Source organism: Symsagittifera roscoffensis, chromosome 4, assembly GCF_963678635.1.
Source record: "Symsagittifera roscoffensis chromosome 4, txSymRosc1.1, whole genome shotgun sequence".
Taxonomy (NCBI): domain Eukaryota; kingdom Metazoa; phylum Xenacoelomorpha; order Acoela; family Convolutidae; genus Symsagittifera; species Symsagittifera roscoffensis.
Window position 1 is genome coordinate 18,803,327 of NC_087065.1, and position 71,656 is coordinate 18,874,982.

Consider the following 71,656-nt stretch of genomic DNA (forward strand, 5'->3'; position numbering starts at 1 on the left):
CATAAGGTAAAGCCTGATACACTTAATATTCTGTAACCTGAAAATATTTTCGATTGAACTATCATAGATACTCTGTGTCTTAGTATTCAAGGCCGGTTAGTTAAGATAAGATTAAGTAAGATACCATGTCTTTGTAATCCTCAAAATGGGGAAATTTCAAGGGGGTTGAATCCCTTGAGAACAATAAAGGTGCTGAATCCCTTGAGAAAAATAATCCGAGATTTTAACTCTACTTGAAGAGACGCAAAACCAATTCATGAGTTTTGAAAACACACACAACCTGATTTTTACACAGGAAACTTTGAATATGGTTGCTTCCAATTGTAATTTTAAGTATGAAATTTGGAAAAGTATCATGAAGGGTAAATTTGTCGAACTTTTCATAAAAAAGACGACTTTTCTTATCAGAATTTTCAATCACATACTGAACGTAGATCTCTCTGTTAGTTTTCTATAATACATTTAAATTTATTAGTCGTCACAAATCAACATTATAGATGAAGTTGGCTTAGTCTTCAAGAGAACCTATGACCACATCGAGTTTTAAAATTGGGAATGGTTCCTTGTATACTTTCTCTTTGATGTGGGGCCATCTACCAAAAGATGAAAAAAAAGGATTTGGTTTTCATTCGCTTCTTTTTCTGTTCTCTTTTTGGTGTAGTAAGTAGACCTTTGGTCTATAATAGGCTTTGAAAGCGAAAGAGTTAACTAATCAAAGATTACGAACTTGAAAAAGATAGACGGTAACGGTGAGATGAAGAGAGCAATTAGAGGTTTTTTGGCGAATTAGCCTGAAAAACGAAAATATTCTTACCGAAAGTAAGCACAGCAAAGCGAAGCGGAGCTAGCAGTCACCACTTGCCGATGACACGATTTAAGCTAAATTGCAATCATTGTGAGTTGTCGCTTTGCTTACATTGTGCTAGTTGTTTTTACTGCGACTTGTTTTTAGTATTTGGGTACCACTCTTCGTGAGGTTTCTATATTAAACAAGAACCTAAGTTCGAAGTCGCTTAGCTTAGAACTGAAAATTTTTTTGTCAGTTTTAATGAAAGTTAAATAAAAAATATTGGAATCTAGTTCAATGGCATTGTAATTTAGCGTACTAATAAAAAACAGGGAATCAGAGCCACATATCGCTTCCTGGGTGGTAAAAATAGCCTTCAATTGTGGAAACCGTAAAAATCTGCCGCTGATACTAGCCTGTAAATTACTCTGGCTGTTCTTTGATTGGAGATACTTGTGACTGAGAAAAACAAAATCAATCGAGGGGGAAAATAACGAAAAGACCAAAGGGTAAAACCACTTGGCCAAATTTCTTCAAATAATCTTCAGTTTGAAGCCTAAGGGGTCACTTAGTTCACGCCCGATTGAATTACCAGCCAGCAGAAAACTTGATTTAACTAAAGTGTTTTAAGTTACGGTTGCTGGAATTCGAAAAGAACCATTCGGACGTGAAATCATTACGAGCGCCGGAAATAAAAAAATTATTCGAATGTTCAATAAACAGCTCACTAGATTTGACTGCCTTTGTTTCCAGGGCACATCTACAATTTGTCTCAGGCAGGCAAACTTTTATTTACCCTAAAGGTCCATTTCCGAATTTCCGAAAGCAATAAATAGACGATACAAATTGGAAAGAAAATCATGAAATGAATGCATAAAGTTCTCAGATTTATATGAATCAGAAAGTTTTGACCTTTCCAGCAAATTTTCAAAAAGTACTTAAGTTTGATAAGATAAATATTCTCTAAATCACAAATAGAGTAATTGCTAACAAAAGAACCAGTTAACCAACTTGGTTCATAGGCTATACTGTTTCAATTCTTAAATCGGCAGTCAATAGAAACTAATCTAATCACACTTGACCAAATGTAAACAGCTGAAAAGTTGCCATATTACGTTTTTAACTTCGCGCTTTAATCAAAAACCTTTGCAAAGCCTCATTTTGCAAGACTTGAAAAGTTAAGAAACTTGGGTACGACATCTTTCAAAACTATTATTAATAAAAGTTTTAAAAGAAGGAAAGAGTAACCACTAAAAAACTACATCCCCGTCTTCCATATATTGAACGCTTGAAACGTAAAAAATATTTTGCTTTGATTATTAGTTTGCATAATTCTTTTTGGAGCGAAAAGATTGGAAAATTTCATAAGACAGTCAAAAAACTAATAGACTCTTTTTTACAAACCCAAATATGAGACCAAAGCACAAGAGACTTTCAATTATAGTTTACTTGGGTCATCACTAATTGTATCACAAGTTCTAACTTTCTCCAAACTGTCGTGTACAGTTTTTTATTAAGCAGTACAAATGAAAAAAAAACTCTTGGTTCTTTATATCTTGCAGGCATTTTTTAGGTCTTGCAATGAGCAACAATTGAAGTTAACGGGAAAAATAAACAACTGGAAATAAAAAATGAGTTACTCCGAATCTTAAGCCAGAGACAAAACCCCGTTTTACCACAAAAATCTGGGGAAAAAGCAAAATCACAGCAAGGTTAGCCTAGCCGGCTGCTTAGCAAGTAGCACTGAAAGATCTGACCACAATCATAAGAAAAATAATTTAAAAATTTCTTTTTGAGCTGTTAGGTTTGTGTTCGTGGTGTTTTGTGCTTAATGGAGTAAAATTACATTTTCATGGCTAAACTAAAAGCTTATGGCCCTTTTTAAAGTCTGCTTGATTGCTTAATTCGATCGAATCAACATTTAAAAATAAATTTTTCAAACAGACTTTTCTCGACGGTGAGAAAACATTGTGAAATTTTACAAGTTCAATCGACTAACTAAAAAGTTTTAATGGAATATATCACCTAAACCACTCCGATGAGAATTTAGGGTACCTTAATTCGCGTGAAAAAGAACTTGGAAAAAAAACACCCAAGGACTAAGTTACTCCCCATTTTGAATGTTTGGATCAAAATAGATGCGCCAGATAGTCTGCCAGTAGCTCAGACTAATTCAAATTTGAGTTAATGTCGTCGAAATTGATGATAAAAACATTGGGTTTTTTGCAAAAAAAAAACGACACAACCCCATCAAGAAGTTGTATAAAATAGAATAGCCGAATGACTAGACGTTTCAAATTGAAATATTTTTTCATCGTCGGAAAGAAGAGCTCAAATGCTATCCCTCTTGAATCAGTTGCGTTTGAGCAGCACTCATTTTGGGCCTTTTTTCTTGATTTTATGATTTTGGTGATTCGGGTTTACGATTTGAAAAATAAGTTACAAAAAAAAACACTGTTGGTTGGTTTTAAAATTGTTAACCAGTTCTAACCCCTGTGATAATGCTCATGATGCAATAGGCGCAGAGACAATTCAGCCACAGACAATTCAGCCGATTTAAAGTACAGGCAATTCAGCCAAAAAAATTCAGACAATTCAGCCAAAGACGATTCGGCCTATTTAGATTAAAGGGACTAGATAAAAGGAAAGTTTAAAACTTTTCTAATTTGATTAGAGTCCGAAGGCTTTCAACGCTTTAACAAAGAAATGTGAAACATCAAATAACTAATTTCAAGGATCAAAACAAACTTGCTATGCATAAAGTCTTAAGATATATTTACATTGAAGGTACAAAGTTTTAAATACTTCTGTATATGGTCTTGATTGTAGTTTTTTGCGTTTTGAACGAGTTTCTCTTTGGCGAGTGTATATTTGGGCCTCGGTTTTCTAATCACATCACCGGACATCAGTCTCTCTACATTTATTTCGGCATTTTTTGCTCATCTTTGAAACGTGTGATCAGCTTGGGGAGGGCGGGGTGCTTTGTCGACACGAATTTATTGAAGCTGCCATTCCATGCCTCCAATGCATTGTTCGTACAAGGTTCACCGCTAAGCACCCGATTTAAAACGTTCCAATCGGCAATGTCAAATTTTGGTTTGACGTGTCTATTCCCTCGACAGTCTTCAAAATAGTTCGATAGACTCTGAAATTCCTCTGAGGGATCCTCTTTTCGGAGAGCCTCAAAAGCGAAAATAACGTCGTCAACGGGAACGAATGCCAAGCAAATCATTTTTTTGACATTCAGCCGAAACTCATCATCGTCCATATACTTGCGCGTAAAACCAAGTTTTTGTACATTGCGCCATACTGCCTGGCCTAGATGGAAGAAACAGAATTTAATTTCTGTATCAGGCTGCATTTTCCTTATGGCGTTGCGAACAACGGCTTCAAAATCAATGACAATTTTTTTTTCCAAATTGCTCTAAGCAGCTTAAAAGTTTTTCATATGTGTCTTTGGTCTTGTTGGGCAGCAGAGCATACACCAAGCGTATAACTGCATTTTCTATTACACCATGAATAGTATAAACTTGGTAAAAGACATCTGGGGCCACTGAAAACGTTCCATCGCAATGACAGATTTCCGACTGAGAAAGCAAATCAAGCGCTGGTAATGTTGCAAAAACTAAAAAACTCGACTCTCCGACTTACCAGAATCGAAATACAGGAACGTATCGCCGCTGTGTGTGAGTTTGAGAGGTTCAGGAATTTCGTCGACGCTCTCAAGGTTTTTTGGTTTTGGCATTGTTTCTAAGGCTTGCTGCCTGATTCGGTTTATACTTCAAAGAGATGTTGAGTAATTCGGTATTGTAGGCGCTGCATAAAGAAGCAGGTCAATTTGGTCGTTGAAGACAATCTGTCGTGGAGCGTTACCAGTTTTTGCGGTTTTATCTCGAACTTCGTTAGCAAACTTTTTAGCTTGAGTTTTTGAGGCGCTCGTTAAATGGGAACGCTCGGTTTATAATGTGAATTCTTGCTGTTCTTCCAAATAACCCACTGCTCTGCAATTTTCAAATGCACATTGCCATTTAATGAGACCGTTTTTAAGTTGGTTTTTTCACGGTATCTATAACCATCAAGACAAAGATGCTTTTTTCCGCGTTCAGATGTTACGAATTGCATTTTACGACAACTTTTGCTAAAAGTGAAAGATTTAGAATGACTCAGATACTAATCAGTCAGTTGTTCAAGCTATTTACTAATGAAGATTAATCAATGTTAATTGTGTAAATGGACAATCTAACTGCAAAAAGTAGGCGTTAAACGCGGTACTGGTTTCTGATTTGACAATATTTTAATTGCAATTAGTTTATCTTTTAAAGAAGTTTAGGTTTATAATTAGTTTCTACCAACTACCCAAAATACCTAATAGGCGGTTGCACCCTCCCCCGCCTAAGGCATGATAATAATATCAGCGTAACTTTGTGGCCAGAACGTGGTAGGGGTGGTCAACTCTTTAACTGATATCCTTTTTTGACCGACTGTAAAACTCCCAATCTCGGTTCCACTTTCGCGTGAATTGGTTAACTTTTAAGTATTGTGCAGTTTTTTGTTGAGTTTGATTTTTGCTTAGGTACTATTCTAAAATTGGAAACAATGAAATGCATAAAATTTTATTATGTTTAGGTACTTTTGTTTCTGTTAATTATATTTGTTTTATGTGCACTTGGTTATATTTATTTTATGTGCATTTGGTTATTTTTTGTTTTATGTTATATTTGTTTTATGTGCAAGGAATTGATTATAAGTCGTCTTATGAAAGCTTTGATGTTTTGCCACATGTGAAAAATTTTTGCGCGCACATTTTAAAACTTTAAAACTGTCTGAATTGTCTTTGGCCGAATTGTCTGTGACCCAATTGTCTGAACACCGATGCAATAGCTGTTGTAGCTTGATCAACAGCAGCCTGAAAAAGAATCGAGTATGAGGTCTGAAAAAAAATCAACTGAATATCTGAAAAGATGCTGAAAATTCAATCTCAAAACTCAAGATGAATGTTTTGTTAAGATAAAACTAAGCTACACTTGTGTCATTATTCAATCATCAAAAATTAAATCGTTTGAACTTATCAAAAATATAAGTTTTCCGTTCAAAACAATCACGTTTGCATTTTTTTCGAAAACACGGTTATGGACGCAAGATAAACACGAATTTCACAAAAACTCACAAATTTTGCTCATGAACCATCTCAAATAATAAAACGTTAACAATTCTGTTAAAAAACGATCACAGATCGAGCTTTTTTCAATCTCTTTTACAGATCTTTTCAAGAGATTATTTAAAACCACGGCCAAAAATGACTAGTTAAACAGTTAAGTTTTGCCTCGCTCGAAAGTTTCCAAAAATTTCTATCACTTTTACACACTTTGAAACAAAAAAAAGAATTTCCTGGCTTTCTAAATTTTCAGTGACACTTTCACAAATGGTGACAACTCTTTGTAGCTAAAATCTTTATTAGCATTACTTTTGATTTTATTATTGAGATTATATTGTCATTTTTAACAATTCATTTTAGCTCCGTTAATTAAATTAACAAGGCTGCTCGAAAAAACGCGAAACCCTGAATGTTCCGATTATGTTTCAATTTCTATGGAGTAAGTTAAAATAAAATAATTGATGAAATTTTTGAAAAAATATTTCAAAAAAAAACTTTTTTGATGTTTTTTTTTTAAAGTTGTCGTAGATTAATTGTCGCAAAATGACCCAACTGGCAATCTTCCAACCCCCATAAATCTACTTACGTAAATTGATCACGGGTAAAACAACTTTGCAAGTTTGATCTCAGAACAACAACACCTTCTGAATGATATGAAAAGTTTTCGTCAAAAGCTGCTAGTTAGAAAATCAAAATTGGTCTGCCAAAAAAACCATCACGAGCACAAATATTCCGTCAGTTTCTTCAAAAGTTCGAGCAATAATTTCACCGTGTTCAACTTGTTAGTAATTAGACATACTTTTTGGAGTAATTTTTGATCTCAAAACTTTCTGACACTTCATTTTTTGCTATACTTCTGGACATTTGAAAGTTTTCTTATACTATAAACAGATTCTGTACAGATTATACTTAGATTTCGTCCAGATTTTTTTAAGAGTAAAATACGCAATTGTTAGACATGATAATCTGTGTTTTACACAACCTGATTAAATTTTCTGAGCTTTATAAAAAGTCTTTTTTATCAATTTAATCTTTATATTATCAACTTATGATATATTCAGTTACTTTTTTATTGAAGACAATCTGCCTAATCCTATTTTAATTTTTTGCAATCTTTGTTTTGTCAATGCATGATGCAGGGGCAGATCTAGGATTTTCTCGAGGGGGGGGGGCGGATTTTCGAAAAAATTTCCAAAATTTTGACGACCTTTTTTTTTTTTTAGGTCGACCAAATAGATTTTTCGAGCTCTCCCAAAGCACTGTTTTGCGCCTATTTGTTTTGCGCCGCAGGCAAATTTTTAAAAAAACAGTCAAAAAAGCCGTTTTTGGGCACTTTTTGAAAAATTTTGACAAAAAAAAATGCGTTTTTTTTGGCGCGCGCTCCCCCTCAAAGTTAGTATATATTGGCGCCGAAGGCGCCTTTAGAAAAATTTTAGGGTCGGTCCGCCAAAAATGGATTTCTGAAAAAGTATCAAAGGGGGGACCCTTTGGGTCGGCAGGGGGTCGAATCCCTGAGGGGGGGGCGTCCGCCCCCCCCCCCCCGCCCCCCCCCTAAATCCGCCCCTGGCATGATGGTTTCACAAAGGTGTACAAAAAGAGATAGTTAACTGCATAGAAGAAATGCGATTCTTGCAACTTAGCAAAACAGAAGTCCTAACAAAAACGAGGTTGTTTGTTGTTCGGGTTTTTTCGAAAAATTAAATTGGTTTCTTTTAAATTTAGGCCAATTTGTTAAAATTTGCCTTGGCTGGAAAAACATTTCAGCAAAATTTGAGATTTTGAGAGAGTTGATTTCATCTCTTACAAGCATTGTATTATATTAATAACCGGTAAACATCTAGAGTTGATCGGAAACTGATATTGCATATCATCCAGTGTACTAGAAGGCAGGGGTGGATCTAGTATTTTTTTTCTCGAAATTTCTGGCAACTTTTTGTTCAAAGATTGATTTTTGCAAGTAATCCCAGAATACTTTTGACAGTACTCCTGCTCCGCATTTTGGCTACTTGGACAGTTTTGACCACCCCTTCCCCCTGAGGGATTCAATCCCCTGCCGACCCAAAGAGTTCCCCTTTGGTACTATCTTATGACATCCAGTTTTGGCTGATTATCTTAAAAATGATTTAAGGATGCTTTGGGTGCCAATTTTTGGGAAGGGGGACGCGAAGGCAAACAAAACGTCGTTTTGGGTCTGTTTTTTTTTTCAAAATTTGACTGATTTTTGTCATCGAACTGTAAAAAAGTCGACCAAAGTTTTGTTGAAAATCCGAAGCTTTGTTGAATGAACTTTTGTTGAAAATCTGCCCTGCCCGCGTCAAAAATCTTAGATCCGCCCCTGATTAAAACTATGGAAAAATGAAGCTGTTCATAGTAACCTTGTTAACCATTTTCAAATTTAAATTTCTAATCAAGTCCTGAATTTGCAATTCTTGTGATGAAGTGATTCAATTTTAACTATCTGTTTTAACAATCAGGTTTCTTTGGATCAAAGTACATGTTAGCAAGTCAATTTATTTCGGCGAGGTTTCTTTGCTCGATTTTCTCTCTGCGGCAGCTGCCATTTGGTCTCGTTTTTTCAGCATGATCATAAGCGAATAGTATCTCTTTACAGTTCCTGTCACACAATCTCTAGCAGCTACAATTTGGTTATAAATCCCCATTACAGTCGCGTGAATGACATAAATGGTCATCAGCGTCATCAGAGACACAATGGCCGTCGATATCACGAAACAGGCGAACATGAACATGAACACTGCAATGAGTGCACCTTCAGTGCACGTTAGAAAAAGCACGGCCATTAGTGCACAGCACACAGTTCCAGCAAGCATTGCGAGGAACGGAGATGCCGAAAGCATGAGGAGCATACCACTCGCGGCCGAGAGATGAGGCTTGTCGCAGGCGAACCCGATGACGTCATCGAGGATACTCGAGATCCAAACAGCGAATATAGTCGTGTACGAGGGCCGAACAGTGAACTCGTCATCCTGCGAACTGTCTCGTCGGATTTGAGTGTTGGACCGAGAGAAACTCATGTGACGGGGTTGCATCGCCGAGTTTGGCTGGCTGTCGGGAAAGGGAAAACTCGTCATTCTGTTGGGACTGGTTTGTTGCTCTTCGTACCGCCAGTCGTTCAAGTCGGCTTCCGCAACACTTTGTCGGCTTCCAAAATTGGCGTTCCAAAGTTTGTAGTTGTCGGAGTAGTTACTCATTGAACTGAGTTTTGGTCTTTTGGCGTCGTTTGATTTTCGAATCGAAATCCAAATTTGCTCGTTGCTTTGTTTCTTGAGCTAATTGTTTCGATTTCACTCAAATTGAACTTTTGATGTTTGTTGTCTGTTTCAGTTACTTGCATGATTATTTACAATAACAAAATATCTTTGACTGAGATGGAAAGTTTTGATCAAATGTCAATTTTCGTCATGAGATTTCTTTTGCTTGTCTATCTAAATTTAAATGTTGAAGGCTATGTATTCAAGTGTCAATTTTTAAATGTTTCAAGGATGGTAACGCCCACTGAACACGAGGTTAACTTCAAACCAAAAGAGTTCACTTTAGAAAAACCTGTTGCGAATAGCCCTAAAAGGTATCAGTTGCCTTACTTCAAGTTCCTGGACAATAGATAGCCTAGCCTATGCTTTTTAAGGCTTATTAATCTTTTGCGGTATGGTCTAGTGTTTTAAGCAGCGCATTAAGGGTGGGCTGTCCGCCTCTCGGGCGAAAAGCCGAATGCCGGTGGTTCGCGGCCCATCATGATCACTCGCTTCTTTACCCGGCCGAAAAAAATTGCTCGTAGCTTTTTTATCAGAAGCTTAACAGTGGTTCTACGTGAAGAACTGGACAGCAGGTATGTTGTTCATTGTTTATTTCCCCTCGTGAATGAATGGTTTTAGTAAAAACTTTACCGTAATTATTCTGTAATGTTTGCGCACAAATTATTTTTGTTGAACTTAATGTTGGGTACAAAGTCTTTTTGTTCACGCATTTTGAGACTATTTTCCTTGATGGTGTTTTGCTACTCGAGGCACCAACAAAATCAACTTTATTCAAAGAAAATTTGAATCTAACTACAGAGAAACAGCAGTTAATAAAATATCACACTAAACTAAACAAATCTCAAGGCAAGAAACATTTTATAAAATAATCATGGGGTCAAACAGTGAAGTTAGTTTGTTTTTTCTTTCAGATCATTGATCAAAGTTCCGCACTGGAATACAGGCTCTCGTAAATTTCTAGTTACTGTGAATTTAAAATTCTCTCACGAGTAAGATTCCAATCTCCGAGGCTGAAACGGTGTCAATTTGATAAAACTTGAAAAAAAATTGTAAAAAATGGTTCAAAAAGAATTGAAATTTTACTAACCGTTCTGACAAATGTCTGCATTCCTTGTCTCGTTAAGTACACTTCATCGTAACTGCTACTATAATCACTCTTCAGGGGGGACATTGTGATCTCCGAGGACATTGCGGACTCGTTGAACCTCTCGGCCGAGTTGATAACTGGCTGAACTGGAGGGGGAGTTTCCGGAATGAACGAACGCGAATAGGTGACAGAATAAGTCTGGGTCAATTCCGAGGGCGGAATTGGCATCTTCTGGTTACAGGCAGTCGGAATATTCTGATCATATACTGTCGGAGCATTTTTGCTGTAAGTTGTCGGAACATTCTTGCTATAAGTTGTCGGAACATTCTTGCTATGGCTTGGAGTGTGGTTTTGGTCGAAGAATCGGCTGTTTATGTAGACTGGGTTTGCGACTGCTCGGGTGGATTCGCGGTAGGATTCGAGTCGGCTCACTACTTGTAGGAAGTTGGGTCGGTGGGCGGGGTTAGTACGCCAGCAGCTGGCCATTATTTCAAACCTAACAAACAAGTCTTTTCGAAATTATATAGAAAAAAGACGAACTAAGTTTTTGTATTGATTCAAAATGCAGAACCTGACAGAAAATACAAACAAATTGCAAGGTTTTCTACAACTGCAATGATTACATAAAATCAGAGAAGGAATTTGATAATCCTTACTCATTAGATCACTTAAAATAAAAAATTTTGACAATTAAAAAAACTAGAAGGAAACGTAAGGTAATATTTTTTTTGATTATTTTAGAAGATAAGTTTTCAGATCTTCCTGTTAGTACAATACACTTTGCCTGTTAAGCAGGTGACTGTGACTTACAATTGGGTGGGGCAGTTATCTGGCTGTTTGAGTCTCATCCCCAGCTGCAGGTGATCGTACACTTCGTGGTTGGGGATGCCAGGGTATGGCGCCTGACTCCGGCTGAAGATCTCCCACATCGTTACTCCGAAGCTCCACTGTCACAAAAAAAGAAGATTTTTAGGTTCCATGACAATCTACCCGGTGCTAATTTACCCTATGCTATTCTACCCTATGTTCTATAAATAGTTCAATAGCTTCCTATCTCGGTTTAAGGACTGCGTAGGGTAGAATGACAAGGTAAAATGGAATAGGGTAAGTTGTCCAGCTACCGAATTTTAACAGTTACACTTTTTAAACGATTACTGAAAGGTTTTCAAGTCGACGTTTGGGTCACTCGAAACATTTTAGGATGTAGGCCAAACAGTTTGAAACAGTGAGCACATAGGTGGAGACGAGCTTTGAATCATTAGCAAAAGACAACAACAATAACTAATCCGGAACTCAAAAACTGACAGTGATTCGAGGAAACACAATGGTTTTTTTTAAAATCGTTTTCAGAAACTCGAAAACACAAAACTACTTGCCTGTTCAGAGGCGGATTTAGGATTTTCTTGAGGGCAAGGGCGGATTTTCGAGAAGAAAAAAAAATCAAAAATATGTCGACCTTTTTTTTAGGTTGACAAAATTGATTAGCTGAGCTCTCCGAAATCACAATAAAGACCCCAATTCGGCAGAATTTTTTGCGCCGCAGGCAAATTTTAGAAAAAAAAACAGGCCAAAAAAGCGTTATTAGGGACTTTTTAGAAAACTTTGACCAAAAATCGCGTTTTTTCGGCGCGCGCTCTCGCCTCAAAATTAGTATATTTTGGCGCCAAAGGCGCCTTTAGAGGAATTTTATTTTAGGTTCTTCAGCCAAAAATGGATATCTCAAAATAGAAACATTTGAAACTCCAGAAACATTTGAACAAACAAATATGTTCACAAGGCAGCCATTTATTCAGCGCTCTGACATGATACAATACCTAGCTTGCATGGTGCTCGAGCACCATGCAAGCTAGGTATTGTAGCAAGTCATAGCGCTGAAAAAAATGGCTGCCTTGTGACAGGCATTTTTTTGTATGGATGGCAACCCCGGTTGTTCTGTTCTTCTAAAAAAGTTCTAAGATCAGTTGATGATCAACCCAGGAGTTTCTTGATTCAAAACTTTTTTTCGAACATATCTTGAATTGGTTTAAAACTCAAACAATACAAGTTGGTGGCAGTTTTGGTCACATGAGAGCAACTTTGGCATAGAAAATGAATAAAAAAATGATTATCTTTCAACCTCATAAAAGAAATTTGTATGAAAAGCATTTTTCCAGAAAAAAATTACAAATGTGAGGTAACTTTTTTTCGTTTGATTACAATTTTACTTTTGAGCTCGAATATGCTTTTCACGAAAAAAAAACTTAGTGCAAAATTTGATATTTTGGGTCTATAACGTAGCCCAGGTTGAGTTTTTTGCACAAAAAAAAAAACAAAAATCAAAAAATAAATTCAAATGCATTTATGAACACAATTATTTTTTGGTCTCATGGGCTAAGGTACACCAAAATTTGAAAAAAAAACATTCTTTTTTCCTCAACCACCGAAATTTTTACCGTATAAGTTTTACAGCCATATACAAAAAAACGTAAAATTTTAAACTATTACTATTAATTTACATCACTAATATCACTAAATGCAGTTTATCTGCGTGGTAATTGCCAGTTACCCTCTGGGTTTTTCCAATGATAGAAACTTTGTGGTTAATTTCTTCTTAGATGACAGACAAATTTTCAAAGGAAATTTTCTTTGTATTTTTATTTATGAAAGACTGCTAATCATACAATTTCATAAAATGAAAATTTGATTTTGGTATTTGCATACAGCTTTTGTGATGAAAAGTATGGCAAAAAATTTGTTAAATAATTCCATAGTGGGACAAAAAAATTTGTTCTGAAGTTTTATTTTACTCTTTAAAAAAACATTTCAAGTCCGTGAAATAATGTAAAACTGTGAAATTATGTGAAACTCACGTTATGAAAATAAATGATACGCCTGCGAACAAAATTCCTACCGGCGACCATATTACAAGCTTATGCTCTAAGAGTGTTACAATTTAGAGGTTTTCTTTTACCAAAAAACTATATGATAACCACCCTTTCTTTAAGTTTTTTGAACTTTTTTCATTACAAATACTTTTCATGAAAATTCCCGGTTGTCGCAGATTACTATAACGGAAATTCACAAGTAAAAGTTGACAATTTACCAGAAGAGTTAACCGATCTAAGCACTAACTCTTTACAGTTACTTTTATGCCTACTTCTGAAGTTTTTGGCAATATTCATCTAAACCAACATACAACACGTCCGAAGTTATATGACATGATTCGTCAAACTTGATTTTTTTATTGTCTTCAAAAAATTCTGAAAAGCTAGATACGTATAACTAAGAGATTTCTTGAAATCCAAATTCTATTGATTGAAATCAAAATTTTCCATTATCATTTTTTATTGGTAATTATGGCGTAGAAATCTATTCAAAATGTTTTGAGAAATTTTTTGAATTTTTAAAAGTGTGTTGTTTTTAGGTCAACTTTTTTAGGTCAACCCAATTGATTTTGCGAGCTTTCCCAAAGCACTACAAAGACTCTGTTTTGGCCAAAATTTCTGCGCCGCAACCAAAATTTTGAAAAAAACAGGCCAAAAAAAGCGTTTGTATGCACTTTTTGGAAAAATTTGACCAAAAAATTGCATTTCTTCGGCGTGCTCCCCCCCCCCCTTAAACTTTCAGAGTCCGTCAACAAAAATGGATATCTCAAAATAGTACAAAGGGGGCGTCCGCCAAAATACGGGCTTTAAACTTAGACAAAGCTGTTATAAAAAATGTACCTGATTAAGAGACACCTGCTATCGCAAGTATAAAAGCTCATTTTAATGGGTACTTTTCAGACCAACAAAACATGGTTATAACTTACGACGTCGCTTTGTGAAGTGTAAATTCTGTCGCCCAGACACTCGGGGGCCATCCACTTGACAGGCAGTTTGGCCCCTCCCCCTTGTCTATAGTAGCACTGGCTGAAGATCCTCCGCGACAGTCCAAAATCAGCCACCTTCACGCGGTAGTGCTCATCCAGCCTTAAAAAACACATAAATTTAGAACTTAAATGGTTCCAACAGACCAAATAGTACAAAAATCTTTTCAATTCAGTGCCTTTAGTGGCTCATAGGTGAAACTTTAATCACAGTTATGATTAACATGTACAAGTTGGTATTACTTACATGCAATTGCGTGCAGCTAAATCTCGATGAATGAAGTTTTTGGAGGAGAGGTATCGCATGCCCTCCGCAATCTGGATGCAGAAGTCCAGCAGACAGGATTCACGAATGTTCTAGAACATAAAATGCGTCAGAATCTTATTCGAAAACTTTTTTGTGTTGGTTTCGTATTATGTTTCAGAGCAGCAACAAATGTTTAGAACCCTATTGTTTCGAGATGGTTGAGAAATATTAACCTACCATGGTATCTTTACCAGTCCTCGACTCAAGAAGGAAAGTATGCAGATCTCCGTGCTTCATGAAGGGAAGAACGACATAAGGCTTCACTTGAGATCCTTGTTGCTCCTCAAGACAAACTCCTGCAAAAGTTTTGCTTAATATTCTTGTAAGACTTTTTTATGGACACAAGAAGGATTGAAATGAACATACCGACTAGACTCAACACGTTCGGGTGTTTGAATTCTTTCATCACAATTCCTTCTCCGATGAACTGTCGCAACTCATCTCGAGACATGATTTCTGAAATGGGCTCTTGAGTGAAAATCATCTGAGTTATAAAGATACTAACCCCATCAGATTAGTAATAAGACACTGACCTTTGATAGTTTTCACTGCCACCTCTTTCACCTTCCCACATTTTTCCATTAAGTTTCCTTTGATCACGCATCCAAACTCGCCTATAAAAAGAAACAAAACTATAGAAGCAGGTTTCTTACAAAAACAAGTCTTTCTTCTGATCTAACTGACACTAAAAACCAAACTTCTATCATCGAAGAACTCAGTTGTGTTTTTGCTAGAACTCTGGCGTGAATAAAAACAGAGTCAATTTTTCAATCAAGGTGTATCTTTTGACAAATAAAGACCCGTCATACGAGCTGTTTCTACTATTTTGCTACTTGGGAAATTATAACTTCAAGTTTAAAAGCTTCTTTAGTGAAGATGACTCACCTTCTCCTAGCACTTCTCCCAGTTTGAGTCTTGAGATGTCGATGAGGACAGTTGACAGACCCTGTTTGATCTCCCGACTTAGATCCATCGCCTGCAGCACTAAAAACAAATAAAGCAATAAGCTCAAATTATGAATCTCTTAACTATTTCTCCCATTTTGCGCTAAAGGGGGAGTCCTTACTATGTAAGCTCACAAATGCTTAACTGTTGAATTAGTTCTTTATACAGGTGTCATTTCGTTTTTATAGGTATCAAAAGGGGGGGGGTGGGGATAGTTTAAGAGATTTTAAACTCTTATTGCACTGTCTTTCGCCAGCATATTAGGCAACCAGGATTGATCTTGGAGAGAAAATCAGTACTGTTGCCGTACTGTTACAGTAGAAAAACTGTTTTCTAAAATCTTTATTATTTTCTTATTTGTTTCATTCGTTTAAAAACCATTCAATACACTAGAACCAAAGCTGTATCATTTGGATTTGGTTTAGGTAATAAATAATTGAGATCAGTCTTCTAAAGGCCGGGGAAGTAAGCTATTGGCACACAACACAAAGGGTGAAAGAAGTTCAGTGTTTGATATTTAGTACCTTTTGTACCAAAATATACGCACATTTTTCAGGATGCCATGTATGCTTAACGGCATCTTCGGGAGCCGAACAAGCGACATATTGCGATGAATGTCCAACTGAGTTCTTAGCGGCGGGTGAGGATGTCAGTTTCGATTTAGGGGAGTAAGAGATAGATTTCACAGTTCGCGCCGAACTGGATGGTGACGAGTTACGGTGGGGTGGGTTAAGGGAGGAAGGTTGGTTTTCAACATCAAGGAACCGATCTGATTTGCCACTTTTACCCAAACACCTCTTTATCAGGGCTGAAACAACCGTCACCAAATCTACAAACTGATCTACTAGCACAAGAATACTAATCTACAAGACAATTTAATCAGCAAGCTAATCATGCAGAAATTACGCAGTCCAAATCAAGATCAAGTTTCTGTGGTTTATATCATCATCTCAAAATATTTGCAAATTGGGGCTAATTTTCCATCGCAATTAGTTCCCGTTCATCAGAAAAAAGGAACCAACAGGATCAGAAGAACTACTGGAAAAACATGAATCAACGGCCCATCAACCATGCAAACTGAATCGTTAGTTTAAAAATTTAAACTTAAATTTACCTGTGAATGAGTTGTGACGTAACCGACTGTATGCGTGACAGTAATTACTATTAATAGGCTGCACTGGGGATGACTCCGACCGTCTGTACGTCTGATGTGGCGGAGGATTCGACTCTCCGACTCCAATCGCTATTTCGTACAAATTCATACTGTCGTGGAGGCTATCTCGGATGGTCGAAGTTCGGAGTCCACTTGTGGGGTGCATGTTGCTACCTGAGCTGGATCCGGTCTCGGTTCTGACCCGGTTCAAATATTGACTTCCTGGAGTTAAGGAGCTGGCAGAAGTCAAGTTGTCTCCTTGGTACATCGGAAAGCTCGTGACGCTACTGAAAACATATTGATGTTAAAATTTTTCTTATTTTCTTATTTTTTGAACGTTACTAATGTTTAAAAAAAGAATAATTGCTTTTTACATAAAGTGTTTGTGGCTTTCCTGTTTTTGTTCCGATCACAAAGTGAGAAGAATAATCTGAAGCTTCCAGTGCGTTTTTCACGCAAGCCACAAAAACACGTCGTAGGGGTTAAGTTAAATTTCAAGAGCTATTTAATACGTGATTTGACATTTTTAAAACTTTTGAAACGGAAAAATTTTCTTGTGTCGAGAAAATCAAGCTTGAGTTTTGATTTTCAGTCAAACTTGAAGCAAAGAGTAGTGACACTTGATATTTATTTATCTCAGAAACATGATTTTTATCATTTTCCTACGCTTTATACAAAACAACCGTTCGGAATATCTTCTGCTACTTGCACAGCAACCAAAATTTTCTGATTTTTTTGTGGTCGTCTTATATTTTTATCGTAAAAATCTGATTTTTTAAATTTTTTTATTTGTAATCTGGGCATCATTTAGCTAACCTAGGAGAAGATCTAGTCGATATGTGAGCGTGAAGGGGCAATTGTCTGATCAAACTCAAGTCATGGGGCGGAATCCTGTTTTGTTTAACGTTCTGTTTGCCTTTGGACCGACAACAACACACCAGCAGGGCACTAATGGCCGACAGCAGAAGACAGCAGAGGGCGATTATTAGGATGACCTCTGGTTTCGCTCTCAGAATGTCCTTCAGATGGTCTTTGAAGGTCTGTAGACCTGAAAATAAATCGAAAAACTGTAGGAGCACATTCGACAATTGTTATCCTAATTTTTCACACAAAAAAGTCGTTTCATGACATAGACTGAACGGCTTTGGCTGCAAAAAAAATAGCTAAACCAGAGCTAAATGAAATAGCACAAAAAATTGATTCAGGTTTCAGGTTTCTGTTGGTTCCATTTTAAAAAAATGAAACGGGGATTCATTTTGGTTTGAGCTGTAAGAATTAACATATTTTGTTTCTCTAACTCATTGAACGTTAAAAAACATGACAACTCAAGGGGAGTAGCAGACTTCAACTATCAGACATCCTTACCTAATGGTATATACAACATCCCGTCGACTATTCTCAAAGGAGGGTTTGGCGCTCCCTCGCTTGTTCCCCTTTTTGACTGTGCCATCACTCTCAGAGTATAATCCTTGCAAGTAATATCGTCTAGATAGAACTGCCTAGAACCCGCGTCTCTTATATGTTGCTGCTGAAACGTTAAAAATATATTGCTGACACGATTTACGAACCTGACATGTTTTAGGTTCATCGAATTTTTCGATACATGAGCAAGGAGCTATAAAATGTATGCCCTCATTGTGAACTTAGAAGTTCAATACTTCAGTATTTAAAAAGTATGTTTCCAAAAAATGTTTTAAAAGTTAAAAGATTGAGCAAACTATTACTCGAACTCATGTTAATTATCGAACATTTAACCGCGTATACAAATTACCGTTGCTATAAAGAGCACAGTAAAATTAACTTAAAAATTCAAAAAATTTTAATCAATTTTAGTCATAAATTTTCAGATTCTCATAGTTATCGTTTATGCTGTTCGAACAAAATTTTCCAACAAAAAATGTAATTTCTTAAATTTTTTTTTGATATAGAATGCACAAGTTTCGCCATTGGAAAATTAATTTCGTGTCAATTAAACAAGTGCTTTGATCACTCGTGTCATATAGTTTTGCACGTACTATTATGTGGATCTTATTTGACAAAAAATCTCCATTACGAGGCCAAACTTTGCACTGGATAGGCGCACAATTTTGTGTCTGTATGATCCTGGATTCCATAGACAAACTTTCAAACATGTTCCAAAATGTCAGTGGATTTCACTTACAAAACTTCAGTGGATTCCGCGTACAAATACCTATAACGTAAATCTTGCTGGCCCATTTGTTGTGGCGCGGGTTCCGAAACAAGCGAATATAGCTAGTTATTCTGGATTCCGCAACTGTAAGTGGATTCCACAAAATGCAACTGGAATCCGCAAATGTAAGTGGAATCCGCAAAATGTTAGCGGAATCCGCAAATGTCAGCAGATTCAGCAAATTGTAAGTGGATTCAGAACTTTTTCTATTCCGAAACTTGCATACGAATAATTGAAAGCTAGAGCTGGAATTCTTATCTATAGCAATGCGGAATTTAAACGCAAGGACTTAACCATTGTCAGCGGAATCCACGAACAAATCTCAAAACATTTGTTAACTAAAGCGGTGGATTTTGGGAACACAACACCGAATAAGTTCAATTTTTGGACTCATTGAGCTGAGAGTGTATGGAAATACAACACTCCTCAGCATATCGCCAATTTAGGTCAGTATTTGGGATTTCGTCAATCCCAAATACTGATTTTGGAAGCTTAACGCAGAATAAATTAAAAATTTTGAAGTCCATGGCTTGAGAGTGTTCAGAAACACAGCGCACAGCATATTGCCGAATTGGTCAGTTTTTGGGATTGCATCGGTATTTGGGATCGAAGTTCAGATAGAAGTAGGTCAGTATTTGGGATCGGTAGGTCAGTATTTGGGATCGAAGTTCAGTTGGTCAGTATTTGGGATCGAAGTTGAGATTGAAGTTGACAGGATTTGAGATCGAAGTTGGGTTGGCAGTAACTGTGACCAAACGTTTCATTTGGTAGTTGATCAATATAGTAATTGAGATCAATTTTTTTTTTGTTGACCAGTAAATAAAAGATATATTTTTAAAACTATACTACACATATACATATATGTAAACGGAATCCGCAAATAAAATGCGGATTCCACTTACATTTTGCGGATTCCACTGACACGCTGCGGATTCCGCTTACAGTTTCGGATTCCGCAACACCTCAATTTAACTATATAAATGTCTTATAGTTTGTTTGTGGATTCCATAAATTGTTCTGGATTTTGCAAGTACGGTTGCGGTTTCCGCAAAATCGCCTACTTTCGGAGCGATTTTGACCGGTACATTATTTTAGGTATTTGTTTGTGGAATCCAAAACAGCGAAGAAGATCAAAGAAAAGTAGCAAAGTTGCGGATTCCGCGACAAATCTGGTTTTGGCCTTTTGTGGAAAAATGCACAGTTTGGCCTCGTAATGTCAATCTAGGTATCGTGTGAGATGCATTTCATTAGGTTCGCTCCTGTTACTAATGGTTTAATTTTGCACATGTGATTTCAAGCCTTGATTTCAGGCAGCAGTTGAATTTGTTTCTCTGGTTATACGATTTTTTGTTATTAATTGGAAAAATTTTCAAAATTTTGTTGCAAAAATTGCTATCTTGCAACTGTTTGTATACAAAAAAGTCTTTTTTTGTAATATTCTTAGAACCGAATGTTAAATAGGTGACAACGTGGCAAGATTCTCATAGGAAAAGTTCAAAAGATATTGACTTTTGGTGAGCCCGGAAAAATCTTGGGCCTATGCTGGAATTTTTTGACACAAAATCATTTACCCCAAACAGTTCAGTGTTCGTAGGGCAACGAATGTGTTATCAAATTAAAATCCTTTCATCGGTCTTTTTTAAGCTCTATTAGAAAATAATTATCAAAATTCAGCTGAAGGCAAAAATCTTGTCAAATCTTAGAAAATGTGGATGAAAGTGAGTTTTCATTTAAATGACGAAGTCTTGATTTTGGTTTTTTAGATTCTTTCAGGGGCGGATTTAGGATTTTTCATTTTCGTCGACATTTTCAGATAGAGCAAATTAATTTTCAAAGCTCTCCATAACAAGTCAAAACTTGGGTGGAGGTCAAACACCTGGGGGTTGGGGGGCTAAATCCGCCTTCGGTTTGTTTTAAACATAAAATTGGGGCTCTTTTTCTTTTTTCAATCGTTTGAAGCACTGTGAGCTGGGTTCTATCATTGCGCCTTAGATTTTTTTTTTGCTACAGTAGCGATTTTTTAAAATGCTGCAGTAAATCACGTGACTTGAAGGAATCATGTTAATTGTATCACGTGGTACTCCACTCAACTTCAATCAAGTGCTTCACCTGGATCTAGGCTCCAGCGATATGTTTACTTAAGCGTGTTTTTCTCCATTTTTTGTCTCGAGTCAAAAAAAACTATCGGACAAGAATTGTAGCAGAACAGTGCAAACACTCGCTGATTGCATAGGAACAAAACTGATGAAAACGAGATGAAAAATCAATAATTTGCCTAGAATTTAATAAAAAATTTGGAAACATTTTGCGCGACCGGCTGCTGCATGCTTAAGCAATTAGGACAAAATTGTTTCTGATCTACAACATCATTGTTTCTGATCTACAACATCAGTGTTGTACTTTTGTTCAGAAGAGTATCCGCTTCATCCGATAATCTTTGAAAATAGTGTAATAAATTAAAGTTGGTACGTTATGGTAATAAATACAATCTGATGCAATTGCACAAGCCCGCCATCGATTCTTTGATCTTCAAACAGTTTTTTGTACTGATTTGAACTTTGAACGCTGAGCAAATTTGCCTAGAAGTCAAAAATTCACCCATGTAAATATCGCTTCATCGTATATGTTTGAGGTTGGCAGTCTAACTTGAACATGAAACAACAAAGAATGACACCAAAACGGCTAAAAACGAGTAACTTTTTAAATGGGGCTGAAGCGTTGAATTTAGGATCTGGTTGACAATGAAACCCACCCCGTGCCCCTAATGATAAAAATTAGTCAGGGGGTTGAAAAAAAAAGCTAATCATACAATTTCAAATTTCAATGATGGAAAAAACTGATCATGCAATTCTAACCATCTTGGATAGTTCAATATCGAATAAGTGCCTTCGTTACAAGAAACCACACGTTTTTTGTTTAAAACCAGATTCTAAAAGATCCGAATTTTTCTGAGAACAGCTCAAAGTATTTTCCAGGAGCCAGTTCAACTAACCGGTTGAGTCTTGGGTTCTCTGATCTCGATGATGTATCCCGTGATTTCTCCATTTGGTCTCTTGGGGGGCTCCCAAATTAGCACCGATCTGCCAGAGACATCGTCAACGGAGGTCTGCACTGCAGTGGGGGGACCGGGAACTAAACCAAAGTGTGCCTATTTTTTTAGCTTGTCCGAAAGAAGGCAAAAATTGCTAAGTTTCGATACGAGGCCTAGATGTTTGAATTTACCATTTGAATTTGATTTTCGATTTTGCTGATCACTAGTTTTGCAATTGAATGAGGATCAGATATGAAAAAAAAATGTCTCGAGGTTTCAATAAAACATAGTGATAATCCCGTGATTTTAGGTTTAGACCGATAAATCAGTGTTTCTGAAAACTTTAAACCATAGCAGTCCAAATTTGAACTCACCGTCTTGAGCAGAAGTGAATCTCGTCAGCTTTGACCAATTACTATCGCCAATTAAGTTGACACTCTTCACTTTGACGAAATAGTCGTGGAAGGGCTTCAGGGGGTAGAGCTTAACGTTAGTCTTGCTAGTGTTGTGAACAACAAATGTGATCATGTCGTCCGGATGAGCAACCTCCCCGTACTAAAACAAAATAGGGTGCATGTCGCGCAGTTTTAAAAACTATACAGGATGCGTCATTCTTGGATGCATTTACTAAATTTCTTTTGCGAAAACTAAATAGAAAACTGATGGTGCAATTAAAAACTATTTGAAATTTAAAAAAAAAACTTCAAAATATCAATTACTTCAAACGTAATATTTCATTTCTCTTTCTCGCTCTTAACTTACCTGAATAATAACAGAAGATATCGGCGAGTACCCATCAAACCCGTATGACCATCTCAACATAGCACTAGTCGATTCCACCTCTGACACTTCGATCGAAGGCGCTCCGGGGACCGTCAGTGCCTGCACAACTGCAACAGCTGAAGTGGTCGTTTGGCCGAAAGAGTTGCTAGCCACGCAGGAGTAATTAGTAGTTTCGGTTATTCCTGAAAAACAATCTAACGTCAGATGGGTGCAAAGATTTTGCTAGCTTTTTGCTCTCATCTATGGAATGACAATAATTCATCTATAGTACATTTAATGCCAAATTGTTGGCAATGTCCTTTTCGGTCGAGGAATCTAAACTAAATTAATTAATACTTTAGTTAATAGTTAATCTAAAACTGATGTCTGCGATCAATTTTTCACTCATTCGAGCACGTATAAAAAACACATCCGAAAATTTAATTAACCTAAAACGACAGTTTTTTGACCAATTAAGGTGCTCAACAGTCTGTGAAATATTTATTTTTTTAATAATAGAAAGTTTTACCATGTTAGAGCTTGGCATTTCAGGTTTATGATACCAACTTTCAATAACATTAAGAACCTCTTTAACTACAGTTTCGGAGTTCCTATATGCTTTTGATCTTTTTAAAATGTTGTTTCGAATTAGTAAAATATCGCTTCATCGTAAAATCTTGATTTAAAAAAATATAGAAAACCTTACATTACAAATCATCTAAACAAAACTTTCTTCCATAAATAACTACATCTTCGCTGAGTTCGAAGTTTTAAATCTTAGCATCTTGATTAAAAAACAAATATCAGAGTCCTGACTCCGAGAGAAGGTGTCGGTCGACAAACACAGCGTCCCCAAGCTGACTTAAAATTTCAAAAAATAACGGTGGGTTGAAATTTGAATTCAAAACTAACGCTCAAAAACGGTTAAAAAAATCAACAAAAAAAGTAAATACGAAGCGCTTAAAATAACAAATGAAAGAGGATTCTCACAAATACTAAAACGTTCTTTTTTAGTTTAAGTGATTGATTAGATGAAAGAATTTAAATAAAGGAATTTAATTAAAAGCTCAATTTGAAAAGAATTTGTTTATGACTTCTAATTATGGTGTAAATTGATCTTTCTCTACACTTTAAAACCAGATTGCATTAAATAAACATCGGGAAATAAAAATGGCGAAAAGGTTTCCATCTCTGCACTAACTCCGAACTTATACTAATTAAGCTTCGATCAAGTAACACTTTTGAAATGAAACATGCAAGTGTCTTTTCAGGATCAATGATTGGACACTTTCAAACGATTCATTCATGCAAGTTGAAATTGAAAAAAATAGAAATTTGTCCTTTATTAAAAAAATTTTGCAATCTTGCATCTCAAACGTTTCTCAGTTCCTAATTTTAGGATTCATAGGGATCAACTTAACAATCTCCCCCCTATTGTACCTACTAAAGAATCTCCCCCTGAAAGAGGGAGATATTGTTAAGTAGATCCATTCATAGAAAAGTCTGTGAAATTCTTTAAGGATCTTCCGTTCCTAGCACTATATATATGTTTATCTATTGACAAATCTTTACCTGGTGGAATTTTAGTGATCTTGGCGAAAGTTTAACTGAAGATATTGTAAGTAAAAGTCCAATTACAGATCAAAGATGCAGAAAAACTGAAATTAAATGGAATCAAAGTTAAATGGGAGCATAAACTTGATCAAGAGTTTTTCTTACGTACCTTCTTGAACTCTCAGCTGAGCTACGCTGTTTTTTGCACACTGATGGGGCTCGACTGACTTGACCTCTCTGCCATTCTGAAACCACGAGACAGTCACGGGGTCAGGGGGTCCGGAAGCATTACACGACAGTGTGAACTCTTTATTTCTGCTGATCTGCATGCTCGCTGGTTGTAGAGTGAAAACCGGCGGAGCTGAAACATTAAAACCATAATAAAGAAATAATAATCAGAGTAACTGCAATCTTCATGTATTTTGATAACTTTCACGCATTGACATTTCTCAAGGATCTGATCGTAACTAAAAGCCCCTGATGCTGGAATCATTTTGAGACAAGGAGAAAAGTTCACAAATATCACGCCAAAATGAGCTATTTTACCTAGAACTATGAGAGTAATTGGTTCGGGTAGAAAGCGCCCTTCTTTTCCCCCGTTGATCATGTTGATCGCTTTGCAATTGTACTGACCAGCATCTGATTTGTTCAAGTTGTTCACGCTGAAATATAAACAAAGTTATTCACGAAATCGTCTCTCTTTTTTCACCAAGAAGATTCTAAGTTTAGTATCAAGTCTCATAGAAAAAAAACGAGATCAATTCTGTCACTATTTCGCGACGAAAACCTATTGTAGAAAAAATTCTTGTTAGTGTGGTTTCAGTATCTGATCACCCTAAGAACTTTTTTAGAAGCAGCCGTTGTTTAAAAGATCTTAGTTGAAACGAAATCCAACTTTTCAAAAAACTGACAGCATCACTGAAATTAACTTTTGTTAGCAGTAACTTACAACAGGAAACTTGAGATATCATTTAGATAGGAGCTGCTGCTGACGAAGTGCTTGTGAGTCATTGTTTGACCCGAGATGACCTCCTCGCCCTCTTTGTACCATTTGATGTCACACTTAGGGTCGCACTTGGCCACACAGCTGAACTTGAACTGTTTGCCTGCCTTTATTTTGAACTCTTCGCCGCTGAGTTGACTTTTGAGATTCTCAATGCCATTATCAATTTTTGAGTAAGCTGAAAAAACCCTAAGATTAAAAAAGAATCTAAATATCTAGATTGGATGATAATACTCAATTGTTTAAAAAAAACGTATAAAGTAGAAGTCAATCCTTCGAATTTTATACCATTTGCTGCAACCAGCAATGCTCTTTCTAAATGATAACTATATAGATCATGGGAGCTAAACAAGGGGCTAAGTACCATTCAGGGCTTAGACGGATACAAGCACGCAGCGCGGATCTACAATTTAAACAATATGTAAGTTTGGGGGGTTAATATGTAAAAAAATTGTCGAGGATCTTTTAGGGTCACCGAATCGTCTTTGCCAAAACCGGGTTACGAGCCGGCTTTGATTTTCCCGCTATGATTTCCGAGTCGACTACGATTTTGATTTTCCGAGCCGTCTTTTATCCGAGCCGACTACGATTTTCCGAGCCGTCTTTTATGCGTTTTTTATCCGAGCACAAAAAAAACTCAATTTCATGAAAATTTTGAAATTCTTGAATAGCCGTGACACATGTTATGAAAACTTTTCATCTTTTGAACATCGCAGGTGGGGAGAGAAGGAAAAATAGCCCTATATAATACTTGCATCTCGCGTGCAAAAAAGTATAATTTCAAAATCCAAGTTGATTATTTATCATGATCACTTACTTGACATAACAAACTGATGGTTTGTAATAAAAAATGCAGCGAGTAATAATTGTAAATGTTCCATTTTTGTTAAAACAAAGGAAGTCGAGAATATTGGATTATAATAAGTATTGGAGTTATATATTGGAGAAAGATAGAGAAATTCAATACTTGATATTACAAAGAAATCTTGAAGGACGACATCATTTTCTTAGAAAACGAGAATCAACTTCTAGAAACAAAGAATGTGGGTTTGTACGAACAAAGCAATTAAACAAATTGTTATACTCCAAAAAATTACACTCCGAGTTCTATTCATTTGATTGGTCGTTGATTTTTTAAATTGCGATCTTATTAGCAAAAAACTAATCGTTAAACATCGTTCAAGAGAAGAATATTCTTGCATACTAAACAAACATGATACTGTTAGAACGCAAACCTTTCTCAATTTGATCAGTTTTTTTCAGTCACAGGTTTTTAGAGAGGCCTTTTCATAGGATAATGTTTGATTAAAAACTGTTATGGAAGACTCTGGCCGAGTTTCAACCGCAGTCTCACTTGAGATAGTACAAATGTAAATGCTGATTTTGTAAAAAAAAAATATATAAACCGAATATATAAATTTTTGATATTAGCTTCTTCCTATACTTTGGCCTTCACATGATTTTTTGATTGCTAGCTAAAACAAAATTAAGAAAAATGGCAATCTGATCAAGATGTTCATCCCAAACTCTTTTTTTTTGGATGAACCAAAAGGTGACAATAAAACATCTCACGTTTAGAAATTTTGTTAAGAACTGCATTTTGATAACCCATTGATTAAAAATCAGAAAATTTTATGATATGACATTTTGACGAAATCAGAGATAATTATCAATAATTGTCGAATTGAAGAAATTTTCTGTAAAAACTAAAATAAGTTATAATTGATTATATATGGTTATATTTTTTGAAAAAACTGACGGTTTTTGAAAAAACTGACAATTCAAAACGGCCCTGGTAAATATTGAGTTCAGCTTAGCTTGGCAAATGATCTTATAATAGCAATTCAACCAGACTAAAGAAAAATAGTCACAGAAAAAAATGATAGTAATAGGACCGCGGCATGAGAATTAGCTCTCCTAAAAAGTATTAACGGAAACAGAAATTACTTGGCTCCCCGGAGGTGACTTTTTGGCTTATTTTGACCCCTATTAGACAAGCTACGCTCCTCTGATAGCTAAAGGGTCAGGATTGGAATAGAGTACAGATAGAATTTTTTGATGCCTGAAATGAATTAGCTCCCACGAAAAGGGTCTCCCCATACCCCCGGGAAGTCGGAATGTTATCGGGATAATAAAACAAAGACCATGGAGGGTCACTGAGTAAACATAGTAAGGTTTGGAGTTTGAGGTGAACTCGAGGTCAGAATTTAGTAGAATAGAATCGTATGACAATTGTTTGCTTGAACAAAGTGTGACAGCTGCCGCATACCGGGTATCTAATAAGCGTTAAAAGATTGATCAAAGAAACCGAATATGGCATGTGGCAGAGTTGAAAAGGGGAGTGATGCAATCATAAAACATATGCGGACAGTTGATTTAAGCGGATACCATGACTGATAGTAAATGGCGTGACTTAACTTAGACTTATCTTAAAGAAATCTAAGGAATTGGAAAGTACCGGAGAGCCTTCGAGATTTGAAATACTTGTGCTAAGAGAGCGAACGGTTAGTTCTCGGTTAGAGAGAGAATGATTGAGCAAACCGAGAAGATTAGTTGGTCAGTGGACAACGCGATTGCTTGAAGCGAGGCTAGATGTGTCTCACATTTGTTAGTTAATTAGTTTAGCTGTTTGGAACCAAGTTTAGTACTGGGTTGAACAATTTATGTGAGCGAGTTGCGCTGCTGGAGTAAGCGAGTTTTGAATCGAGTCAAGCGAAGTTTGGCGAGTGAGATAACAAAGCGATTGAACGGAGCGAAATGCGGTCTTCGTGTTGTAGAAGTTGTTAAATAAAAGTTAGCTCATTAAGAGCATTGTAAACTGCTTGTTTCTTTTGCGATTGAGAACTTACTTATTGTGCTCACAATTTGCTGATCTAGCTGGAAACGCAAGAGGAGAGCCGAAAAAAGCATAAACCAAGGTAGTCTGACCACCAACATAACCCTTTCGGTATTGTGGATAGTATCGTGCCTTAGTGTCGCCCGCTATTGCACGGTGTACTGGGAAGAAACTCTGCTGCCGTTAAGTGGAGTGAAAGCGTACTGTAAGGAGACGACTCCCCGAGATAATTCTACAGTTTTAATACATTTAAAATCAATTATAACTGATGGTTATGGATTATAAGTTTTAAATTTCTTGCACCACTATTTGCAAAACTTTCATTATTTTCTACTACATTCAAAGCCTGCTCAAAATCCAAATCTACTCCCATCCGCAATTAATCTTTACCCCAAACCCCCTCGGCGATTACAATCCCTCTCAGACCCCCACCACCGCCCTTTCCCCGAAAATGTCGTAAATAAGGCTTAAAGGGAGTTGTGGGGTTAATGCGCGGGCAAGGAGGTCGTTGGCGGTGGTGTGAATGGGGGATGTAAATGAAGAGTTAATTATGAGAATCTCGTTGTAACTGTTAGGTAACTGTAAAAGCAACTGTTAAGTTTTGAATATACTGCATTGTGTACGAAAAAATTATTGAAAAAATGATTATAACCATAAAAATTGAATATAATTAATTACAATGATTTTTTAATTCGGCAAAATGTAGTTTTACACACCATTTAGAATTGATTCTATTTGGTTAATTGTGGTCTTTACAAAGACTGACAATGAAAATCCAAACTAATCGATAATTACCCATGCAACATAGTGCGGGTTCATTTTATTATTCTCTTATTTGCGAAACGAATTCATTTTTGCTCAACGGCGAATGATTATTCAAGTCAAAATCTTCACTTAGATGATTTAAAAAGCTGCTTTTGTCCAGCATTTAAGTTATTTGCGATACTATTGGACCACTGAATCATCAAATCCATCAACTAATTCAGCGTCAGATATAATACGAGTTCCACTTAATTCCCCTATTCGTTTCATTGCATGGAAAAAAAACAAGTTCAAGTTGAACAATTTCATGTTTTGAGCAATAATTTGTTAACTAATCTGATTGTAGAGTATCATCTTCAATACATTTTGCTGAAAAATTTTTTAATTAAAATATTTATATAATCGAAAAACTTTTAAACCATGAACATCAATTAGTCTGTTGGTCCAAATATATCCAAACCACATTTTATGTAGCGTATAAAACGCCAAACTACGCCAAACTAAACGAGATATGAATTTTTATTCCGACTTTCGATACGAAAGTAACGGAATATTTGTGCTCGGGGTGGGTTTTTTTCTTCAGACAAATTTCGACTTTTTAACTAGCCATTTTTGACGGATTTTTTTTTACATCATTCAAAAGGTATTGTTGTCTTGAGCTTAAATTTGAAAAGATATTTCACCTGTGATTATTTTGTAAGGTTGTGAGGGTTTAAAGATTGCCATTTTGGCCGTTTTGACCAATTTGGGACAATTAACGCGCGTAAGCGGAGATTTAATCAGTCTTAGAAACCGTTCCAAATTGGTTGAACGAAATTCATTTGCAATAATTGATTTGTTACAAGGAATGAAATCTATCTTTTTGCATTTTATATGGCGTGTAGGGGGATGGTCTTCATAAAAAATTTCAAATTTTAGAAAAAAAATTTGTTATTTTTTATTTCATTTAAATTTTTTATGCGATCACTGCTGCTCAATAAACCTTAAACGGCAGTCGGAAAATTCAGGGCTTTGCTCTGATACGAGCAGTCTTGTTTTTATTTCATATCACTTATTTCGTTAGTTGATTCTCAAATCTGAAGTTTGTTATTTCAAATCATTGATAAGAGTTTTTGAATTCCAGATCTGAAAATTAGATCTGAAATTGAAACTCTTAGGTGTGCAATAACCTTGAAAAACCAAAATTCAGATCTTAAATTAGATCTGAGAACTTTCATTTTAAAATATCTTATGTGCACTTCGAGTAAACAACTGAAATTTCAGTTTTTTAACTGTTTTGTTATTCATAATTACTTTCAGACTAGTTAGCAGTAAATACAACCCAACTAATTGCACAAAACGGTAAAACCCAAAACAGCAAAAATTTTATACCCAAAACGGCAAAAATAAAGCTCTAAAAACTAATTTTACTCAAAAGAAAGTATCAATGGCTGAAATTAAGCATAAAAAAATTATTGTAATTTTCAGTGCATAAATAAGCGTTTTCTCGGTCAAAGTCAGACAAAAAAAATTTCAAACCAGTTTTTCTCGACAGGGTATTTTTTTGGTATTTTCCTATAGTCTTTCGAATCGCAACTAACAAAGATTTCATCAAATGCATCACTCAACGCAGTCCAAAGATTATCTGTTGAGCCTGATTTTGCGCGAAAAACAAAAGGACAAAAAAAATAAAAAATAAAACCAAATACAATGTTTTTCCCATTTTTTCAAATGCTCGCAACATTAATAAATGAAATCATCATAATTCAATTCATAACGAGGACAGCCAGTTACTGTGCAAGGAGCACAGAATGTTTTGGTCATAATCTTTAAATAACACAAAAAAAATTCTTTTCTTAATTTAGTAGAGCTTTTTCTGCGCGGTGTGATCAAAGGATTCGAAGTAAAAATGTAATTTTAATATTTTCGACAGTCGTAGTGCTATAGGCAAATTCGACAAAAATTTTCATTGAAAAATGCCACAAAAAAATCAAAATTTTTTTTTTAAAGTTTCATGTTTTTTGTTCAATTTTTGCAGCAAGCTCTTGAAATTTTTTGAAAATTTTGGCGCTGAAAAACGGCGCTAAAAAAGCATAATAAAGCTGTTGTAAGCCTGCTTGCTCGCTTTGTTTGTTCGAATTTGATATAAATCATAAACTTTACACCAGTTTTTCTAAATACCAAGACTTTTGTTGAAAACATTTCAATTTCAATCAAATGAGCGCCGAAAGGGTTTCAATTTGGTATATCGATCGACTTATTCCGATGACCATTTGTGGTACTTGATTTTGCGTGAAAACAAATGAAAAAAATTGAAACACTTGTGTTTTAGTTTTTATCTTTTTCCACGCAAAATCAATTACCACACATAGTTATCGGATTGGGTCGAGTGATATGGTCGGAACAAGTGTTCGGAATGAAAACAAATCAAGAATTTGGTCATTTTGAAAATTAGATGAATTCAAATGGTCGAAACAAAAGTTTCTAGGCTCATTTTAGGTTGTCTCAAGTTAAGGGCTCCTGGTCATTGGAATGCACTTAGCTGTCTGCTTTACTGAGACTGTAAGTTGATTGCAGTTCCTGTTTGATGAGCCTGTGACCAACAGCATCAATTCAGTAACGCAGCTGTACAAAAACAGTACATTAGACTAAGCTGTACAAAGCTGTACAAAAAGGTAATTTGATTAGACAAAATCAAAGAAACAGCTCAGGTTCAATGCTGTTCCAGTTCTGACTTCGGATTTTGACAGATCTGATCATTGCAAAATCTGTGAAAGCACAAAGACAATTGGTTGCGCAAAAATAGGTACTGGCGCTAAAACTTTTTAATTGGCACTTCCAAGCTACCCTTAAGATAGCTTTACGCCACATCCGCTCAGAACATGTAGTTTTGTGAAGAATGCTTTTTATCAGATTCATAGAATCTGGAACCTGATCTAAACTACATTTTATGATTGGATAAATTAGATATTTTACCATTGTAAAGTATTTAATATTAACCAATCATGATCCATCTAACTAACAACCCACTTATTTGTAAGTGCTGAAATTACTTGTAATTTCAGCACCAGAGAGATTTGAATTTAACTTAGAAATTAGTTGACTCTCCAAGAAGACTTCAGCAGCCGCAATAAACCAGTATACCCCAGATCTATTGAGCCTAGCAGAGACTAGTTAAACAACCTGAGACTAGATAAGTATAAGAGTAAGATTAGGATCGGTATTAGACTAAGAAGTTGCACGAATCTATCCGGCCGAAAATAAGATAGCGTGACGAGCAGACGGTGTACCCTATCCGAAATTACTCTATGAGTTAACCACCTCGGTTATAACTCATCTGGTGCGACCATAAGTCTCGAACAAAACCTTAATAGCTTAGAATTAACCAAAAATAGATTAGAATTTAGACAAAACATTTCTAAAATCTTATACGACGATAATTTAATCGAAATGTCTCTACGACTCAATAGATCAGAGCCAATATTCCGAACGATAATAGAACTACCCGGAATTGGAAGAATACCTCGAACCAGAGACGACATACGACAAAGTAGAAACTTACCAAATAGTTATATGATAGTACGGCAAAAGCCAACACAGACTTTTATATTTAGAATTTTATTAGCAATGAATTTAGATTTTCATTTGCAAACATAAAATCTTGAAGCTAATCTTCATGCTCATTACAGGCGCTAAACAAAATATTAATATACAATAACGATTGATAAAAATATCTCAGATCGTTTTCCTAAAATTCTGCAGTATTATATAAAACATGTTTGGAAAATATTTATTGAAAAACAAAATAAAAATTAGTAGCATGACAATAAACTGTTAGTAATCATAAAATCATCAGTTGTCTCAGCTTCATCACCTAAAACATAACAGCAATCATAAGCTCACTAATATCATTAAAACACTAAATCTTTTCTTAAACAAATTTAAACCATTTTAAACTTAAAATCACTTAATTTTAAAATCAGATCATCAAGGCTTATCCTTGGATCTTAATTCATTTTCTATTTAATTAAATTTAAACTTGATCATCAAGGCCTATCCTTGGATCAAAAGGAACAATTTTGTTCTCCCCCACCCACTTAGCTAGTGTCTAACGACCTCAAACGTCGATTCACTATCCAACCCTTTCAAAAAACCCAAGACTAATAGAAATTTTTGAACAAAACTAATCATTCAATTTAGGATAAACAGTGAAGAACTTCGGTTATTCATCCTTCACTTGAACCCTCCTCTTACCAGACCCAGGATAAATCGTAGACGTAGTAAGTTTAAAATAGTATCTAACGAACTACTCGCGTTCTAATTATACCTGAACCTTTTGGATCGATTTACTATTCTCCAACCCTTGAACACAATCACTACCCTTAAGTAAGATTAAGTAAGTTAACACCTTAGCTTATACTAGCCACGAGAAAGTAAAAAATCATTCTTCGGAATCGATATACTTTTCTCTCCAACCCTGAACAAATAGACCCAGGTTAAGCTCGTAAGGACCAACAATTTAAGAAAATAGAAATCATCTAACAACTTTTTGCATCCATCATCCTAAACCTTGTGTCATTTAAAAATCTAGGAAACAAACAAACAATCGTTTTGCACAACTGTGAAATAGATAACAAAAAATACGACCTTGTAATCACACCTCACACACAAACAGTTGGATATATTAGAACAAAACGACAAACACTAAAAAGAAAAATAATAACTAAACAAAGACAAATAACACGAAAAAGATTTTCAAAAAATAGAAACGCATTTTCAGAATCAGAAGCCAGCAATTTAGACGAACTTTATAAATTAAAAGAATCTATAGATAAAAATTGCCCCATTCACAATCAATTATATTTTTCCGACTCAGAAACAACTTCAAATTCATCAAAAAGAGGAAAAAGATGAATAAAAAAGCAATATAAACACAAACCAGTACATTTATATAATTGGAATCAACCAATTAGACACATCGATAATTACCTATTAACAGTCATTAAACGAAAAAATGAGCAAAACACACACTCCAAGTGAAGATAGTCCAGATGATGACGATATCTTCCCCTTCCTCGTAGATGCACCTAATGATAGAGGACAGCATATACTTTGCAAGAATTTACTACTAAATTTATTTGAACCCGGAATCAGCCCATGTAAAGCAGAGTTCCCAGATGTAAAAATCAAAAGACAAATTATTGATCACTATCTGAAAGATATATGTAATTTGACACAACAATACGGAATCTACACCATAGAATTCAGCTCACCAAACCCGAATCACCGCAAATATGTAATTCAAACAGACGACCTTGATTTAGAATTTTCAAAAGTATTCTCAGAATACATAAAAAGCATACAATATCATAACTCACAAAGAGCAAACTCCATATTCACTAATGAAGTTTTTGCCATAATATATAGTTATATCTCAATATTAGAGAACGAAATTCCAATCCCAAGTGTCTCACCGACAGAGACATCCAAACATATAAAAGTACGACATGAAATCACACTATTTTCAACTTTTCTACATATAATTAAAGAAAATTTCACTAAAGATGATGTTTCACAACATACAAAACATGACTTACAAAAAATTTTGGCATGGTTTATAATAGATTATTTCACACATAATATAGATTTAATTTCACAAGCAAGAAAAAAATTCAGACCTCAAAATTCAAACGATGATACCGCCATCACAGAACAGTCAGACTACGTTTGGGACCCCGAATTGTCTCATTATGCATTTATAAATATCCCACAATCAATTGCAAGTCAAGCAATAAGTACAATATCTTATACAAGAGATTATGTAAGAGTAGTACCATTAACCATTGATGCAACACCATTAAACTACAATACATTTTTACCCGATACGCGAAATAACAGCTTAAACTCGACCGTCATACACAATGAAAACCTTAATGGAACTAGGAATCTCACTCAGCAAGATATTCAGACACCATCACACTTCATAAATGAAGAAATTGTACAAACAACAACAACTACACAACAAAGTATTTCACCAATACGTCCAAATTTAACAACACCAAGAAATACAAACACTTCACTAGCACAGGTAACCTTACAATCAACCGTTAAACCTTCGGTTGCTCCAAAATATTCACATATGGATTATCAAACATATAGACCCATGACAATACCGCAGAACGTTCACGTCAAAAACATGCAGAACGTTCACAAGAAACACTTTTGCGGAACACAATTATAATTACGCACATTCATCAAAAACAAACTATCCCACACGAAAAAATAATAATAATCAGATAAGATCTCGATATTGGGATAACCCAATGGCAACAACCAACTCAGTAAATTTTCAAACTAATTCACATCCTCCACAGGATCGTAGTGAAAATTACCCATTCTTTCAACAGAATAAAAATAAAAAACAAGCATCTCATCAAACGGATTATTTATCCTCTGATGATGATTATTTACAACCAGATATATTTGCACCATACACTCAAGAATATCGTGGACAAGGAGTGCAAAAACCATATACATATCATAGAATTTTTTCTCCACACCCAACAGATACACAAAATCAACAACCAATGCAAATGCAAAACCCAATTAATACACAATCTTTTCAACCAATTCAGCCACAAAACCAAATGATTACACACTCGTACCAACCAACACAAATGCAAAATGAAATACCACTTCCATATTACCTTCAACAACACAAAATAACAAAACATCAACTTTCGAATTTTTCACAAATGCCAAATGCAGCAGAATCATTACAAATGACAATGAATCCATACCTTATGGGTGGATCATCAATAACATCAAACAAACCATTAATGGTATTCACAGGAACAGACCCTGAATATTCTGTAGAAGATTATTTAAATGCAGTAACAGCAAATTTAATTTTAAATATAGGACCTGAACCAATTAATACGCCACTACATCAAAATTGGATACATCGACGCACAGCGTTGATACAGACAACCCTAGACGGCGCAGCCCAAAAATGGTTTTCAGTATTGCCTATAGAAATAAAATCAAATTGGAAAAGATTTACACAAGAATTTTCAAAAATGTTTGACTCCGAAAGAAACAAACAACAACAAAGAGTTTTATGTAATGAAATTCGCAGATTACCAAATGAAACCATCAAACAATTAGCAGTACGTATCGAAACACTAGTTCGAAAAGCATACTCACTAAATACACACGACTACAAAAACACAAAAATGACAGAAATCTTAATGATGACCTTAACACCTCAATTAAGGAAAATAGCAATAAAAAAGAGAGCATCCCATCCCTCCTCAATTCGAGAGCCCGATTTAGATTTTCGAAAACTAGTAGACAAACTAGAGCAAGCGGAAATCACAATGAAACTTGAAGAAACAGAAAATCTGAAATTACAATATGTTAGTCGAATTGAAACAAATACCACAAATATCAATAATATACAGGAATCAGATACAGACCTCGTTGAAAAAATCACTGAAATACTCAATATTTACGAAAAACACCCAAACTTTAAAGGCAAACCATCTTTCAAAAAATGGTGTAATTATTGCCGACGATACGGACATAGTATTTCTGAATGTAGACAAAAACAACAGGACAATCAAAACAAACCTCAAAAATATAAAGAACCGAATAAATCATTCTATCAGTACATAAAAAAAGATCAAAATCTACCGAACAAAAATGTATACAGCAACAACAGTTCAGGAAAACCACTTCCGAACAATACCAATTACACGAGAACTCAATCACCATATAACTCAAGTTATAGAGGAAGATCACCAGAACGAAGAAATACACAAAATTCGTCACAAAATCATTACAATAGACCAAATAGTCGAAATAATTACTCCAGATCAAATTCAAACACAACACAATTTGTCTCTAGATCTAATTCCCAAACAAGAAATAATTACTATCCAAACAATCAATCACGAAACTCATCATACAATAGAAATAGAAACTACTCCAATAATCGAAATAGAAGTTATTCAAACAACCGAAACCAGAATTACCCGAACAATCGATCAAGGAATAACTCATATAATAGATCAAACTATAACAGACCAAACAATAATTATCAAAACAGATCACGAAATAATTCACAAAATCGACATTCAAGTTATAATAACCGTTATAGAAATTATTCCCAGTCACCACACAGGAATAATAACCATTATAATAATTCTAACAATCGCCACAGAAGTAGTACACCTAAACATCAAAGAAATATTAATCAAGTACAATCAAACCAAGAAACAACATCAGACCCCCCAGGTATTGATGACACAGGAAATAACGAACTACAACTAAATCAAATAAACTGTGAATCATCAGATTCAGAAAGTGATACAGAAAACACTATCTCCATCAATATGATAGCAGTCGAAAATGACTACGAACCTATTATATATGAACAACCTTTTTCATCACATATATATGAAAATCAATTAGAACTCCTTCACAATTATTATATTGAACCCATCCATTCTACACAAACGGCACAAGAAACTAACGAAATCAACACTACAAATCAATCCAATGAAAATGACAAAACAAAATGCTTGAATACAAATCACATCTATCAAAATATACAAAAAGAACAACCCAAAGAAAAAATTTGGACAATACCATTTCTTTTGGAAAGCCCAAGAAACAAAGAATTTCAACCGCCAGATCTTGAAATTGATTTTTTAATTGATTCAGGAGCAGAATCAAACATAATAATCATTCCCACATGGAATGAGATAAAATCACTACACCCAAAACTAACGCCTCTTGAAACCTCCAGTAAACTAGCAACAGCACAAGGATCAACATTGGTAAACTATGGAAAAATTCAATTATTTCTTCTCCCCACAAGAACAATAGAGCAAAATAAAATTTTAAATAAACCATTTAAACAAATATTCCATATCACTGATATTAAACACAATATCATTGGAATACCATTTATCTCTAAATATATACCAACAATCTATATTTTGAATAGTAAAATACTAATCAAAGATAAATACACAAAAACAAAAGACACATCCCTAACATTTTTTCAAAGATTAAATAAACAACCACCATTCTTTTCAAAATTTTATCCGATATATAATCAACAAAGAAAACACCTGAAACCACTATCAGGAAACATATATAATTTTTCAATAAAACAAGTTCACCAATATGATAAAAAACAAAATAGACAACAACTCTATATGTCAGATTTTGAATTCAAACCTATCCATAAGTTTTTCAAAATCACAATCTCATCCATAAAATATTTGAAAAACTCGAATTCAGATATTATTTCTCTACATGTATACAACAATACACCCTATCAAGTAACACTACCTTTAGGACTTTTAGGCTATTGCGAAACCAACGCTACGATATCACCAGTACACGAAAAAGCATACCGCGTAAATAATATACTCCAATTATTAGATATTTGTCAATCCACAATTCTTAATGAAGAATTATCCATAAATAATATAATAAGTAATGAAAAAAGAAATACAGATTATTTCACAAAAACCCCATATTTCAAACCTACATTCAAGATAAATAACTATACAGAGAATCAACAGAAATTTTTAACAATGTTTAACTTCCAACATTCACAAATAACACAAGACGAATTTGATAAATTAGCCAAACAGCTAATAAAATATTCATCAGTCTATGCAACATCTAAATTTGATGTTGGCAAAATCAGTTCATCACTACATCTCCCATTAAAACCTGACGGCAGTTTTCAAAAAACAAAGAGCAAGTAAAATACCAATTCATTTACACGATAAAGTAAACAGATTACTCGATATTTTAGAACAATACAATATAATCTCACCGGTAAACAAAGAAGAACAACCAAAAGGTAACACATTTATCAACCCTGTTATCATCCTAGCAAAAGGAGAATCATTAAAAAAAGTTCTAGACGCTAGATATCTTAATTCACTAATAGACGAATCAAAATGCAATTGGCCTATTGAACCAATACAAGCTATTTTAACAAAAATAAACGGAAAATACTTTACAACCGCAGATATGAATAGTGCAAATAATCAAATGCCACTAGATGAACAATCGCGACGCTTAACACAATTTGTTATTGGAAATCAGCAATATGAATTCAACCGCCTATTCTATGGAATATCCATAGGACCAGCAGCATTTTCAGCTTTTATGAGCAAAATTTTTTGACCACTAATACTTAAGAAAAACGCAATCACCTATTTAGACGATGTTTTTATGCAATCACAGACAAAAGAAGAAATGTTTAAAGTTTTAGAACACTATCACAAAATACTTCAGAACGAAAATCTGAAGGCCGCCCCCGATAAATCACACTTCTTTTTAACACGAGTTAAATTCTTAGGACATAATATAGAAAAAAAACAATCACTCCATTAAAATCACGCATTGATGCTATTCAAAAGCTCCAACCACCAACAAACAAAAAGAAAATCCAAGAATTCCTTGGAATGTTAAGTTTTTTAAGCAAATTTGTCTATAAAATGCAATTATACCTAAGACCATTCTATAATATACTTAGACAACAAAATAATTTTGAATGGAACACAGAACATCAAGCACGATTTGAAAAATTAAAAAACTCTTAAATGAACAAATTTTGAATACAATTCCAGATCCAAATCAACCATTCTATGCAATGTGCGATGCTTCAAATTTTGGCATCGGCGCAGCATTATTACAATCACACAATGGTACAAACAAAATGAACCTTATATCAGCAAAATCTCGACTATTCACTCAAGCAGAGCTACGACTCTCAACTCTAATAAGAGAATGTACAGCCATAATATATACACTAACAGAATAAGAATTTCTAATACTTGGATCAAAACATCCAACAGTTTTATTCACAGATCACAAACCAATCATTTTTCTCTTTACACAAAAATCTAATCCAAATCACCGAGTTTATAGATTTCAATTAATTCTAATGAAATTCCCAAACTTACATATAGTTTGGACAGCAGGAAAGAATCTTGCATTACCAGACACTTTAAGTCGAAATACACCACCTGAATTACTTACACGTAAAACTACAGTTGAAATACCCAAAAATATAAAATTTTACCTTGCAGAAAACGAAACATCACCCCGACTAGAATGCAAATATGCAGTAAAAACTGACGTTGAACAATCACGGATAAACAATCTACAACACTTCCCACTCTATTTAGATTGCCAAAATAACCACTACGAAGTTGATCTACTTGGAACATCAACTTTCAAACCAATTCCATACTCACAATGGATAAAAAATAACACCCAACAAAAAAGAGTAAAACAACACCCACATAAAAAAGCCCTCTTTCCATTAATTGAAAAAGAAAATCTAACTGATAAAATAAATTTATCAGGACCACAAACAAACGATTCAAAATACAGAATAAATCAAGTTTTTGACCTCCATGACCCACTTGATACAATTCCTTTATCTAAATTAGAAATTGAAAACATTTTTCTCCCCCCAACAGATAAAATTACAATTAATACTTTGAAACAATATCAAAATCTTGACCCAGTAATTAGGCAACTAAAATCATGGCACAAATATAAAACTAAACCCGTCAAGGCAGATACAACTATTTTAGGAAATAAAACAATCCTCAGATATTTTCGAAAATTTAATAATACAACAATTAACGAAAACACAGACCTTCTAGAATACCAATTAAATGAATCTACAGTTCCCTGTCTCCCCCTAAGTATGATTTTTATAGCTTTTAATATTTCACATACACAAAACATTAAAGGACACTCTGGATCAGAGAAAACATATTCAAATTTCATACAAAACTTTTATTTTCCAAATGCACCAAATTGGATAAAAGTACTATGCAATGATTGTATAGTATGTCAGCTAAATAAACCTTATCCAAATCAAAAACAAATAGCACAAAAACAAGATTTTAAAGGACAAAGTTTGTACTTTAACCACCGTATTTCATTTGATACAAAAGGATCAATTTCACCCTCATCCGAAGGAAACTCCTACATTATGGTAATTGTTGACGCGTTTACCCATTATGTAGCACTTAACCCAGTACCACATTGTAACGCTTATTACGCTTACACAACACTCTATGAACACTGGATAGCCAAATTCGGACTACCAGAAATTTTAGTTACAGACAACGGTACAGAATTCATAAATAACGAAATCATCACATTATGTCATTTATATAACATCAAACACAAACCACGTACATCTCATGCACCTTGGACAAACGGCTTAGTCGAAGGTATGAACCGTTCACTACAAGAATATCTTAGATGTATCATCAATGGAAATGATACAAGATACACTGAATGGTCGGCAGATGTAAAACTATTTCCCTTATCATATAATTCACAAATCACGACAACTCTAGGAATGTCACCATATGAAATGGTTTTTAATCAAAAGCCACGCAAACCAATTATGTTTACAGCAAACTCTCATAAAAATGCACAAAGTTATTGTCAACCGAATAAAGAATCAATTTGTTACAACTTACCTTTACATACACACGATGAAGATCATTTTCATCACCCACAAATTCTTAAATTAGCCTCCGGTACACACACCGAATGGATTTTAAACAGAGATAAAAAACACAATGAAATTTACCAAAAAGTAACAAAAAAGTTGTTACAAAGACAAAACATTAATGAACAAATAAATTCACGCTTTACACCAGCCTCCGATTTAAGAATTGGAACATTTGTTTTAATGCCTAATTTTAACACTCAAAAAGGAATCTCTAAAAAATTACAACCCCTTCGAAAAGGACCATACCAAATAATTGCCAAACCCACTGATGTCACATATAAAATTACCGACTCAAACAAAAAAGAAATTGTTCAACACCGAAACAACCTATTACCTTATTACCCAAAAGAATACGCACTACGCGAACTAACTCAATTATATTCTTTCACAGGTTTAAAAGTTATTCAAAATACCCCACCACATACGGAGAATAAAACAAAAGAACAACATGACATTCATCTCGAAAACCAAAATAAAAAATCAACTATAACGAAAAACAATACAAAAAAGCTAGATCAAAATATACCTCAAAAAGAAAGAAAAAATAGAAAATTGACAGAAAAAACAATACCCCAAGAACAAATCGACAAATCAGAACATAGAGAGTCATCACGACTTAGAAATCAACCACGTAAAAACTATAAAACATTCATTCCACAGTCTAAAATATTAAAGAAAGTCGAATTTCAAAAACAGCTTTAATTTTATATTTCATAATCTTTGCACCTCTGAAATATTTTGAACTTTCATTTTTCAAAATAACATGCTGAAAAACAAGCAACGATTCTAGTTCAAAATTAGCCAATAGGATTCATCCAATCCGTCACCTTCCAACTAGACGTACGATATTAAACTCCAGGCATATCTATAACTTTAACTTTGAGACCTCCAGGTCAAAAATAAGCAAACCACTCCAACTTGACAACTAAAATAAATACCACCATAATATCATAACCCTCCCTTATCTAATAACCCAAAGATCAACAATATTTCCCCAACTCCGATCTCAAATACCCTCCAAACAAGTATGTTAAATTAGCCTAAAGTAAAAGAACGACCATTTTAATTAGCCTAAAGTATAAAAATCTCAAAAATACCCCAGATCACTTGACAAATAAAAATAAAGACAAAGAAGACCTCCCGATCACCATAAAATTCGCCCCCAACAATTTTTCACAAAACTCAACCCACTTGTCAAAAAACCAATAAATAATTCGACCACACTTGAAAATTGCCTCAAACAACAAAAAATATTCGATCGAGAAGCCATTTCGTAAATGCTCTTCTCTCGACCAGTCAACATAATTCTTAACATTCTCATAAACTTTTTAACGATATTTAAACTTTTAATCATATTTCTTTTTGATACCTTAGAATCTTTTGTAATAATCTTAATCATTTTTTGCAATATTTTTTTAATTTTCTATTCCATATTTGAACTATACCTCCAGCTTTCAAAAGCTATTGACTATATCCACAGGTACGATTCACAAAACTTATCTAAATGATATGAACCATTTTTAGTAGAACAGATATTTTTTTACTATTTGTAATTTTTATAACATTTCTATCATCCCTCATCTTGACAATATGCAAATGTATAAAGAAAGCAATCATCACATTCGCCCTAGCAACAATCCTCCTAATTCTTTTTCTAGAAGAATACTATAATAAACATAAATTTTTCCACTAAAAGAGTAAATAAAAAACCATCAAAAATTGCTAACCAACAATCACTCAGTCAGTCTTCACCGACATCATCCCAAGATAACCCAACACCATCTTCAAATACCCAAAACCCCCAAACATCCACACGAATTTCTTTTCAAGATAACCCATATACCTTTGAAGAACGACACGCTCGCTTATCTGAACCACTAGAACTAGTTCAACGACAAGCACCTCTAAGCGAACCAACATATAACTTATACCCAACACTACCACAAGAATTAAGTAGAATACGAAATTCTAGTCAAAACCAAAATACAGTCGAAATAAATAGACAAATTATACATCCTCGACGAAACAGAAATTTTCAAACTCCCCGAGTTCATTTTGATATACCTCAATCCCCATCACAAAGTACTCCAGAAAACCCCATCGGTATATTACCAGAAACCCCTACGCTTCTTTCACAATTCACAACGTAGCACCTCAAGCCTACCCTCAGATTACTTAGGTTCAACACCAACATCTGAACAAATCCGTGAAAACCCCTTTAACCCCACAAACCAAACATCCCGACTACCATATTGGACAACACATTCATTCACACAAGGTGAACCAAATTTAATCAATGATCCAATAGATATTTCTACGGATACAACAACATCCTCATCACTACCAGAAACATTATCACTACCATCAACACCATCAATCAGTCAGATTTCACCAACGCCTTTTAACTTAAATTTCCCAAATAACCTCGACGCTAGATATCGAGAACAATCATCAACAAATATTCCTTTAAGACTAGACTGGAATACATTCACAGCACCTCCACCATTATTTGGACAACACCCAGAAAGTAACCGACTCCACAACTGGGCACTAAATAGACTACAATATAGACAAGACATTCACGAAGAAATTCGTGATCATAACATCCAAATACTCCAACAAAATAGTCTACAATTAAAATTTGAAATCACGGTTAAATTAAACAACATTACTCAACATCCCTATCCATTAAACCCACCAAATATAACAGCTCAATCCCTACCACCACCGTTTATAACAACTGAAGTGATATACAAATACGACAGATATACCAAAAAGACAATTGGTTACATCACATTTTATAACCCATACTCAGGATTGTCATACACATGTATATTCTAAAAATTTTAATTTTTCTCCAACTCCTTTTTCTAATAACCTCCAATGAAAACATAAACCCTTCCCCCCGCACAGGACCCCAAGATTTGTTAGTAACACATTACGATTGTGAAGAAAACGAACAAAAAATACTACACAAATATGCAATAAATCAAGTATCACAATGCGAAACAGAACCACAAGCCATAGAAACAACAAATGTAATAGCAACACTTTATTCAAAAGCCCGAGCAACAACAGTTATAGGATATAAATTCACAGCAACATTTTCCGAAAAGAAAGTACATTGTTCACAAGTCTCAAATGGAAATAAAAACCGACTTGACCACGAATCATTCTACCAAAGTAATATCGAACGACTTCTACATCTCAATCCCGAAGATTGTAAAAACGAGTTACTAAGACTCAATATCACAAGAGATAAAAACACAGATAGAAAATTAGTATATTTCCAAGTTTTTGCAGATTCTGTACATCAAGCAGAACTTGAAAGATATCAAGGACATATAAAATTAGATGAAAAATACCCATACAACGGCGCACAAGGAAGATTAACTTATGATATACACGATAAACACTGGATACCACACATTGGTATAAATGACCCATCAAACTGCAAAGCAGACACAAAAAATAAAGGATATCAAGAAATCATGTTTTTCGATTGGAAAATACAACTCGAAAAAATACAACTCACACGCGATTTATCAGACAACACAATGATCTATCAAGGAATTAGATTACCTTGTAAAAACGATCAAGGCTATTGTGACCCTACAACACGAACACAAGCAACAATTGTTTGGTTCCCCGAAGACACATGTACAACGTTTCAAGTAGCAAAAATACACGCTCGTATGATAAAATTTCACGAAAAATATTTCATACAATCAATTCCATATGAACAAGTCCATCCATCACGAAGACAAAGTTCAAATTTTAGAAACATACACAATATAGAAAATAAATTGACACGTTTTCAAATATATCAAGAAACAGAACTTGCATGTAAATACAGAAATCCACTTCACAAAACACAATACTCCGAGATATTAGTTGAATACGAAAAAGGATTCGACATGACCACTGGAAAAGTAAAAATCGACCCATACGCCACAAGTCACCCTATAAACGAAGGAACATCATATATACCAGTTGATTTTCAAAAAATTAAAAGTCAACCTGGTGGACATCTAAAGCCCCATGACACTAGAAGCACACGTTTACAAGAACTATCACTAGATAATAGTACATATTTCGGTAACATCCACTATGATATTTACCTAGATATGAAATTAGACTACACAATTAGCCGAATTTTTCAAGAAATGTCACTCTCTGAATTAGAAACACTTCACCAATTATGCGAATTAGAAAGGACACAAATCCTACAATCACTTGCACTAGCAGTATTAAAAATACCCTACGCAGGATATTTACTATCAGGAAATAGATCAAATTTTTTAGACTATGAAGGAAACATTTTATGGTTTTATACCTGTACCAAAAAAGTATCACCACTATATGTTTTTGAAGATAAACGATGCTATAAAAGAATCCCTATCTTTTATAAGAATAAAGTACATTTCGTTGACACGCTTTCAAGACGAACCTATTTTTGGGATACCGCAGTCCCATGTGGATCAGAAAATAGCCACAATGTAGTTAGACTGAACCCTGATGAAGATAAATATTACCCTTTTACCCCATATCCCACATTAATGCAATCACTCAAAAAATTTTTACCTGAAAGCATCAGAGCTATTGCTCGAAACCCAAATATTGACCTACAATCAATTGGAATATATTCAAAATCCGATATCCAACATCACATTAGAACACAACAATTCCAAGAATTATTAACACAAATGGACACTATACAAAGACAATCAATTGATCAAAACTTACGCAAACTTGTCGAAACCGCAGGATTTGCAGATATTTATACACAAGACTATAGCGGATATTTTAAAGACATTAAAGACTATATATATCTAAACGGTGAAAAATATAGACCACAAGATATTTCACCTATAAATATTTTTAGCTTTGTTACACTAAAAAATGAAATTCTCGATTTTCTAGGATGGCCCTACTACATCTTAGAAAAATTAACTATTTTATACGCAATGTTTAACTTTATAGGATTTCTTTTTTCGCTTTTAAAAGGAATCTATAATACATGCGCTATACACACACAAGTAAATAGACAAGCAAGTGTAGCACGCATACTATTCGCAGGATTTTTTGGAATTTTTTCATCATCAATAAACAAAATTCTTTTAGACGCACAAATAAAAGAATACAACACAAAAATAGCAACAAGACAGAACACATACGACGAAGAAAATAACAATGTAGACATAACGCCTACAGCACCACAGTTACCACCCCTACCACATAACCATCCACTATCACTAGTCCCACAAAATTTTCGAAATTTAGCAATAACACATAATCCAAATTTTAGACCAACCATATCACAAAGTCGCATTCAACATATAATGACACACCATCCACTAGATGAAAATACATATGAACAAATTATAGAACAACCCCATACCACCGCTTTTCAGTCTCAAAAAAATAATTTTTTTTAGCCCACGATGAGCCGACAACTTGGATCCCTACACCGCTCAAATTCCCACCCGACCAACCTCAACACTCCAATTACAATAATTCCACTTTTTGCTTTCCCGCCACCCGATTTCCCAACCAATAATGTAACATCAGGCATGAATTCAGACACTAATTCACATATCTCAGTTTTATACTCCATTTCACAACTCAATAACCCAAATATTGAAACCCCTGATGAATTTGCAGACTCTGAACCATCTCCATCCAATAATTTTCAAACCAACTCCTCAGTTTTTTCAAAACCCCCTTTTCAACCAATCCCGCCAAATAACCCACTCCCATCGATTTCTACACCCTCTTATGCTTCACAAGTCACCCCAACCTAATCTTCATTTCATTCAGACCGATCATCCAATTCTCCAGATACTCCCCAAATCTCCCAGGAACTAGATAATTTTATCACCCTACAACAACAACCCTTCCACCTTGAAAATTCCACTATAAACCAGATTTCATCCACAATAGAATCATTAAACCCACCTACCCCTACACCCTCTTCAGCTTATACCGCATCATTAGCACCATCCTCCACATCCACCGAATCATCAAATAGCACTAATAGAGCTTATCGCACTTTCAAAAGAAAATTCCCGAACCATCCATTTCCAACAAAACCAGGAACAGCCCGTGAATATATTAATCATCCAAATCACACTAACACGAAAGATTTTTTAGCCATCACCCTACCCTCATTTCCACAGTATACCTTGAACACACCTAACGACACTAACGACACACGTAATTTTGTAGATGAACAAGTTTTAATGCCTACACTTCATTGGACATCATATTATCATTTTACTAACCCCCTTTGCCTACCTTTATCTAATACTCACATCGATATAGAAAGAAATAAAGATATGCTATATCGACTCACCACACCACTAACACATAGACAATCACAACATCATCCGAACTAACCAAGACCAATTTTAGATGATGACCGTTTCGCTAACCCACAAATCACAGAAAAATTTTTCATCAAAACACCATATGTATTTACACTCAATATATTTGACCGCAAATTCGATCACATCATTTCTGAAGCACTAACCGACACACAATCTTACGAAAGTTTTAAAGAAAAATTTCAATTATTTTCACTAACCTTTCATTTCCTTGCACCACTTGAAAGAGATTTGCACTGCTCACACGATATTATGTTAGGCACTAAACAAACTCACACATATACATATTATCGCTTCATACAAAATCACTTTGATCTACACACTCCATCAAGACAACCACACCACCGTTTTCAATTTATTAACTCTAAGTACACTTCACCATTTTTTCTTAACTTCACATATTGCATCAAAGATACTAACCTTCACGGTATTCTTCGCAATTATGATCCCATAACCCAAATGTATATTTTTTGTCCCATCACAAAGACCTTCAACGCAGAAGAATCCAGACCCTTCCTTATCCCACATGAATTTGTTCAACCTATAGAAATCCCCATATTAGAATTCATCCACAACACTAAATATAACCACAAATTATATAATCTCATCCAAAACACACCTTATGAGTTTGCAGTTGGCACTGAAGAACTAAAAACCATTAAAGCACTTCAATTGCTTTGGCCACTGCTTCAAACTAAAAACATCATTCGCATACTAGCAAAGTTACTTACAAATTCCGACATAATCCACGACATCTTCCCCCACGGTTTTTCCCCGACGACTAACAGGTAAGTATAATTTATACATATTCTTAACTAATAAATTTAAAATAAAACACTAACCATTCTTTATCCATGTTTTATTTAGATTTTTAGTCTTCATCTCACGATCATCTGCAAAATACAATAAAGAAAAATCGAAAACTTCTTCAAATTCTTCAAAACTCTATTAATATTTTACACAAGATAAATTCAATAAAATTCATACCAATGTAGTAAATTAATTTATAAATTATTTCCCTAAAAGCAGTAATTCTAATAATGATGAAAATTTGTAACTTAATTTTTCCCCAAAAACTAGCAGTAAATTTGAAATTCTATGTAGTACATTGATAAAACGAAAATGCAGTACTAACCTTTTGATATTTCATTCACTCGCACAAAAATTCTATCCAAACTCGCACAGCTCGCCCACGAAGAATTGTTTAAAATAATGAATTTCAGTTTCAAGTTTTCACACTCAACAACTCTAACACACGATAACAAGTTTCAAACTTTCCTTTAACCCGGTTGGAAAGGAATTATATACTAAACAAAACTAACCAACGCAGCTTACTAAACACCACAACACATAGAATAACAGCATGACTAAGAAAAGGAAACCAACGGTACCCAAACCGGATTAACCCAGTTTAAAACTGGATAATTTATTCTTTTGAAGACTATTATAAAGTCTAAGAAAGAAATAATAAAACACAAAAAAGTCGAAAGACAAACCCATACCAAAAACAATTTGAATTTTGAAAAAAGGACACAACCAACGAAACATAAGAAAAACCACAATAAACCTAACATAAAACGTTATCACATAACAGGTACTCTCACAGAAACCGCACGAAATCATACTCCCACTCCTGGCCTAACCCACCAGAGAGGACGTCCTGAGCATGCTCTATAGCCGGCCTAACCCACCGCGCTACATCCACGCTTTGTGACCACACTTCTATTTTTAATAAGAGGTACTCAAGGGTGAGTAACTCTTCAAAATTACCGAACTAAAACAAAAAGCTTTTGTGAAAACAACTAACCAAAATCATAATTAAAACACCAAACTAATAAAAATTTTATAAAATGTAAATTATACCTTGCAGTATATAGATCAGCATACAACACCAAAGACGAACATCCAGAGACAAAATGACCCCACTACACTCGAAAAAGAATGGCCAACCACAATCAATATGCCGCCCACAATCACAACTCAAAGGATTTAGAGTACGACTTGACTTCGCAGAAAAGGACTTCATTGAACTAGACCAATGACCACCTCGATGTTCAAGTATACGTACAGATCCGAGTAACCAGGCATCCCCTCCACGCACAATCACCACGCCATTCCCAGACAAGGTCAACCCAAAAGAAGTTCTCTACATGGAACAGAAAAACCTGTCATAGCCAACCATTCTGAAATCAGATTTGAGTTTGTTGCGAAAACCCAGTCGTTTTCATGAGAAGACACAGCGATTGAACCTGGAACTTCTCTAGCACGAAAACCCAGAAGAATTATGATGTTCGCCAAATACCAACGTCCATCATCCATCCTTTGAATTACAGAAAGACTATTCTAAAAAACTCTGTAAAACCCGGATGGGTGGAACCTGATCTAAACTACATTTTATGATTGGATAAATTAGATATTTTACCATTGTAAAGTATTTAATATTAACCAATCATGATCCATCTAACTAACAACCCACTTATTTGTAAGTGCTGAAATTACTTGTAATTTCAGCACCAGAGAGATTTGAATTTAACTTAGAAATTAGTTGACTCTCCAAGAAGACTTCAGCAGCCGCAATAAACCAGTATACCCTAGATCTATTGAGCCTAGCAGAGACTAGTTAAACAACCCGAGACTAGATAAGTATAAGAGTAAGATTAGGATCGGTATTAGACTAAGAAGTTGCACGAATCTATCCGGCCGAAAATAAGATAGCGTGACGAGCAGACGGTGTACCCTATCCGAAATTACTCTATGAGTTAACCACCTCGGTTATAACTCAAATCGTATATCTTTGCCAAGGAATATTTATAGAAAAGACATCAAATTTTAGGCAAGATTTTTTTCAGATGTTAAGCTAAATCATTGATTTAAAAAGTACTTTTATATCAGCAATCCAGTGCTGCGAACATCAATGATGTTTAAATGTGTAAGCATAGATTGCTAAGAGTTGTCTATGTTTGCAGCAGTAGCGCATATAGGGGAATGGGGAGTGTGTGCCCCCTCCCCCTTCAGGAATTCGACCCCTGCCGATCCAGAGGGTCCCCTTTTGTACTATTTTGAGATATCCTTATTTGGCGGACAGAAGCTACTACTTTTCTAAAGGCGCTTTTAGCGCCAATACAAACAAATTTTGAGGGAGATGCGCCCGCCGGAACAACGTGATTTTTGGTCAACATTTTCCTGAAATTTCATTTTTTGGCCTGAATTTTAAAATTTGGATCAAAATTGGGTCTTTTTAGTGATGTGGGAGAGCTAAGGAAATCAATTTTTTTGTCAATATAAAAATTGAAAAATCCTAAATCCACCCCTGCTTTGGTGTATGTCACAGTTCTGAGCTCCAAAAAGATCCTCAAAAATTGCTGAAGCAATGATGATTATGCTATGCAAAGTCCGGAAATTTTCGCATTGGTTGCAGTACAATCAAAATCGTTCGAAGCGCCTGCGTTTCTTCTGTTTTCCTTTTGCTGAAGTGCTTTTCTCGTTTTTGATTTGACGTACATATCTCGCGAATCATCTCATTTCGACTAGTTTTCAGACAAAAAAATTAGGTTTTTTATTTTCAGTTTGATTACTCGAGTTTGGTTTGTGTTTCTATATTTGTCAAGAAAATGTGTAATAAATTTTGACTTGTTTTCTTCAAATTTCATTTTTTTTATCTGATCATATGAAGATACAATTGAGATATAAATCAGTGATTTTCAAATATAAATACAATGAAATCAGAAAACTTTATCAGACTTTTACTTAATTAACCTAGCTATTCAAACAAAAACAAATTTTGCTGATACGGGAACTATCGTCGAGTTTGACCTACTCATTGGACCTATCGTAGAGCACTTAATTGTGATAGCGATGAAAATCAGAGAAAAATTGCTAAAAATCTATAAAGAGTCAAGTGATGCAATAAAACAGATAATTGTAAATTGTCTGCAAATTTTGTTATTTTTGGTTGTCCCAAGTTGAATGAAAAAAAAATAGCCATTTACTGTGCAAATAGCATAGAACGTTCCTACCATAGTCTTAAGAAAAGTTTTTTTTTTCAAATTAGTCTCGTAAATTTTACTGGTGTCAGTAAATGATTAGAACAAAAACAGAACTGAGGCATATTCGCGACATTATGCGATAGTAAAATAGGTCAAACAGTTTTTATGGAAAAATGGCTAGAAAAACTACAAAAAAAATTTTAAAAAAAAATCAAAAAATTAGCGAAAATATTGATTTACAAATTGGCACTAAAAAATCCAAAAACTAATTTTTCACGGCTCAAGTGAAATTGAGTTTTCACAGCTTGAATAAGCTATTGTAAACATGAACGTTGAACTTATTAGCTCTAAATTAGACCAAAATTCAACTATTTAAAACTAGTTTTTCTCGATATTTCAAAACTTCCAGAATTGTCGTTCAAATCAGACTGAAAAGGCTTAAATATTATATATCATTCAACTAATTCCAAAAATTATTTGTGGTAATTGAATTTGCGTTGAAAAGAAGAAAAAGTTGAAATACCATAATACAAAATTCTCCACGATTTTCAAATGGTCGGAACAATTAATAATTTTAGTTACATATAGCAACGCAGTTTGAACTCAAAATTTTTGATTTTGCAATTCTCTACCTTCATCTTTGTTAACATTGATTTTCGTAAGTCAAACGAAATCAATCAGTTGGTTATTTGTAAAGTTTATAATTACATAAAGCATCTCGATTTAGAGAAAGACAATAGTGAAAAAAAACAATTGATGGGAAAATTTTTTTTCAATACAATCATTACAATAATCGATTGGTTGACACCATTTGCAATAGGCAATTGAAAGAAACACAATGAATTACGTGAGTCAGCGCGTCAACAGATAAGCAATTGCAAAACCTGAAAACAATGCTACCTTTGCGCCACCCAGCCTTAAATAAACTCAAGATAAAGGACTTAATAACTCAAACTCTCCTTTGAAAGCTACCAGAATGAGTTAAAATTTCTGAAATTTCAGCGCTGATTTTCTAATGAATCATTAATGAAACAGCTTTGAAATATTCGCAGATTCATGTATGCAAAAAAACTCTGAATTATACATGAATAAGCTGAGAAATACCGATCACTGGGATACTGCAGAAAAAAAAACGACAAATAACAGTTGGACTTCAACTTGGGTTTTCTCGTCATTTCGGTTATCGCTCATCTTGTCGCAGACCTCATCTAAGAAATTGTGGAAGTACACAAACATGCACGTACCCAGAGAATGTTCTGATTCAGATCTGAAATTTATATGTCAAATTTTATAATAACGCTTGGATACTTTAAAACTGGGTTTTTTAAGACCTAATTTCAGGTTTTGAAAAAAATTTTTCTGGGAAATTTCAGATCTGAAAAATATCTATTTTAGATCAAATTTTAGATCTGAATTTTTTTAGTCATTTCAAATCTGAAGTATTGTTTTTCTTGACTGTTTCTGGTATCACCTAATTAACTGGCTGAATTCGATGAACTATTCACCACGAGCAATTTGGTTCAAAGAGATAAAAACATACACATGAAAAACAATTCAATAAATTTTAATCTGATATTTTCTACAAGGTTTTAAAATGAAATGTTTTATCCAGTTGTCGATTACTATTTCGAGGAGTTGTTTTTTTTGGACCGAGATTTTTCCACTGAGAGTTTGAGAGTCTATTGTCTCTCCTATCTCCTCCTCCTTACTTTTCCCACTGTGCGCGTAATTTCCACAAACCTCCACAAATCTCCACAAACCGAATCGTAAAAATATTGACTTTCAAACAGTTGAATTACAGAGTGTTTTCTCGGCAAAACTAACACTGGAAATCCATATTTTTACAGTTTTCAAAACGTATTTCATCATCGGTAAGATCGGACACAAAAAACTGCATAACTCAAAGCAAGCTGCAAAAAATGGCCAGTATTTGTCCTTGAGACAAATTGCTCTTTTAAAAGGTCAGCCTTAATCAAGGCTGAACCAAATTAGAGCGAAAAGACGGTTAAAATAGGTTTTGGGGGGGATCGAACCTGGTTACGGAGCATCCCATCAAGTTCGGGGCAAATTTGAGTGCTAGAAAGGAAATGACCTTTCGGGATTCGAAGGCGCCGAACCCGCCGGGACGCACCCTGTATACGCTTGGCTACTATCCCTATATGCATTTACATTTTGGTTCAATTTTATATGCATTTATACTCTCGCACATTTGCGTTTATATTTGCGCTGCAGCACCCACTCTGACCTGTACCTTGAACATGGGGAGGAACTTTCTTTTTGTGTAGGCTTCAGTTTTTGAGGTTGATTCCCCGAGCACTCCGAGAACAATATAAAGACTGTTTTTGACGAAAAATTTAGCGCCGCAGACACAAAAGTTGCCGGGAAAACTTTGACCAAAAATTGTGTTTTTTGGCGTGCGCTTCTCTTCAAAATTAGTATATATTGGAGCCTTTAGAAAAAAATTTTTTGGAGCCCTCCCAATGCCTACCACGTAAACCCGCCCGTGTGCTGGAGCCCGGCCAATGGATTGGGTTTGAGGGATAAAGTTCAGCAATGCCGTCATGCTCGGGACTCAATCGTAGACCAATCTATTTTTTAGGGTAAAATTCAGCTGTTTCTACAAAATTTTGATCTATTTTATGAATTTCATGCTCAACAGGACACCCAAGAAAACTTTTCAAAGCCAATTCGAAATTTTGAAATTTTGGATTTTTAACAAAAACAAATTTTAGAACTGAAATTTTAAAATTCTTTTGAAAAATCTGAAATAACGAAATTTAGATTTGACAACAAACTCGCATCTCGCTGAGAAAACCCATTGAATACGGGTGACAATCATGAGGTACAACACATTTTAAACTCAAGTTTGATCCAAAAGTAAGAATATAGTTGAGTTTGATTTTATTGACGTTAACCTCAAATGGAAGACATATATTTTGCAAAATAAAGAAGTTTGTTCAAAATTTGTTTTGTTTTGATACGGATTAGAAGTCATCGGACAATTAGGATGTTTTTATAATTTTAATTTTTGTTCCGGCATTTAAAAATTTTTGCAACGCTGAACAATGACTGACTCTATACAGCCTTTCAGCTTCATCTTTCCAGAATAAGTTTATTGTATCAAAAAAGTTTAAAGACTATTTGACATTTGCAGCAGAAGCAAGCTTAGGAGAAGGGTCGGCTTACTTCAGGAACTGCTGTATTGTATTCTAGATCAAATTTTGGTCCACAAAAAAAAATTTTCTTTCGGGCGCCTTAATACTTTCCAGCCATTTTTTGGAAATATTTGTGTCGCCATATTTGAGTTTCTTGAAGGAACTCAAATGACACAAATATTTCCAAATTTTTCTGTTTTAATTGGTTTAATTTTGAAACGTTGGCCTATTGCTCAAGTACTGTTTCTAAAATGAGCCTGTTTGGTGTTTCAGGGGAGCTCGGATAACTAATTGACAAAGTTTTGAGGTCCACTGATATGAAGTTGACAAAGTTTTTAAGCTTTGTTTAAAATCCGCACCCGGCCCTACTCGAGAAAAAACCCTAGGACCCTTTCGCCCATGCGTTGTTAAATTTTTGGCAACTAGGACTGTGGGTAGAGTTTCGACTGTTTTTTTAAAATCTTTTACTCCCCAAACGCCAATCACAACTCAACCTAAGCCTAAATCCATTAGTCAAAAAGACTACACTAGACAAAACACGATCAAAGAAAAAAACTTTTCAATAAAGAAAAAGTTGGAAAATTTCTAAATGATTAGATTCGAAATATCTACAAAAAAGACATTAAAATAGTTTTGTTCAATTTAATGCATCTAAATTATCACTTGCAGGTTCGTCATTATCTACATCTGTATCAAAATACACTTTGCCAATAAGTCCTGATCTCACTAGAAACACAATATGCCACGTGACTGTTACCATGGCAACCGAAGTGTAAATCAGCGACGTGAAATAAAACCCAACTAACTCGTTCAAGTATCCCCCAATAAGCGCAGCACCCAAAATCCGTCCCATGGATAAAATAATCATGAAACAAGACGATGAATACTTTCTAACTTGGTCAATATTCTGCACTCCGTTTTTGATAGCTGCTTTTTGAAGTAGCAGATATGAAGGGTTAATCGCCGCGTCAACTGAAACTCCATTCGTTGCAAGAGTCAAAATTGCCCAGCCTTTTGTTTCTATTTCGGGCAATATGTATGGTAGAAACATTGCGAATGTTGTCAAGGGGGTCAAACATTGGGCTATTATCATTATACTTGGCCCGAATCCTTTTTGAGTTAAAACTCCGACTACAGATAGTGTAATAGTTGCTGCTAATGCGTTTACCACAAATAAAAGGCCAATTTTCTGATAGGCGAGTCCAGTCACTTCGTGGTAATGCAGCGCATAAGCCGAGTCCCGAAATCCAGACATTAATGTAACAACAATAGTTGGTACAAACACGCTGAGCGCTGGAAAACTAACTAGAAACATCAAATACTCTTTAGTTTTGAAGTCGTTCGCCGTTTTTTTGCTTGCTGGAAATACAGGGATTATAATCATCCCCAGGAAAGAAAACACTGTCTCTATCAAACCTATAGATACAAAAGGTGTTACGTAACCCCCAACTGGTATTAATATACTTCCGAAAACCGGCCCCAAAAACATTCCCACTCCGAATACAGTATGAATGAAAGAGTTCATAAGGGCTACTTTTTGAGGGAAGCATGTACTCGAAATGAGAATCATCATTGTAAACACCATCGAAACACCAATTCCGTTAAGAATCCGAGTCAAAATGCAAAGAACGAAATAAATTCTTTCGTCTGGAACAAGTTCAATTTAACTTCAGACTCACAAACATTTTTCAATTCCAGTATTTCTTCTATTTTATATTTCAAGATGAGCCAGAGAAAAAATCGATTTTCAAGTTTAAAGTTTTTTAGATTTTTTCATTGATAAATCCATTGAAAATTCTATTTAGAATGAACTGGAAGTTCTAATTTCTTTGCTCTTTCTGTCCATTTCCTGAATATTTTCTAAGCACAAAAAAGTTTCCTAATGCTTTAAATAAAATTCGGATTCTTCCATTTCCCTTGCTGATTTCATAACTAGTTTTTTTCCAAATCCAGTTCAGATCAAATTATGATCAAACGAGTTTAGAAAACCTTTTATTTCTGCAACCAAAAAATTGTTTCTCTCTCCCATATTTCAAAAATATTTCAAAAAAGTACCTTAAGCTAGAAAAAGTTGGAATTTTTACCAGAAGCTTTATATTTACCGCAACGAACAGGGTTGAAGTTATTTAGAAAACCAAAACCAAAACTAAATACACAAAAGCAATAGTGAGCGCCATCTGTACAAAAATAACTGTTTATGCAGGCTGGCTTAAAAAACGATGAGTGCTCAAATATCAGGGCAGAACCATGAATGTTTTGACTGCCCTTTAACTTATCGAGAAAGTTTTAGCTAGGAATTTTTGACAAAATGTAAGTTTTGAATTGTCAGTATCAAATAAGTTGTAATAAAATTTGAGTCGTGTTAGGAAAGAATATTATCAATCAGCTTGACTCCAGTTCGGAAAAACTTGCGTGCGGGAATAAAGTTCGTGTTAGACTTTCAACATCATAGGTGAAGTCTTCAAAGTGTTACATCGCAGTTTAGATAAGCTCAATTAGAATAAAGCCTAGCATATCCGATCCCAACCTAATGTAAGTTTGTTTTTCAGAAGTTCAAATGTCAAAAAATCAAAAGCGAACAAGGGTAAGAGCAGTATATTCAAAATCTGATCAGAAAGTTCAACCCGCATTGAGGTTTTTTTGATTGTAATCGATTATGATCGATTTTCATGGTCAAAAATGTTGCCAAGATAATTGATTATAATTACAAATTGAAAATATTGAATTCAAATCTTTTTCAAAATCCTTAAAAAATTTGCAGTTTTTCTGCATCACTCACAGCCTACTCGATCTCTAAATCTACTCGCGTGTAATTAAATTTTGCGAGATCATATTCTTCTCATTTTAAACACAGAAATTCTCAACTTTGACGCCCAAGTTGAATATGCCCAAACTCACAACCCCCAACACACACATTTACATATTTGTCCACACACCTACACTCACCTTCAACCAATCCCTCCTCGCCCTTTTACCCACCACCACCCTTACCAGCCGCACCAACCCCCAACCATCGTACCCCCACACCTACCCCCACTCACACCTGCCCTCCCCCCACAACTACTTGACACCCCCTGTGTGTGTGTGGTAAGATGCACACGTTTACGGTAATTGTTACGCATTTTTTACGGATCTGTTTGTAAAGGATAAGTAATGGCGGCGGGGAGGTTGTGGTGAAAGAGAGAAGTCAAATCGAGAAGAGTTATTTTTGTTGTTAGGAAAAAGGGAGACAGGTCGAAAAAACGAGACAAAAAGAAAAAAAATGTTTTTTTTTGCGGTACCTGCACTGACAAAACGGATTTAGATCGATTTTAGTATGAAAAAAGTATGCAGATTAAATTGAAAATGATTTAAGTTGTAAAAAAGTAAGTTAATCAAAAAGAAAAATTCAGATCGATACGGATCGATTTTAAATCGATTTATTTTCAACGCTAAAAAAATTGATTCCAGTCGACTTTAAATCGATTCGAATGGATCTTAAATCTGACCTAAACTGAAATCAATCCAAGTCGATTTTAAATCGATTTATATCGACTTTTTTCACTTATTTTTTTAATTTCAAATTTTCGAATAACAGAAAAAATGAAAACTTTTGTTACGTGTCGTTACAGATACCATAATGGACTAAATTGCTTGAAAAAACAAAATCAACCGTTCCCCCATGCCCCCACCATATATTATCACCCCAACCCCCCATGTCAGAAATAAACAATTTTCTCGGTACATTGCATATTTTTGAGCTCAAAGTCTGGTTCATACTAACATTTTTCTTTATTTCTTGAATTCTAAAACATCTGGCAGGTGTGTTTTTATTTAAAAAATCAAGATAAAATATTACAATTAGTTTTCTAAATAGCATGTTTTTTTTTGCCTTGTTAGCAAAAAAATTTAAAAAAATTGATTTTAGTGTGTCGGAAAATCCATCGAAATCGATTTAAACACTTTGATTTAAAGTTTTCAAAAAGATCGATTTAAATCGATTTAAAATGGATTTAAATTCGTAAAATGTTCATGGTTAATCGAATTGGATTGATTTAAAATCAATCTAAAATCAATTTAAATCAACCGGAAACCATTTTTGTCAGTGCGGGTAGCTAAATGTATAATAAAGCGATTGAAGCTATCAAGGTTTGAATACTTGTTTTCAAAATGTTGAAAAAGTTGGGCTCTTACTCAGAAAAAAACTTTTATAAACCATAATTTTCCGTTATAATTCATAGTAGAGCATTATAATCCATTATGATCCATTAAAAAGCGCTGAATTATTTTTCTATTTATTTGTTTTATAATCGATTGTTAACAAAGAGACATACCATGAAAATGATGTGAGCTGATATGAGCTAATTTAATTACTACATGGCGCTTAAGAAATATTTTGTGTCGAAAAAGCTTTGATTATATGGAAAAAAAAAGAACTCAAAATTTTTTTAAAAATTTTTTTATGTACAGTCTAAGCTGTATTCTCAACAACCAAGTATCGATTCAGAAAAATTTAGGAAAAATTCATTTTCTGTTTATTCTCTATTGAATTTAAACTTAATTTAAATTGCGACTTGAAATTAAATTGAGACCTTGAGCATAGTCCACGAGACCGAACAACGAAAGAGCTGCAGAGGAAATAATTGTTCCGGTGAGTAACACAGCTTTTTTGTTGGAAGGCGAGATAAGGCTCCCAATAACGAAGGAAAAACATAGATTTGCGACGTCAAGGGATCCGGCCACAACTCCAATCTCAGATTGAGTGAGTCCTAAATATGCATTCATATTTATTAATTTTAAAAACGGGAACCCTTCTTGACATGATGCTGACCGAATGGGAATAAAACTTATCAACTAATCAGAACCTAGTTTACCGAAATTTCAGTGTCACTATACAGAGCGACAGTATCAGACAATTTAAAAAAATAGGAAGATTGAAAATTTTCTGATATTTGGAAGTTCTAGCTATAAGATCAGGTAGATTTAAGTTTTTCTCAAATGGGGGGAATTTGCAAAAATATGCACGATATTTTCTAGATCGACTAACTTGAAATTTCCAAGATTAACTAGAACACATAAAATACCCTTTTCTGCTCAGCAATTAAGTGAGACATGGGCAAATTTTTGAAGAAACTGGCAAAAATGTGCTTTTGCAAGATTTTGACCCAAAAAAATTGCAACCACAAAAACGGTTGAAAAATTTAAATTTTTATTGTATTTCATTTGAATGTAAATCTACAGAGGGTAATTAACTAGCTGATTCAACTGCCTTTCAAAGGGAGTTTTTTCAGGTTTCAGTTCAAGTCATCAATATATGTCAGATCGTTTGATAGCCTCTTTGCCATATGCAGAGCAGGTTTTTCGTAAATTTCTTCTAAGTGACAGCTGAAAAAAAATCTGCTTTCTGCAGCAAATTTCGTGGAAAAATTAATCTCGAGTCTTACCCACCCCTTCTCAGGAATTCGACGCACTGGCCACCTAAAGGGTCCCTTCTGTACTGTTACATTTTTGGCTGAATGCTTCTGAGAAGTTTCTAAAGGTGCCAGTTATTACTTCTTATGAGCAAGAGTGCGGTTTTTCCGTCAAAATTTCCATAAAGTTCCTGAAAACGTCTTTTGAGCCTGTTTTATTTGGCAGCCCAGAAAATTTGGCTTAAATAGGATTATTTGGGAGAACTCGGAAAATCAATTTGGTCTACCTAAAAAAACCAGATCCAATCCCTCCTGAGAAAATCTTAGATCCTCCCCTGTCGGGAACCATAGATACAATAAGTTGCGAATTGTTTTTGAAAAGACAAACAACTTAATTGCAACTTTCAGTTTCGTAATTGGAACATTACTATCTCAATCGTTTATTGATAATGTTGCGTGTTACTTTCATGTGATTTGAATGAACCAATTAAAAGTTGTACGTTTTTAATTAGCTTCGGAAAACATCGTTGTTACCATGATTTTTGGCCTCGGGTGGGAAGAATGGGCCAGGTAATGACATGCTAACACCTTCCAGGAAGGCTAGAACTGCAATTAGCACAACTGCAATTGCTCTTCGTCGTTGGGAAGGAACCTCTTCGCCAGGGCCAGGAGTTGTTGGTAGTAAAGGAACGCCGTCACCGTCGTTGCTTTTTGATTCCATTTCTAGTTATTTGTCCGATAGATTTTTTTCGCAAACTCAAAATGTCAGAAAGAGAAAGTTGCAAGCATTTTGTAAATCAAATTTTAAAGAAAAGATCAACTATTACCAGTTTTCATTAACAATGTTTTTGAAACGACTTATGTATCAACTTTGAATAAAAATTGTTATAATTGCCATATTGTAACTTATATTTTTTTTCAGTCAGCGATTCCTAGCGAATCTAAAGAATTTGATCGCTCTACAACAGCTAATTTTGACTTCGTAAACTTTAGACTACTCATAACGCATATTAGAATAACAAGACTGCTCTGCTCGTATGTCAAGGCAAAGCCCTGAATAATCCGACTGCCCCCTAATCCAAATCGAAAAGTTTTTGGGAAAATAAAATATCGAAAAACTTCAAACTTTGGACAAAATCAAAAATCAAGAGTGAAAATTAATACGACCCTTTAGATACCCTCAGCTCAATTGGGAACAATTTCGTTGTGCGAGATAATTCGCCACGCAAGAATAATGCGCTTACGCTTTCAGGTTTATGTCTAAAATCTACAAAGCGCACATAAATTAGTCCAAGGCATGGCCAAATTAGCAATTTTCAAACTCCCCAAAACTTTTCAAAAAAAAGATCAGAAATAAAATATCTGTTTAAATTTGATTTCAGCGAGTCAAAATCTTCAATGGGGCTTGAAAATATTTCTTAAAAACTCTTATTTCGATCGCCGAAAACTGACTGAATAAAAAAAACAAGAGTGCTTGTATCAGGGGCAAAGCCCAGAAGGTTCCGACTGCACTTTAATTAGTCTCGGACAGTTTTTGGTAAATTAAATATTGAGAAAAATATGAAATTTAGGCTAATAAAATTTAAAAGAGGTTGCAATTTGAGTCGTGCATGGTTTGAAATAATAAAAGCAAATAGCTGCCACAATTCAATTTGGAACGATTTTGTAGTGCGACATAATTATACAAGCAGCAGTTTTAGACATATTCATGCCAGATTACTATAGTGGTTATGCACACTCGGTTGATAGTGTGTAGAGCAAAATATTGATGCCCCGAGGGACTAGAGTCTAGTAAAAGTGCTCTGAATAAAAAAAACCACCCCGCGCTTATATATTCCAAAATCTGAATAAGCTTTAAATTTTTTCGAAGTATGAACAAAAAAACACACTAATCATAAATATTCTGTTTTTATCGAAATTCGTAACAATGAACAGAGCTGTTGCTAAAAGGGCTCTTTTCCAGTTTCCACCTTTCAAAACCGAGTTTTATGTTTGTTTTACGTGTTATTACGGCTAAACGCGTGATGTTACGCTGTAAAGTATGTTGAACAAATCTGTTCAAAATTGTCGATTTGTTCACCACGCCAAATTTCATTGCATTATGACAACGTTAAATAGATTTTTCAAAATTGAATTTGAGAGGGGGGGAACTGGAAAAGAGCCGCTAACAGTTTGATTATCAATTTGCAGGTTTTGACTGTGATTTTTTGCAGCAAATATATTAATCTTTTTAATATGTTGTTTCATTGAAATTTTAATGAGGTCAAAACTTGGACCTAGCAGACAATTTTCCCCAAATCAGCTCACTTATGGTTGACAATGATTCAATGCAATGCTCAAGATTACCTTTTTCATCTAAGAGTAAGACAGATAAGTTCGGATAAATTTAGTATTTTGGATAAATTTAGTATTTTCAACTAGCGATTTTTGACACAATTTTTCTATATCATTCGAAAAGTTGTTGCCTTGAGTTTAAATTTAGAAATATATTTACTTGTAACCATTTTTGTGAGGGTTTAAAGACTGCCTTTTTGACTAATGGGACAATTACCGCGCGATATTTTTCGTGCTTAATGCGCAAGCGGAGATTTAATCCGTTTTAGAAATCGTTTCAAATTGGTTGAAAGAAGCTTATATACCCTAAATGATTTTTTACTAAGAGGGAAATCGATTATTTTAATCTTTTTTGGCGTGTGGGAGGATGATTTTCACAAAAAATCTCAAAATTAAAAAAAAAATCTTTTTTCTATTACATTTAATTTTTTCATGTTTTTGCTGCTATGTAGATTTTTAAAAGGCTTCGCCCTGATATGAGAAGATTTGTTTCATTTGGATAGTATAGTTTGAAATAATCATATAAACTCGCAAAGTTTACTGCAACTTTCTCTATGGGGTTTCAAATAAAGAACAAATTTTTGTGTTTTAGCAACTTGGCTTTTGGAAAGTAAATCGAAAAAAAACTGAACGAAAAAAAAATACAAATATGACAAAGCTTTAAAATTTTAGCACATTAAAATTTAATGCTCCATTGAAAACTTATTCAACTCAATTGAGTTGATTAAATTATCAATTGAAAACTTAATCACCTCAACTGAGTTGGTTTAGTTTTCAAATGCTCAATTGAGTTGATTACGTTTCCAATTGAGCATAAATATATAATGTGATGAAGTGTTAAGGCTTTGTCATATTAATATATATTTATTTTAGAAGTTTTACGACATTATTCAGTTCTAGTAGAACTGAATAATGCCATAAAACTTCTAACTAGTATCAGAAAACGGCTGCTCAATACGTAAAATCGAACAGTTTGCATGTTAGAACCGAATGATATTATAAAAACAACAGGACCGCTCGTGTATCAATAAAAGCCCTGAGAGTTAAAGCTGATTTCAATTTAAAAAATTAACGATTTTTTTTGTTTTCTCCCCCACGCGCTATGTACGCTATGTAAAGTACAAGATGATTTTAAGGTCTAGTAGTTTCATAATAAGGCCAAATGGCTTGCCTCATTTCAATTTGGAACAAAAAAGTACGCCTCTTTATTTTTAGTTTTTTGAGCTCCAGAGAGCAACCCATCTTTCAGATGGTGTATAAGTTTCTGTCTAACCCTTTGGTAAAAAGTCGAAATTTACTGAATAAAAACAACCCAGAAATCCAAGCATAAATTTTCTGTCACTTTCTTTGAATGACGGAACAATGAAGCTAGTATAAGAGACTGGCTGCTCTTAACATAACTTAAGTGATGTTGGTTAGTATACTTAGCGTTCTGTGCAGACTTCATAGAGCAACTCTGGACAATTAACTTGACCTTAAAATTTTGGAATGACATTGAAAACTGAAAGGTTTCTATCAGTCAAAAAACAATTGCGCTTCCCTGGTGTGTCCGTTTAAATTAAGAAAAACCTTGTAGTCCACAACTTCGAAATAAATTTCAGTAAACAACAAAAACAGAAACGACATTAAATTTCAAAAATTGCGAAAAGACATATTTATTAGAAAGTTTGAGAAGACAGATTATTTTTGGGAAGCCTTCGATAGAACAAAGAAAATCGCAGCAAATGAAAAATGCAAGCTTTTAATGATTAAAAATTTGAAGAAAAAGTTTGGACACACAGAACAAATAAAAAAGCAATGTTCAGAGGAAGAGCAGACTTAGCATATACATTTTACTTTTTAAGCGATCCTAAGTCAGGGGCGGATCTAGGATTTTTTCAAGGGGGTGGGTCGGGTGTGTTTTCAAATTGATTAAATTAGCAATTTTCAAACGCCCGTAATTTTACAAAAAATGATCACTGGTAAAAAAAATTTAAAATGTCTTTCAAGATAATAATGTCTTTCAGCTGGTATAAAAAAATTCCGTCAAAAACGCTTAGTTAAGAAGTCAAAAAATGACTGAATAAACAACACTGCTCGTATATCATGGGGCAGCCCTGATTGTTCCGACTGCACTTAGGGCCAATTGAAAATTTTTTTGTTTGAAAAAGTGTCAAAATAAGTTAAGAAAAAGACGTTTTTTTCATTGTTTCTTCATTTTATCGCCCCACACGCTATGTAAAATACTAAGAGTGTATTTAAGGTCTCGTATTATTATACTAGGATTAAATTGCAGGCCTCAATTCAATTTGGAACGCATTAATTTGCTTCTTAAACGTGTTATAAGGGCGCAATAAATCGCATTTCCCGTTCCTAGCAAATTTTCTAATTCAGATCTGAAACAATCATTTTCAGATGTAAATTTCAGATCTAAAATGGAAAGTGAAAGGTTTAAATGATACTTGGATATTTTAAGGATGAGCTATTTCAGATCTAATTTCAGATCTGAAATTTTGCTTTTCTTATTTTTTTTTTCAGATCTGACAAAATCTGTTTCCGATCTAATTTCAGGCCTGGAATTTTGTTTTTCTTGGTTGTTTCAGATCTGAAAAATCAATGATTCCGACTGATCGTTTGCTTTTTTGATACTTTTGTATCTGACAGCTTCTGCTAGCTACTAACAGGTACTCAGCAAAGTCTCCAATGGGAGACTTCTAAACTATGTTTTCCCAAGTATGAGGTAAACATTAGAAACGCATAAGTAGCGCATGAAAATCCAAAATTTGATGTGTTTTAACTGTTTTTGAAAACTTTTTATCACAGTTGAACTAAAAATTTAGTTAAAAAACAACAATTGGTGAGATTGATCGGAAGTTTTTTACCGCTAGCTAATCTAAACATAATGGTGTATTGCAGAAACATCAAAAAAATTTAAAAAATCATTTATGTGCACGAAATGCATAAATCCTATTTTAACGAAATTTCAGATCTAAAGTTTTGTTTATCAAGGTTTTTTCAGATCTGAAATTTTCTATTTCAGATCCAATTTTCAGATATGAAATGTTTAAGTTCTTATTCAGATATGAATTAAGAATTCCTGATCTGAGAATCAACTACAATTTTCAGATCTTGCACAGAAAATCTATTGGGTACGGGTTAAATTATCCAAAATTAGCCAAATTAGCAATTTTCAAACGCCCGTAACATTACGAAAAGTTATCAAGGCGAAAATTTTTTTTAAATTTGAGCGTAGGATAACAACATCTCTAAGATAGTATAAAAAAAGTTTCGTCAAAAACGCTGATTTAATAAGACAAAAAGTGAATGAATAAAGAAACCATACCAAGCAGAATTATTTCTCTCTTTCTTTGAAAGTAGAAACAAAAAAAACCACACTGAGCATAGGTCTTCCGCATTTTCTTCAAAAGTTGGAACAAAAATTGAAAACAATAGTTTGTCAGAAAAACTAAGCAGAAAAACGAGCCTACAGGTGGTGAAAAATAGGCACGAGTGAAAAAAAAATCTTTCTGAAAGTCCGCTGCGGTTGATGAAGTAATCAATTTATTTCAGATCTCTCAAACATACAGGAGAAAAGTTGCTGCGATTAATGGTCATTCCATTTGTTTGTCAGGTTGTGCTGAAGCCGTCTGATTTGGGTGACGAGTCGCGATCCATCTTGTATGAGGATTTTGAAAATAAGCTCTCAGAATGTAAGATTGACTAAAAATACTATACGAAAACCGAATTTTTTTGTGACGAGTCGCAATTTTTCGATCTTGAAATTAGAGCGAGGCAGAAACAAAGAAGGATATAGCACTCAGACTGCAACAGGCAGCTAATAGCGCCACCATCAGGAGTCTGAGAGACCTCGAAGAGAACTACTATTTTCATTGCTTACTGTTCTGAGCCAAAATTATCTCTCGTTTTACCATGAGTTATTTGAGATAAAATGAATTAAATCAGATAATTTTTTTTTACTTAGGGTAAAAAATTTGAAAAAAACTTGAAATGACGTAACTTCTAATAATAGAAAATGTACAATTACTTAAAAGCATAAAAGATATAAAATGAAGTGTGAATTAAGACGTTTGTTTTGAAACGAACACACTAAAAATGATTGACCGATGGTCGAATCATGCAATGTGTTGACTGGTATCTAATCAACGCCGAAGATCATATTGATATAATTACAAAAACAAATCACAACTTCTCACACCGGAAAATATAAAATTTTACGATTAACTAAAACGAATTCCATATACGCCCATTTGCTCCTTCAAAGTAGGAACAAAATTCACAAAGTAGGAAAAAAAAGTAATAGGACAGAAAGAAATAATGAAATAAAAACTGAAATTTTGGAGAGTAAAAATTGGGTGAATTTACAGAATTTGAACAAATGAAACCTATTTAAAAAAAAACAAATCTGTTCTACAGTCTGTACAACTAACATGTACATAAAAAAATATACAAATGAAGGGAAAAAATGTAAAATATTTTGGTAAAATGTATCAAAGCAAATAAAATACTGAGAGTTTTCACTTGAAACTCGAATAAAGTTCAACCAAGCAAATTCCGAGTTCTGACTCAATTCTTGAAGAAATTTTACTACTATCGTGGGTATCCTTAATTGGGAGGTCCAGCGGAAGTACGGGTGTAGGTGCATCCGCTGAGTGAAATTGAGAGTGTTGTCTATATCGGAGTCTGACCTGCTCGTCTCGATATGCTAAACTTTTGTGAAGACCAAGATAAATGGTATCGGTGATTAGAGTATGTCTCGTAGGGAAGTCCACTAGTGACGCTAGAAAATCTGCAGAGGAGTTGTACATAAAGTTGACCATCGGATTAGTATGTGGTTTGTCATCTAACGTTTTTACTTCCGTGGCTGTGTCCTTCTGATCCAGAACGTTATCGATATACCTTCGTTCACCGAAAAATTTAATAGTGCCCATATTTTTACGAGTTCTAGGCGGTCTTGGTTGGTGTTTCACTGGGAGAAGATCTTCTGGGGTACTGCCATAATGGATCGGATTATTTTCCGAGCCAGCTCCCAGCGAAATTTCTGGTAGGTCCGAGCCTTAGGGAGGTACCACGGGTCCAGTCGGGTATGTGGGCCTTGGGAGTGTAGTTTCGTCACATGTAACACTTTTCTCATGGTTAAGCCCTGACACGGCATTCTGACTAACAGGCATGTTATTGTCTGATATGTCATCGAAATAGTCCTCGATTATTCCGTCTCATGAATTTTTTAAGGTTTAGAGAAGAAGAGGAAGTACCTGAGGTGTTTTGCGGAGACTCATATATCACTACTAGTTTAGTGGTCGGCTGGTGGGTTTGTGTAGATGTGGCCGTCTTGAGTGTACCCTGCTTGAACTGGTGTGGTCTCTCCCAATAGTGTTCTTCGGGGGTGAAAACCTCCTTTTTCCTGCAGAACTCGAAGGTTCTTGACAGGTCAGTCGGGGAGTTACCGAGTGGGGCTGAGGGTAGATTGTCCTCTGAGTCGCTCTGAGGCTCCTTACCAGCATCCATCTAGCTGTCTTCTGCCCCGTCGTGCGATTCCCAATTTCTTGCCCTTTGGTCCGATAGGATAGAAATTTTTTATATAAACGGTTATCAAAGAAAAACAGGTTTTTTCCATCTGGTGTTTGCAGCTTTATTAAAATGTTTCTCGAAGGGGATGCAATCTAATGAGAGTTGTTTTGTAATTGTGAGGTTCCAAATAACTTTTTCAATGAATTTATGGAAGGTTTTGATAACTCGAATGTCAGGGCTAAGAATTTCTTTTTTACAGTATATACAAGTTTTTCTACAACTTCGTTGGATCGATGATCTACAATCCGCCCCATCTGTACAATATTTGACTTCGATGTTGAATTTTTTACAGAAAAAAATTCAAATAGTGAGATAAAAAACAGGACCCATTGTCTACTCAAATTTTTCTTGGAAATCAAAGAAGATGACAGTAAACGTTTAAGAAGGAAATAACGGAATCTGATGTGGTGTGATTGACCGCTTTTCCAGAGGGAAATTTTGTGAAACGATCGCTGCAGAGAAGGATGTATTTTTGTTCCCCGAAAAGCGTCCAACGGTCCTGAAGTCTAAATTTAGTTCCTCGCTCGCTGACGATAACGTGGGATCCGTTCTGAGTAGAACGGATCCGGCATTCAGGCACTGATTACATGACTTCCCATGGTGCTATTTTTCCCGAGCACCAAATGTGTTCTGCTGAAAACTTCATTGCAATTTCGCCCGGATTGGTTTCATGCAACATTGTGCTGAATGTTCCCCTAGTAGCTGCTGGCTCGAGTCGGCTAACTTGTTGTCCATGAAAAGGCGGTCGTCTTTCAAAAGAAAGTTTTTTTTTGTAGTTTTTCATGTAGATTTCGTAAACCGCCATCGGTCGTTCATTTCTGATCGTGTTCATTATGTACCAGATATTCTTGTCGTCTTTTGTCATGATCTGTAAGAATTTCTTCGAGCAGTGTTTTTCCGGAATAAAAGGGGAGTGAGGTTATTTGAGATCCGATTTATATCTCTTCAAAGGTTCGCGTGATTGTTCGAGAAGTGGTCGTCTTTGAGTTTCAGCGCTATATTGTGTTTTTGCGATATAATAATTGATTCGCCGGTAAATTTATCGACCTTAATTATCCCGGAGACTTCTTTTACTGTGGTTTTAGATCTCGGTTTTGCATAATGAAGTGTAGTAAAACCTTGTCAGTAAAAGAAATGCTTCTATAGTTGAACTTCGAGTTGAATAGGGTTAAACACTTCGAAGAACAATTTTGGCTCCTATATATGAGTTATTACAAATTTTGATTAACTGAGCAATACAAAAGATAAAAGCGGCAATAACTTTACGATTGAATGAGGCTAATGAACTTATTTTAAAATATCGATCAATCAGTTCGCTTAACTTTTCAACTCCCGATGGGATATTACTATTAACAAGTGCATTTGAGTATAAAAAGACCGACGGTCTATCGACAGAAATTATATTTACACAGTTAAATTGGACTCCATTATATAAGTAATATCGAATTCTGCTGATCGAAGCGACGACATATTTCTCGACGTTTTGAGGGGGGTAAGGCTTTGCCAGTCAGTAATCTAGATAAAAGCTAAGTAAAACCCATGTCTTTCACTGGAAGATGTGAGATTTTAAAATTAAAAAGTAACAATCTGTTTACCCAACGGTTTAATCTGATGTGCATAGTTGTGTTCCTATGATTGCCTGAAAGGGCTGAAAAGATCCAAGCCGAAAAGGTAGTTTCTAGGCGAAAATGTTATGAGGCCCACACTATGCCCTATAGTTCTAGTTCGTTGATGGAATACTTCAGTTCAAGGCTATTTTAAAATCTTGAGGCAAATGCCATCGTTTTTCACTGTCCCCCTAGTTGTTCTAAAGTCGCGCCCAGGCCACTATGAGAAGCGTCGATTTTTATTCCCGTATTTTCTCTAAGGACGAAGTGTTTGTTTTCTGTTATATCTACAATTTCGCACTTCAGTTTTCAAAGGCTATCCAAAGACTAATATCACTTTTGTAGGCTGATTTTTTGTTTATTAGGGGACAAAAAGGGGAACTAAAAGAAGAAAAATTTGGTTTCACTTTTTATCTTGGTTTATTGAGCCAAAAAACAATCGTAACCCGGAGATATCTTTGTTGTCTTTGGGTTTTTGTTAGCGTCGACGTTGCCGACCAACGGTGGTCCTCCATCTTCAGAGATTTTAAAACGTAACCTTTCTATTTTTTTGTTGTGCATTTTCCCCATTTCACCCGAACAAACTTTTAATAACTCCAAAGATTGATTTACAAGAGTCGGAAAAACTCCGAACGATTGCAAGGTAATACATTTCCAATTTCCACTTAAACCAATTCAGGCAAAAGGAAGAAGAAATCCTTTGCATTTACTCTCGGGCGCAAACAAAGAGCTAAGAAGAATGGATACCGAAGATAACATTGCACAATCGGAGAAAAACGACGAGGATTGTTTTATAAGTCCGATTGATATAACAAGAAAGAGAGATGGCTCAGTTTTTCTTGATAATTTTTTGATGATAATGTTTCCGGATGATTATTTTTCCCAGGTTATTGATCGTGTCATCTGTGAAACCAAAGTAAAAATCTCTGATCCTATTCTCCACTGGGTAAACTTTCAGGTTGAGATATCTGAGTTTAGGTTCGTGTAAGACATTTCATTTTATAAAACTAACTGGGCTCGTAGAATTTACAGGACTATTCATATTTACTATCATCTCCCATCTCAATCATATGTTCAGAGTCTTAGGTTCCAGTCCGTTCTCGTCATATATAGTTCTAACCTCAACACTGAGAAATTATCACTTTCACTGTGTCCTTTTTCGTCCCAAGCATTTATCACTCCGCACATTTCTTGACTCTCGCTCCAGGAAATCTCCGGCGAAACTTAATTACAATTCTGGATTTTTACAAGATTATTGTTCACAAAGTTTGGCAAAAGGTCTATAGTTACATTCTTTTTTACAAATGATGTCCTTCGCTGGACATACATTCAAGTGGTTCTTAGTAATTGTGTTGCCGCACTTCATGCAAGAGTTACTTCTTTCTATATTGAGGCTCGGTTCTTTCTTTATCAGGTTCCTTACCTTAAAAGTTTTAAAAGTCGGCCTCATCCGAAAGCAAAAATTTTTTGAAGGAAAAGTATTGGTAAGAAATTCACATTTTTCAGATGAGAAAATGTATATTAGTAACCTGAACATTCCATTCAAAAAATGTGAATTAAGAAAAAAATGCTTTGATTGACAAATTTTCTTCCTTGAAAAAGTTTTGCTTTAGGATGTGGCTATAACGGCAATCGTTCTTATTGTTTTTTTTTGTCAGTTTACAATGAAATTTTTAAACAAGTTGAAAGTTTTGGAGTAAATGTAAATTAGAACCTTAATCTCGAGTTTTGAAACTGCTCCCTTAACAGAAGAAGATATTTCCAAGATATCGTACGTTCGGATTGCCGATTTGCGCAATTCTTTCCTTTAACCAAAATAATTTTTGCTAGGCAATTGTTCTTTTTAAAAGCAAGCTTCAGTTGTGGCATTTCAAAATTTGGCTTATAGTAACTCAATTTGATCAGTCCATTTTAATAATTACAAAATAAAAACTCACTACAGAACAATTTGAATTAATTATCTAATTTTTTCATTGAAAAAC

At 34.8% G+C, this 71,656-nt stretch overlaps 3 protein-coding genes across 8 annotated transcripts in view; all 3 read right to left on the reverse strand.

Annotated features, from left to right (window-relative positions):
* LOC134844179 (uncharacterized) overlaps positions 1-1,712 on the reverse strand; it is a gene marked incomplete at its 3' end in the record, with an annotated part of 17,696 nt that extends 15,984 nt beyond the window's left edge. The window contains 2 exon segments of one of the 6 annotated variants that reach the window (XM_063860741.1): positions 815-879; positions 1,516-1,712. 6 annotated transcript variants of the gene reach the window in all.
* Positions 1,713-10,012: 8,300 nt separating this feature from the next.
* Positions 10,013-26,208, reverse strand: LOC134843671 (tyrosine-protein kinase receptor TYRO3-like). Its single transcript, XM_063859882.1, has 19 exons — positions 25,912-26,208; positions 25,041-25,272; positions 24,638-24,753; positions 24,261-24,452; positions 22,538-22,740; positions 22,150-22,330; positions 21,737-21,876; positions 17,919-18,081; positions 17,370-17,601; positions 16,515-16,840; positions 15,341-15,439; positions 14,989-15,069; positions 14,822-14,911; positions 14,633-14,751; positions 14,396-14,505; positions 14,092-14,251; positions 11,112-11,248; positions 10,302-10,797; positions 10,013-10,224 (listed from the first exon to the last, which is right to left on the reverse strand). The coding sequence occupies exons 1-19, from the start codon at positions 25,973-25,975 to the stop codon at positions 10,198-10,200; spliced, it is 3,168 nt and encodes a 1,055-aa protein (XP_063715952.1). The 5' UTR covers positions 25,976-26,208; the 3' UTR covers positions 10,013-10,197.
* A 29,204-nt stretch (positions 26,209-55,412) lies between these two features.
* On the reverse strand, positions 55,413-63,106 carry LOC134844784 (MFS-type transporter SLC18B1-like). Its single transcript, XM_063861601.1, has 4 exons — positions 63,041-63,106; positions 60,700-60,921; positions 59,347-59,523; positions 55,413-56,422 (listed from the first exon to the last, which is right to left on the reverse strand). The coding sequence occupies exons 2-4, from the start codon at positions 60,884-60,886 to the stop codon at positions 55,413-55,415; spliced, it is 1,374 nt and encodes a 457-aa protein (XP_063717671.1). The 5' UTR covers positions 60,887-60,921; positions 63,041-63,106.
* Between the last annotated feature and the right edge of the window lie 8,550 nt (positions 63,107-71,656).

Bases quoted from the DNA above. Each gene is read 5' to 3' on its own strand.
- LOC134843671 (XM_063859882.1), bottom strand. From the start codon at position 25,975: ATGGAACATTTACAATTATTACTCGCTGCATTTTTTATTACAAACCAT. The intron at 16,841-17,369 runs GTTAGCTAAATG...ATATGTTTTCAG, and splicing joins TCGACTAGATCTTCTCCTAG to TAGCGTCACGAGCTTTCCGA. The intron at 15,440-16,514 runs GTAAATTTAAGT...ATTTGTTTTTAG, and splicing joins ACGTCACAACTCATTCACAG to TGCTGCAGGCGATGGATCTA.
- LOC134844784 (XM_063861601.1), bottom strand. From the start codon at position 60,886: ATGGAATCAAAAAGCAACGACGGTGACGGCGTTCCTTTACTACCAACA. The intron at 59,524-60,699 runs GTAACAACGATG...ATGCATATTTAG, and splicing joins ACCCGAGGCCAAAAATCATG to GACTCACTCAATCTGAGATT. The intron at 56,423-59,346 runs GTCTCAATTTAA...AACTTGTTCCAG, and splicing joins TCTCGTGGACTATGCTCAAG to ACGAAAGAATTTATTTCGTT.